Raw genomic sequence first — 72089 nt, 5'->3', positions numbered from 1 at the left:
CCAATTGCCTTAAAGTTTCTTTCCAAATTCCCAAGCAATTGTCAACATATGTAGCAAATACACTAATCTGTCACTTCCTTTCATCCTTACTTTCTTTTCCCAGTCGTTCATAGTAATTTCTGCTAGCACTGGACTCAACCTGGAACCTATGTTTACTCCTTCATTGATTTTCAATAAATTATCACCTATAACACAATAACTGTTATTCCATATAGTCTTCAGGGCCTCCTTCAGTCCTTCTCCACTCCAACCATTGATCTTCCTTATCTTTCATCAATTTAGTGATGACTTTAACAATGTTCTTTCTTCTTAGGCTTGAAAACATAGCCTTCACATCGACACTGAAAATGATTGTTTTAGCTTTGCTCTGTCCTACTTCCTCCAACCTTCTTCTTAACTCAACCGAGTTTTTCACACTGCTACTGTCTTGTTGCCTCCTTAACATTTCCACAACCTTCTTTAACTCCTCCTCCAATGGTTCAAATATATTTCCTCGGCAATCTAGTACTGGTCTCAGTTTTACCTCCTACTTATGAACTTTTGGAAAACCTTTCATTAATGGTATCCTACCTTCTTTAGTAAGACCTCTTTCAAAACCTGCTTTTGTTAGTGATACTAAAACTTTTTCTTTAATTTCCTCACACACAGATCTTTCACCTATCACCTCGTAAGTATCATCACAGATATCATTAAATGTTTCTTTGTATCATTGTTTTTCCATCACCACAATGGCACCACCTTTGTCCGCTTGTTGCACACATATGTCTTTTCGCTTCTTTATATCCTTCAACACACTGTACTCGTGTTTTGAAAGGCGCCTCTTTGGCTTCTTTATGTTCCTTTCCACAATCACCTTAGCGTTTCTCCTTATCTTATCCCTTATCTCCTTGTCCTGAACTTGAACTATGGCTTGCTCTACCGAGTATATAACCTCTTCTGCGTCCAATCTTTGTTCTTTCACTTTAAACTTATAGCCTAAACTTAACACTTTCTTCTCATCATCCGACAACGTCACATCACCTATTACTACCACCTTTTTGTCAATGTCCTCCTCCTGATTTGACTTCCACCCTAACCCCCTTCCCTTTTACATTAAACGTTTCTTCACTTTCATATTAAATTTCTCTTCCCACACTTCCAGTCTCTTCATAACTATATCCCTAGTAAATATCAACAAACTATCACCAATGTCACTTTTTAACTGGTATACACATGGTATAGTATTGACTCTCCATCTAATATTCCAGAACATCTAATCATAACTATTTATTACAAATCTTTATGTGTCACAATGATATTCATGTATGTTCTACCAGGTCGTCCTATTCCCCTCCCATTCCAATATATTTCTAATAATTTCCGACATTACCTGATCTCTTCCAATATTAACATCCATAGCCGCTCAGACAGAAATTGCTTTTAACAATTGTATCACTGCCTCCACTACAGGCTTCATTCAGCCATTACCAAAAAAAATCCGTTCCTGATCTAACACTACTCCTGACATAGTGATCACATGATTTATCGCCCACAGTATTTTCATCTACATCCTAGATCCTCTGGAATGTAGATCGCTACTAAACTTACTAAACTCATACAATGTCAGCGACCTATCCTCCTTTTACTGAAAATGAATTTAACCCTTCGAATACCAAGACTGGATCAATTTGGCCCAGATGATGTTTTATAAAGAAATGCTACAATATCAAAGAGAGGTAGTGGGCTAATGTTTTAGGTATTCCTCCATTAACCATTCCGCAAGCCACGTGATTCTTTACTCCTCAAAGGTATGTAATCTGTCACATGCTTGCTTTCAAAGCGCACTGCCCAAGCAAACCGCTCTGCAAGGACCAGTGTTGGGCAAAATCAATTGAAATCAATTGCAATTGATCAACCAATTGAAAGTAATAGCTCTGAAAATCAATTGAAATTGATTTCAATTACAATTGATTTCAATTTGTAATTGCAATTAATTTCAACTGCAATTGAATTCAATGATAAAATTTGCAATTAATTTTTCGTCAATTGTTAATTGTTAATTGGTCACCAGGCAATTGAAACTTTTAATTGTTAATTGTCAATCGGAAAAAGTGCAAATGAAACATTTAATTGTTAATTGCAATTGACAATTGAAACTTGTAATTGTTAATTGTAATTGTTAATTTCAATTGAAATCAGCAATTAAAACTGAAAATAAGAAGATATGTGTATATTGTGTTGTTCACTTGTTACTGTTTTACATATATTTAAAAAAAATACTTATAAGAAATGCAGGATAACTACCATCCCTTCGTCCCTCCTGGGAAGAAAGCCGTAAAACTAAGCATTTTTTAAATATATTATGTTTATGATTCTATCACCCTCGAAAGAACTCTGTATGCCCGTCATGTATACAATAGGGATGAGCACAAGCGAGTTCGAGCGAGTTTTCTTTAAAACTCGACTCGACTCGAAGCAGACATCTTTGAGCTCGACTCGAGAACTCGGCTCGAAAAATTTCCCCCAACTCGACCCAATTCGGATCGAGTTTCCAGTCGAGTCGAGCCAATTCGAGCTAAATCCTTTGTGTAGTTCCAAGTACTACTCTCTTCTAGTATCCTACATAGACAATATAATTATCCATGATACTACTACTACTACTATAACTAATTATTATTATAACACCGTGTATGAACATGGAATATAGGCGGTTTGTAACTGAATATAATAATTAGTTGACTGTCGATCTCGGTCGTCAAGAAATCTTCAGGAGGCAAGGACATCGGTCACGAGGTTCTAGGTTTGAGTTCAGGAGGAGCAAGTACTCGGGCTCGAGCCAAAAATTGTTAAAAGTTATAGGACTCCAGGCAAACATGTTCAAAACTGCTCGACCCGGGTTTAGGGTTGTTAACGACTCAAGCGGCTCTCTCACAGCTCATTAACTTATCGAGCCGAACAGAGAAGTGAGCCGAACCAACAGCTCATCCAACCGAGCCAGCTCGAGCCGGTTGCTCACACGAGCTGAACCGAACCGACCTGATTGCTTACCCCAACCGAGCCGGTTCGGGCCATCGGCTCAGTTGAGCTGATTCGAACCCAGTCTATGGACTCGTTTCAACGGAGCTGGTTCGAGCCATTGGCTCCAATCGAGCAGAGTCGATGACTCGTCCCAACCGAGCCGGCTCAAGCCATTGGCTCAATAGAGTCCAGTCGATGGGTCATCTCAACCAAGCCAGCTCAAGCTGTTCGCTCAGTTGAACCGAGTCGAGCCGGACATCACTATCCCGGTTGGGCTTCTACTTTGGCTAAAAAAAATAGACCGTGCAGTTCTCAGCCTTGATGGTGTACTTATATTGGTGCTCACGGCGTAATTAACTTGTTCCGCCACCAACGAATTTCGAGGTATTTTGTTTTGCATCTTGTGTGCGTGTTTGTGTCGCTTTGTGAGCCTATTCCTACATTTTGTGCGTCACCGGAAGTGGGTCAAAATGGGCCTATCAATATGGCGGAACAAGTTATTGCTGTTCCGCCACCAATGAATTTCGATGTCGTTGCCTTCACATCGTTTTGTGCCGTTTTGTGTGTCTACTTCAACGTTTTATGCGTCATGGGAAGTGGGTTATAATGGGTCCCCAAGGTGGGACGAAAATGAATCATTGTTTCGTCACTAACGAATTTCAAGGTTGCTTTTTTCGCATCGTTTAGTGCCAGTTTCCTGCCGTTTTGAGCGCGTATTTTCCCGTTTTGTGCGTTACCGGAAGTGGGTCAAAATTGGCTTCCAAGATGGGACGAAAATGACCGAGAGTTCCGTTACTACCGAATTTCGAGGTCGTTAATTTCACATCGCGTACCCTTTTGTGCGCCTATTTCGACGTTTTGTGTGTCACTTGAAGAGGGTCAAAATGGGCCTCGAAGGTGGGATGAAAATGACCACTGCATCCCCACTACCGAATTTCGAAGTCCTTCCTTTCTCATCGACTAGTGAATTTTCATGCCGTTTCGTGCCCCTATTTCCACGTTTTGTGCGTCACCGGAAGTGGGTCAAAATGGGCTTCCAAGATGGGATGAAAATGACTAAGAGTTCCGCCACTATCGAATTTCGAGGTCGTTAATTTCCACATCGCTTACTCTTTTGTGCGCCTATTTCGACGTTTTGTGCTTCACTGGAAGAGGGTCAAAATGGGCCTCGAAGGTGGGACGAAAATAACTCACTGCTCCGCCACTACCTAATTTCGAGGTCCTTCTTTTCGCATCGACTAGTGAATGTTTCGTGCCGTTTCGTGCCTCTGTTTCCACGTTTTGTGCGTCACCAGAAGGGTGTCAAAATGGGCCTCCAAAGTGTGAAGAAAATGACCCACTGTTCCGCCACTACCGAATTTCTAGGTCGTTTCTTTCGCATTGTTTAGTGACTGTTTTTAAAAAAAGTTTTCTGTGCCTACTTCCTCGTCTTGTGAGTCACCGGAAGTGAGTTAAACGGGCTTTCAAAGTGGGAGTTAAATGACTCACTGCTCCACCACTACCGAATTTCGAGGTCCTTCTTTCGCATTGACTAATGCCTGTTTTGTGCCATTTTGTGCCCCATTTCCACGTTTTGTGCGTCACCAGATGTGTCAAGATTAGCCTCGAAGGTGTGACGAAAATGACCTACTGTTCCGACACTATCGAATTTCTAGATCGTTTCTTCCGCATCGCTTAGTATCTTTTTTTTTAAAAAAAAAATCTGCATTTGTTTCTCGTCTTCTGCATCACCTGAGGTGAGTTAAACGGGCCTTTAAAGTGGGAGTTAAATGGCTCACTGTTCCGCCACTATCGAATTTCGGGGTCGTTTCTTTCGCATCGTTTAGTGCCTGTTTTGTACGTTTTGTGTGTCACCGGAAGTGGGTCAAAATGGATCTATGAATATAACGAAAAAGGTTAATGCTGTTCCGCCACCAACGAATTTGGAGGACGATTCCTTCACATCGTTTAGTGTGTATTTTGTACCGTTCTGTTCGCCTACTTCCATGTTTTGAGCATCACCAGAAATGCGTCAAAATGGTCCATCAAAGTGTGAGGAAAAAGAGCCATTGTTCCGTCACTATCGAATTTAAAGGTCGTTTCTTTCGCATCTTACAGTGCCTGTTTTGTGCCGTTTTGTGCTCCTATTTCCACTTTAGTGCGACAAGAAAAATGGGTCAAAATGGCCTACAAGTATAGCGGAATAACTTAATGCTGTTCCGTCACCAACGAATGTCGATGTCGTTTCCTTCACATTTTTTATGCATGATTTGTGTTGCATTGTGCATCAATGGAACTGGGTCAAAATGGTCCTTGAAGGTGGGATGAATAGGTTATATCTTTTTCTGCCATATTTGTAGGTCCTCTTTGACCCACTTTCCGTGGTGTACAAAACGTGAAAATATGCGCAGAAACGGTACAAAACATGCACTAAACAATGCGAAAAAGCGACTGTGGGATACTGGTGGAATAGTGTGTCATTTTTCTTCCCACATTGAATGCCTATTTTTACCCACTACCATTGATTCACAAAACGTGGAAATAGGCTTAGAAAACGGTAGCGAGGAAATAATTATCAATGATAATTATAATAATTACCTATATAATTGAATTCATTGTAATTTGGTCCATGACAAACACTTTACCATTTCGCACTAGCTGTTATGCCCGTTCTTCGCACGGATCAGATAAAATATCAATCCAAACAAACTGATCAACGGGAGAACAATTAAGAAACTTTTCTAAAATTGGATATATTTTGTGTGAATATATATCCACCAACATACGTGTCTTTTCATTGGGAAGGCCGATGGGGGCTGAATTTGAACGTAAACACTATCGGGGCTATCACTATACATCTGAACAACCCCGATAAATATGTATTCGACACAAATATTGGTCATTTTCTACAACTTTTACATGTTCCGGTGAGCGCCCAATCAGATCCCCTAGGTTCAAATTGTGAAAAAAAATCTCCTTTAGCCCCCAGCCGATACCGCGAAAACTATGAATGTGACACTAACATCTGTCATTTTCTACTACTTTTTACATATCCCGGTAAAAGCCCCTATGATCCTCTGGTTCCAATTTTCAAAAAACAACGCCTTTGGCCCACAGCCGATGGGGCTGCATTTAGAAGTCAATGCCTGTAAAAGTATCACCATTCATCTCAGCGACAGTGAAAACTATGGATTTGACACTAATATCGGTCAATTTCCATTATTTTTACATGTCTCGCAATTCTCCACCCCCGGTGACTCCCGGCCATCATACAATGGTGGCTAAATTTGAAAATCATCGCTAATGAAAGTATCACCATTGATCTCAGCGACCGCGAAAACTACGGATTTGACACTAATATCACATCAGTCATTAAGGGTTATTTTTACATGTCTCTTGATCCCCTTTATAATGCCTCCGTTTCTTAGCTAATGGGAGCTAAATGTGAAAGTAAACGCGGTCTTGAGTTTCACCATTGAGCTCAGCGACCCCGAAAACTATGAATTTGACATTAATATCGGTCATTTTCGATTATTTTTACATGTCTCGGAATTCCCTTCTCTGGTGACCTAAGGCCCGCATACAACGGTGGAAGAATTTGAAAGTCATCGCTAATGGTAGTGTCACCATTAATCTCAGCGACCGTGAAAACTATGGATTTGACACTAATATCGGTCATTTTGGATTACTTTTACGTTTCGGTATCCCTCCCCCCTCCCCGTTGACCCCCGGCCCGCAGCCGAATAGGGTGAATTTGGAAATTAATGCGATCGGAGTTTCACCATTGATTCCAGCGACTGCGAAAACTATAAAATCGACACTAATATCGGTCATTTTCTACTACTTTTACATGTCATTCTAAACGCCCCCCTGATACCCCTGGTTCGAATTTTGTCAAAAACGCTTTTCCTTGGTGTGGGACCTGGACCAAGGTAACCGTGACCAAAATTGGGTTACTCTCGGTCAACTTGTCTGGTCCCTAGGCCGTTCCCGGAAACGTCCCCCTGAGACCCCCTTAGTTCGAAATTTAAAAAAAAAACTCTCCGTCTTGATCTGTGCCCTAGACCAAGCTACCCGTGACCAAATTTTGAAAAGATTCGGTTCACTCATCTGGTCCACAGGCCACACAAAGATAGACAGACAGACGCAAACAAACTCATTATTTTATTTATATTAGAAAGGTCAGATCCGCCGTTATTGTAATAGAGCGGTACTTGAGCGATTGATTGTAGAAATTCAAACTCTGATGAGTGATAATTTCATAGGCTTGTTTTATTACAAGTTTAAACTCTTTAGTCAGTAGAGAAGAGGGCGTGAATCATGGGTCAGAGTTGATGACAATTAGGTTTTGGTGGGTCTGTGGGTCACAGTGGGTGAGAGTGGTTCATGGTGGGTGGTGGGTCAGAGTGGGTCACGGTGGGTCATGGGTCACGATGGGTGGTGAGTCAATTGGTCGTGGCCAAAGTTTTCATTGTCCCACGCCCTTTCTGAACTACAGTGTTGAAAATTAATCAGTGAAAATCAATTGCAATTGATCAATCAATTGAAAGTAATTGCTGTGGAAATCAATTGCAATTGAATTAATTGCCAATTGATTTCAATTGCAATTGAATGACTGAATTCAATTGCAATTACTTTCCACTGCAATTACTTTCAATCAATTGATTAATTGCAATTGATTCTCCATTATTAATGGCCAACTGCAATTAACAATTAACCATTAGACCTACTTGCTTCAATTGTCAATTGCAATTAACAATTAATTTACAGATTAATTGTTAATTGTTAATTCAATTGAAATTTGCCCAACACTGGCAAGGACTGTCAGGTGTAATCAAAATACAATGTGTGACAGAATTTATTCCTAACAAAGACAGCGTATTTCTATGTATAAATTTCTAATGTTACCGTACTATAATTCAAGTATTGTTTAAAAGAATCACGAGCCGCCACTGACAGTGTATACTGCGTATAAAATGTACTGTAATATAAAGAACGATCAGGTAAATTGCCCTTTTTATTGTACGTTAGAAATTTGAACTCCCTGAATGAAACTTGATATATATATTTTTTACAAGAAGCAGGAATGGGTCAAAATAACTCACTTTACCTAACATTGTAAGATTGGTATTCTAAGGGTTAATCCACTCTAATCTTTACCACCAATCATTCAACTCGCAATGGAGCAGTTCATCTCTCAAACCGCATATATATCACCTCACCATCCTAAAATTCCTCCACGCTACTTTCGTCTAGTTAAACACTCACATCAAATGTATACAGAATATGTTTGCACTGGCAACCACGAAGCTCTTTAGTATCATAGAGCCCTGCACCGAACAGTGTTTAATTATCTTAAAGTATATAAATTACGACAATGGATTAAAATTTGAAACACAATTTCTGTCATATCACACCCTTCGCAATATTAGATGCGTTTCAACGCATTAGCTGGTAAATTTACCCAAACCTCTTATCCTCTCTTACATCACGATCAGGAACTGCACTGAGACCAAGAAGAAGCTAAAACCTTTGCTTCCTAATTATAGGAGATTTTCACACCTTTATCATTCACTTAGCATTTTAATTATCATCCTGTAGACCATTTCAACTTCAATTCACCACATATTCATCTTCAACCCAACATACCTACTCACAAAGCACTCACTACCTTCATTTCTACCACGCAAATCACTAATGTCATCTATCATAAATGTTAAAATGACCCTGAAATCAATAACATCTATCGATATGTAAGACAAAGTATACCAATACTGCTCAATCTTAGAAATCATCCAAATTTCTCTTGTTTTTTAAAATCAAGAATACCGTCCGATACAGCTCAACAGAATCTTCACCAAAATCCTAGGAAAAAAATATCGTCAAATGACTTCATGTTCATCTTTCTCATTACCATCTTTACCACACCATCAAGCAGGCTCCCGCCCACAAATTAGCATCAACGATCAGCTTCTGCGTCTCCTCAACTGCATCCATAAGAAGTATAATACCATTTTATATGTATAAGAAGTATAAGGCATTTTTTGACGTGTTGCGTTAGGGTTTGCTTTTAAAACCTCTACATTTTCGCCTTCTAATCGCATATAACCGTTTTATTTACAATTTCTTGTTTGGCCACCGTACTTACGAATACATTAATCAACAGTCATATCAAACAATATTTATGCACTCAGGCATATCTAAGGCTCTTTACTTTCACCCTGTTTATATCTACTTTATTTTGTTGACATGCCTCTTCCCCCACAAAATATTGTTATTTCCATACGCTGATGATACAGCTTTTCTTGCAATTTGCCGTATTATTCACTAAGTAAAAACGCCTTACAACGAATAATACACACTTTTGTTCTGTGGTGCAATAAACGGCGACTGAAATCCAATGCTGCTAAAACCGAAACTATAATATTTCTGCCTCCTAAGAAACGCTCCAGATTTCACAGTAATTCACACTTACTTCCACCGCTCTTAACGAAAGTCGTCTTTGAATCTCCAAAACCGTTAATACTTAAGACACACCATAGATAGATACCTCAGGTGGAAGACTATGTCCAGGACATAAACAAAAAGACATATAATCGACTCAATATATTAAAACGACTAACTCGCACAACCTGGAGTATTTCTGCAAAACTACTCTTGATCACTTATATAGTCATCCTTCGACCTGTGCTTAGTTACGGCCATACTGTTAGGTTTTGGCTGCTGTTAACTTTTATCAAAAACTTAAGGTTCTCGAAGATCACACACTCAGAATTCTATATCACATCAAACTCCCGAGGTCTGTTCCAGAGCTCTATGCTCGCGTGACTTTTCCATACATTTGGATCCATGTAGAAAAACTTTGCCTCAAATACGTCCGGAATGCTCAATCCTCATCATTCACTCCTCTCCGATTCCATCAACGCCCATATCAATTTTTATATCGTTCACAGCATTAGTCATTCTACCTCTTCCTTCTCTTTACAATGTATCATTATTCCTTACCACAGAATCATCAAGATCTTCCGCTAATCAGAAAGTTTCTTCTCTATCACCCTCCGCACAATATCATAAAATCATATTCTACACAATAATTCCTTTGTAACTAACAGAGTTTCCCACTTCCTTTGATTAATGCTTTAAGCAACCCCCAAGGGAGAAGAATAACCTATATCCGTCATTTTACAATATCTTATAGTTAGTCTCGTCCAAATGCAAGTCATCTCATAGATATTTCACTCATCAACGCAATATGATGAAATGTAAACCCAAATACTTTCATCATGATGTCTGTCATTCATTCTACAATTTCCTTTCTCCACCGTCACTATGATTACGATTGTAAAGACCGTAATGTTCTATTTACTTGCGTCTTTATAACATAAAGTTATTATAAATTGTTAAAAATCCTTTAGACCATGACTAACTCCTTTCTCGCAGTACCCTTGACTTCTCTTTCCCCCGTGGAAGGCATAATCCTCGAGCGGGTGTTTAGCTAAAACAAACATGCGCCATACCTTTACGTTATAATTTCACTTATGATGTTATTTCGAAATGGTGTTTTATAGGTAATTTTTGTCTTGAAGCAACATAGAGTTCTTTGTTTTATACTTTTATCACAAGACTGATGTCGCTGTGAAACCGAAAATAAAATTTTGCTCAAATATGTAGCTCCTTGGCACTTTCAGTTAATGAATTTTTTATAAAATTCCGTATCAGGGAGCCGACAAAAATATAGGGGAAAAGTGTGAGGTTTGGGAAAGTTGGAGATGTGGGACAGTGATATATCTCTCTCGTGATTTGTGTTAAGTCATAGTGGTTGCTAGGAGATCTGGTGGCAACATTTAATGAGTATTGCTACCAGGTTCTGAACGTGCACAAGGTTTTAGAAGCAAAGACAAATTTTCCTTCACTGCTGATAACTATTATGTAAGATGTATATTATAAAAATATTTGACAATATGAAGAGGTAGTAGAGAATTTAATATAAGAGTAGAGAGTTAGGTATTGAAAGTATATTTAAAACATTTTTGTATGATTCTAATACCAGAGTTCGTGGTTTTATAGTGACAGTAGTAAAAGTGGGTATACAGGGAGGATTATGGCATGATGAATTGAGGAGGATTGGGACAGTGTCTCACTCCTTTCTACTCACAAGTGAGAAAACATTAGGTAGCTTTATTATAACTCCTGTGTTTCCGCTTGCCTAACGCTATATTTATTTAGTATTTTTCACATCTGTTTCAGAAAAATGCCACGAAGTGGAAGAAGATAAACCTAGATTACATACAAACAGCAAACAATGATATTCTGCAAGCCGTAAAGATAGTAATAGAGAAAAAGAAGAGTATACGAGAGGTAGCAAGAGAACACAACATATCGAAATCAGCCTTCGCTAGACATATTAAAAAGTACAAGGAAGACTCAAATAGATATATCAAGAAAATCAATTTGTGGGAAACTCTCGTTAGTGCAATTAAGATGAACTATGTGCTTAGAACGAGGTGTGGACGAACTTTGACTCACGCATACGAAAATGCCTTGAAGAAGAATATGGCAGAATCTTAAACTGTGCACAAAAGTGCGGGATATGGCTGGCTTAATGGTTTTATGGAGCATCCTCCTTAGTTATCACTGCGATCTCTGGAATCAAAAGTTTATCAAGAAGTACCAGCTTCAATAAGCAGACTTTTTGAACAATTTGAAGTTAGCATATGAGAAATGTAACTTCACTCTGAAGTGTACTTTTAACTGTGATGAAACTGGATTTCGTACCGTACACACAACGCCACGTGTGATATCTTCACGAGGACAGAAACAAGTCGGACAGGTAACTTGAGCGGAACGTGCTGAACAAGTGACAGTCCTATGTACCTTTAATACAGTTAGGAATAGCATTCATCCAGTTTTTCTATATTCGAGAGTAGGGTACAAGGATTTCTTCCTGAAGAAAATACTACCTCGTAGCTTGACATTAGCAACGATCACTGGATGGATGATTGTTGAGATATTTGGTGATTGTTTAGAACACATTAACCAAATTTCTAAATATTCGAAAGAAAATCCAATCATATTCCTCCCCTAACACCACGAAACCACGTAAATATCACTGAAGTAGAGAATGCTTACTAAATGGCGTGTTATGAACATTTTCTTCGAATTGAGGTCACAAAATGCAACTGTTGGAAGTTTCGGTTTGTGGACCTCTGAAGACACATTACAATCGGGTGTACATTGACTGGCTGATTAATAATCCAAGAAAAAACTATTTCTCCTCGTTCTATTGATGAGTTTATAGGACGGGTATACCCCTGTGCTACGACACAATAGAATATCGTATCTGAATTTAAAAAGGCTGTAAAATACCCTTTCAACAGTGTTCCTTTTACAGAAGACTAATACCTGATATCTTCAGTAAATGACCGTCCAAATCCCTCGTTGAACAGAAACGCACCGTCTCACCAACGAAAATTATAGACAACCTTACCGCACGGAATATTGCTGGCACATCTGAGGGTATGGACAATGGGTCATCAGAGTTTCTGCCTGAAAGCTCGCTTACATTAGCTATCCAAGAAACTACATTTGTTATATTTTGGAGCAATATCTTCCACTACGTTAGTAACCACTAAGAATATCCGTCCTTATCCGAAGGCTGCCTACCCCTCTTAATAAAACCAACCGTGGGAAAAAGAGTAGTTGTCGAACAAGAATACTAACACCAACTGCAGAAAAGATGAAACCAAAAAAGAAGGCTTTGCAAAGCTAAAGCGAAAGAGGTGTCGGTATTATAATTCATTTACAACAAGTAATAGGAAGCTTGATACAAATTCAGAGTCCTCAATCGAAGACAGTATTTTCTTTCGCGAACACTGTGTTCATATATCCTGTAGTAATTCTGTTAGTGATGTAGATCTATCAATGAACGAAATAGGATGGGAAAACATTAATGTGAATGTTGAAAACAGTAATATTATACTTCTTAAATTTTACATCAAAAAGTGTGCAGTGTATTATGTAGGAATTGTCGAAAATGTTTAGAGCAGTGGATGCGAAGTGAAATTGATGCGTAACGAAGTCGGATGTTCTAAATTTGTTTCTCGTAAACAGCAAGATACTAGTTCGGTTGAGCTTCAAAATATAGTTCTGAAATTAACTTATCCTGTCATGGGTAAGGTAACAGTACGTGTGCAGTCTTCGTATTGGTTTTGCCTTAACCTTTCTGCATATAACACCCATTAAACAGTAACCTTTAGAATAGAGATTATTCTTGTCCTCTTGTAATTCAATTAATTTCATATTCGCTGTATACTGTCCCAGAAAAGTCGAACTCGACTACGATAACGTGTGCATTGCTTTGTTGGCGTATTTTCTTTTTTTAATTCTAATTTTCGGCTTTAACCCTATTTTTAGATTTAATAAAAAAAAGCAAAATTATTGTCACACAGGAAAGTGGTAAGATTCCTGTTTACCTTTATTGGCAGAACTATTATTCTTATTCTCAAACTGAAATATTTAGAAGGATGATAGCGTAGTACACAATGTTTAATCACTTTAAGTATAGCAATATATTATACTGTTTTTCTCGCCACTTTGTTTTATTTCTGAATATCATTTCAGTCTGTCCCATTCCTCTCTAGGGCCGACAGGAACGAGACAATTCGAGTGGTGCCTAAAATAATTCAATATTTTAAGAGTACTTCAACTTAAAACGCATTTAGTTTATATATATATATATATATATATATATATATATATATATATATATATATATATATATATATATAGAGTGAATCAAAAGTCTAGACACGGTGGAATAACTCAAGAACTTAACTTCGAATCGAAAAACAAAAACACGTGTTTAGTAATATCAAAAAAACTATCTGGCGAAATCAAACTTGCCTTTGTAAACCCACCCTCTGGTGCTGGGGTAGGGTGAACTTTGAAATTTCAATTTCAAATGAAAACCCCAATTTTTGATTGTAGATTTTGATTCTGCGGCCCAAGTTATGTAAGGTTTCTTCAACACAATTCCGTCGATGCATAATCTGGCGCTATAATCGGCGAAAGTAAATTATCTGTTTGGGATAAAAAAGAAAAACATTTTGCTGTTAGACCGACAATTGTTACTAACAGTTCCGTCACCGTTAAGGACCTGCCACTTATAAACGAATCGTTCAGGTGAACGTCGCTTTAGCGTGTGAATGAACGAACGAGCAATGCATCCCAATGTTGCAATCCCATGTCATGTGTCACTAAACGTGTTATAATTCACACATCCATACATTGCATGTGAGAAGAGAAAACAATAATGAAACGAATACACACACACACACACACACACACACACACACACACACACACAGGTATCACTTCTTGTACAAATACTCCGCTATAATACGGAAATTAGGGGAGACTAGGGAGGTATGAGACAAAATTCGCATGAGATTTTTTTCCTTTGTAACCATGAACGATACTTACATGGATTTTTGCCTTGTGTTAGTTTGAAGTTTCAGCTATATAAGTAAATTTTATTGAGTTCCGTTTCGCGTTACGAAGAAAATTATTCACATTTTTCTGACACTGTCCGAAATGTCTCAAAACTCCCTAAGTTACGGAGGTCTCAGACATGCGCAAGGGAGGATTGAGACAGTAAGCAAATTTGCATATATTGACAAAATTATGTGGATTTATTGCCAAGCAGACTTATTTTAAAAAACATATTTTAGATTTAGAATATAATTAAGATAATTCTTTTGTATTAGGACTAGAACGTGCTTTCGAGACCAAATATAATCTAGACCTTTATACATGCAAAATTTACTATGTGACCATCTTCAGTTAGAGAATGTAGGTGTGAGAGAGAGAAAGAGCAATATTAAAATGTTTGTATGATAATATACTCTATAATATGTATGATTAAAAATTCTAGAAAAACAATGATAAAAAAGAAATCCTGTAGCCCATATGTGAAACATAAATGATTTCCAGTCAGGTCCTTGCTTTGTTTGCAAAAGCTATAGGATCGATATGAATTCCACAAGTGAGACCCTTTGTGTGCGTTCACGTGATTCACAAAAACAAACGCAAATATTCTCAATTCTACAAAAGAAACCGAACCTTACTTGCTGTACAAGGCCCTACTTATAAACGGGCGTCTTTAATGTTCATTATTATCGCAAATTAACCTTTGCGAAAGAAATTGAGAGAATGGCATATTTCTTCATTCCCTTAGTTCCTCCAGAACACAAGGGAGATGGCAGCTTATACAAAATGTCATACAAGGGAAAATTTGCCAAATCTGGCACATCAGGGTAATTGAATTTGCTCCTCCCCTTATGGTGTAAGAAACTTATTTCACATTCTTGATTACCATGGAAAACCATGTCCAACATAATGAACGCACGTGTTCTTAGTTGTAAAATTTACGACAAGGAAGTCACCAACTGCAATATCATCCATACAGTTCACTTCCATTCCGTAGTTCTGTTCACCACTATCCTCAGATTCTATTTCATCACTTGAGTCACTTCAATTTCCTCACTGACACATCCAATGCCTGAAGTCTATGACTTGTGTGTGGAGGAATCGTTAGCAATATTATATAATTATCCTTGACTTTCTGGATGAAAGCTCTATATATATATGATTCTTGTGGTTATCTAATAGTAGCAGAACTTTTCTTTCCTGAGAACAGCCTTAATGTTTAGCGAAATGATCAAAAAATATGTAAAAATTTCCTTTGTCATTCAACCAGATACGTGAGCGGCGCCTGAACTTCCAGCTGGAGAACCAGACAACATATGCTGTTAAAATGAAAACAAAAAACGGAGGAATGGTGTTTCTTGTTGCGTTCACTGCCCAACACATTGTAACTAGTGAACCTCTTTCAGCAGATGTTGATTTACTAACTTTTTTAGCTCATTTTTTGCAATTATTTTTGGAGGTTTGTGGCATGTTGTAACTACAGTTTCATCAACATTCCATATTTGATGAGGCTCAATCTTTTCTTTCATCAACACTTGCTGTAGATTCGTAAAGAAGGATGAAACATTAGCTTTATTGAACCTAGTAGCTCGAGATAAGCTTGTGGCTTGAGGAGTTCTAAGCGATAGATTGGGATATCTATGCATAAGCCCTAAATACTAATCATAACCTGCTCTTCGTCTCTCTTCCCATTGAGGTGGCATTTTCTTCTGATTAGCTAAAGCACATTCGTAAGCCAGATCACGCACAGCCAATATCAAAAGTCCGTAATGAGTCTTTGCTGCAGCAAGAAGTGCTTCTTCTGTATCAGAAAAAAAATCTAGGAACGCTTCCTGTTCAGAAGATAAGATATAGTTTCATAGGGAGCACTTTCTTTGCTATCTTCACATAACGAGAAAAAGTTTGCTTATCTACTGCAAATCTTCTTACGGTTGATCGTAGACCTCTGCCATTAATTACTTCACGCTAAGCAGCTTCCATGATATGTCCTGGGAATGTGACGCGATCAGTTTGTTTCTTCCATCGAAAAGGCATTGTAGTAGGTTTCTAACACCGTTACCTGTGATGAAAAAATACAAAATTGCGTCAAAATCGTTGACTAAGGCTAGAGGACTAATTTAAACAGCTGTTTAGCCTGCATGGAGAACGACTTTTAAAACTATTGTTTTAACCTATCTGGAGAACGATTTATGAGTAAGAGGAATAAAATATCTTCTCAGTTCCCCTGTAAACTTGTGAAAATAAAACAAATCATTTTAATTTCCTGAGGATCCCTCCTGTAACTTTTAGATTGGAACAAGACTAGAGACTTAAGACTTTAACTTTAATATTGCAATAATATGAATGAGTAAGTGCTGGGCTCAGTATGAGACAAAGATCCTTGATTTTCAATTCCAATCACCCAGTTTGACTGCATCAAATCACAAAGTGTTAACTGCTTTCACATGTATGCTAGTTATGCCCTGTTAGTCTATTTACATTAACGCAAAAGTTTGACTGAAACTCCACCTTCGGTAAATAAAGGAAATATCTCGGGTACTGATTAAAACATCTATAACCAAAAACACTCAAAAGGCAGTCAGCGAAACCCCGACACGGAAAACACTGACAAAGCGAACGTTATATTTCTAAACGAATCAATCTTGAACTAACCTTCCCTTCCCTTCCTTTCTCTACTTAAACCCAACATAACCTAACTGAAATTTTTGACCTGCCGGTGTTTGGTGGTTCGTTGTCTGTCTCTCGGATGACCTATGAAAATGATAAAACGAGGAATAATTGTCAATTCACAGAAAATTAACTATAGCTCCCTATCTAACGGGAACTTTTCAAATAAATTCTTACTAACCAACGCTCACATTCTTATTTTCTCTCCCTGTTTACTAGAATTGCATCAAATTCAATATTATCTTACTAGCAAAATAAAATAAATAACAGACATATCAATCAACAAATGATGGGAGGATTGAGACAGTCATTGGTAGGGAGGCTTGAGACGTCTCAATCCTCCCTCCTAAACGTGTCTCAACTCTCCCTTTCCCGCCATTTCACAGTTTTTCCTTTTTTGTGTAAATTACTTAGTTCTAAATTACATTCCGAGTGTTTCGAAAGATCATTGAAATTCGTGTCTTTTAATGTACATATAGTAATAAAACAGAATCCAGTTCAATACTTGTTAAATACATTTAATAAGTAGTAGTCTACATTTACTCGACCTACGTGAAAACATTTTTTTCACTCTACGCTCTAAACTGTAGCGTCCACCGCTTTTGATTCCAACTCAGCAAATGACTATCGAGGGCCCTTATCTCCTACAGGAAGAACAACTTCAGTGTTGCCAAGTGAACAGAATTATAACCATTGTCTCATTCCTCCCTTGTCTCAAACCTCCCTAGTTTACTATACAGGTTACGCCTATAACCTTCGTCATGTCTATCCCGAACAAAAGGTCGATCAACGTACTTAAGAGGCCTCAATGCCTCGAAATTAAGGTGGTGCCATACATACGTATTGAAATGTGCACTCTGTTCACACAATGCTCTTTCCCTAATAGCATGTTGGTTTGCAGCAAGTCTTTCATTATATTTGATTTTAACTTGCTAGACTTTCCGTGCACTGTACACCTGCTGCAGGCTTTTTGAAAGAATACTCGCAAATGTCGTAATTTGATTTTCATTTGCTAGATTTTACTTACCTCGGAGGCTTGCTGGAGATTTGTAGCAAGTGTATCAGTTCTAGTTTCTACCAACAGGTGGCACAAAAGTCCAATTTTAGAAATTTCGCGCCAGGTCGCCATTTGTACAGGTGCTAAGGTAGAAGCAAGGTTCGTATATAGGTAGAAGTGGATAATTAAGATAATTACGTAAGTATCCAGATTAAGAGATAATTTATATTTTAAACGTGTATTGTTTGACTAAGTTGAGAAAAATATACTTGAGTGTATGTTCGTATGCAGTAAATGTTTACTTGCATTATACCCTTGTGTACGGGAAGGTTCTAGATTACTGGTTTGTAAATGGCATTCAAAATTAATCAGTTTCTACAGCACAATATGTCTTTATATACGTAAAATCACACCCACATATCTTAATTATCTGATATGAGCCGTAATTCCTACTGTCTATTTTCAGTTGTTACTATGAAGTGGACAATCAGGACAAAATAAAAAAAATTCAAAATAACTTATCACTGGTCCATCTCTATCATTATTCGATGTTACTATATATTGGTTAATAAAACCAATGTAAAAATATATTTTGTAACATTGGCTACAATGTGACTTGTGTATTTAATATGTACTCGAACTCATGTTTAAATACTGTGCTACTGCAAGTGAAGATTTGCTGTGAAGTTTACTTGCATTATACCCTTGTGTACGGGAAGGTTCTAGATTACTGGTCCCCCATGTAGATTAGTAGTTGGGTAGGTTTTAAAGTTTATACATTTAGCTTATACAGTATTGCCGAGCGAGCGTTAGCGAGTGAAGGCGGGTTAGAGCCCCGCAGGGCACGTTGTTTTCTGTCTTTATTACTGCTCAATGGGAAGGGGGACCAGTAATCTAGAACCTTGCCCTTGTGTACATTGATAGTTAATTGAATACTTATGTAATTGTAGCATTTGATCCTGATTTCCACTTCATTAAAATCGAGAACGGGGGAAAGATACCGATGGTAATTGCAAATAATGGCTTAACTTTAATTATTCCCCTCCACTATCAAAAAATCGAAATACTTAATTCACAGAGTACTATTACCTTTTAGATGTATCCCTGCTCTATCAAACCTACGAAAAAGTGCAATAGCCTACTCAATTCACACAGTATTGCCGAGAGAACGAAGGTGGGTTAGTACCCCGCAACGCTCCTTGTGTTCTTGAAATTCATTACCGTGGTGGTGGTAGTAGTAATAGTAGTAAGAACTCGAAATTACCATTCCTTACCTCATTTCTCCTACAAATTTTGCAGATGTCTTGTCAAAATGGAGGGGAGTAACTAAAGTTAATACAAAATAATGGAGAAGTCTAGGAACGTCCCTCCAGTTTCACTGGGCAAAAAGCTGCGGCATTACTCGAGCAGACGGCTCTACCAAATTTTCACACATTTATTGCGTTTTCCGATTTCTTCTTGCAGAGCATGCACTAAATGAGGAGCTACTGCATAAACCACGAACTAATTTGTGCTAGGTGGCCACTAAAAGCACGAATGCTATCTAACCGAGTCAGGGCAGGAACGCAGCAGGGGGCCCGAGCGGAGCGAGGGGTGCATCCGTAGGGAGTAGGCGCGTCAGCGACGGGGGCATACGCATAAACAAGGATAGTGGAAAATTACATAAGACATCCGAAATAATTTTCACCTTCAAACACACTTAAATAATTGTAATAACTCTTACTTTCAAAGTGGCTTCACTGGTTTCCCGCACTACAAATGGCCGCTGCGAGGAGGAATTCGTTTGTTTTGAATTTTTACTTCTTTTCCACACGTCACATAGTTGATTTTACGTTTTAACACACCATGACGCTGCAAAAACTATAATATGACAATTCTTATCACCCAAACGACATAAGTGTATTACCCGCCTGCCCGGAACACCGACATATATTGCCACAAAAGTGCCGAAGCCACCCTTCCCCATCCTGCTTGCTCTGGGGTGAGGAGCAAGGTTCTAGAACACTCTCCCTCTCCATTGAGTTGTAATAAACGTAGAAGCAACGTGCCCTGGGGGCTTCAAACGCGCTTTCATTCGCTCGGCAATAGTGCGTGTGGATTAAGTATTGATTTGTTGTACAGAAAGCAGCGAATCTCACTCACGTGAGAGGACCAGTGTTCTAAAACCTTCCCCGAACTAAGCTAACTGAAGCTCGTAATTTGTTTGTGAACCATGGATCCGCTTCCAAATTACCCGATCGAGTCACCATAGAAAACCGGGAAAGGGGGCATTGGTTAATTTTAGTCAAAGTTTTGAGAAAATTACCGTGCGAAATGGAGAATTTGTCGTTTGTATGCTTGATAATACGTGAAGATGTATTTGTTTCATAAGTGATGATGGAATTACTTAGCGGAATGTTACAGCATCGTTGGATTGTGGAAGTTTCCGAGCGGTACGTGCTAATATTTAAGAACGACACCGCGTTTGTTAAATCGAACAGATATTGAAGGAGGTCCAGCAAAAGGTGAACTATTTGTATTTTCAAAATACAGGGTAAATAATCATAGTGAGTTTTTTTAGCTACAATAACTCTTAACAAATCTGTTTACACAGCACATTTAAAGAAATAAATAATATGGTATGTATTAGCAGGGTTTGAAGAAACCCGGCCCGGGCTTTTTTGAAAAAGCCCAACCCACCTGGGCCCATATAGGTTTTTCAGGTTTTTTCGAAATGTTTCAATGTCTTTGGGCTAAAAGTGTTAAAATGTGATTTATATTTGAAGATTGTCATTGTCACAACTTGCAACAATTTTCTACTCACTGCTCTTTTGAAAAAATTGCCGTCATTTTGAAATTTTACATTAGATTCCCGAGATAATCTGTACAGCAAATTTAGCGTAACTCGTGCTTTTACTGTCGAAATTTCAACTTAAAAGACTGAAAATTGCGCTTTGTACCGTGGATACTCGCTGTTTTGAAAAAAATGGCCGCCATTTTGATATTTTACGTTGGTATACCGCCAAAATCTATGCAGGAAATTTAGTGTGTCTCGTGCTTGTACTCTGAAAATTTTAACTTAAAAGGCCGGAAGTTGTACCCTGTAGTGTGTGTGGTAGAGGCAGTCAAACGAGTTGAGTTGCTTTTGTGTTTAACGTCCCTTTCAGCAGCGAGGCTATATGAGACGGGACCTACTGATTAACATGGAATCCGAACCACATGAGCTCCCTCCGGGAACCAAACCTGGGTCTCCCACGCCGAAGACGCGTACACTAACCGCTTAGTCATGAAGGAGCTCGGCAGACAAACGAACAAATATACATCAAGTCATCCAGAAGCCTGACTGACGTTTGGCAAATATGAATACCAAAAGGGGTCTATTAATTTAAAACAAAGATACAATTCATGTTATATGAAATAAATAAATGTTTCAAAATGTTTTATATGAAATTAACATTTTCCAGCGTAAATGAACTTCCCATATTTTCTCCATGAGAATACGGACACCTCAGATCCCCCCTCAACTTTCCAACACAGTGCAATGAACTGTAGTCTGGTTATGAACAAAAGTATAATAGGCCGCCGTGGCTCAGTGGTAGAGCGTTCACCTCTGGTGCATGGGGTCCCTAGTTCGATCCCAGCTCGCGCCAAGTGAGCTTTGTGGTGGACAAACACCTTGTGCGTGGGTTTTTTGGGAATCTCACGTTTCCTCCCACTTTCTTCATTCCGTCATTTCATTCATTTCTCATCATCACCGTCACCTTGAGCATAGCAGGCATAACCGTGAGACTAAAATTAAAGATTCAATTTTTTTTTCAAGAATATAATAAGCGAAAGTTCACTAAGCACCAGCTGCTTTTCTCTCTTCGTACCCTGCAATTAATTGTGCGGACTGAAGATGCCTAAAAACTTAAGATGTGCTATAAAAATGCTTTATAGGAAAACAATATGCAAATTATTTAAATCAGTGGTACAATCTGCCTTCAATATTCTTCGCGCGTTTAGCAATATTTATTTACATGGCTGTATTTGCCAAAATTACGTTCGTCAGTTTAATCTGATGAAAAGCTGATTTTTCTCCTTGTGTCGTGTGTAATTGTCAGGACCAGATTTACATTTTTCTAAGACCTGGACCAAAGCAGAATTCTGTACCCTAGCCTCTGAAAAAGATTATAATTCTTGTTAACTTATCTAATGTGTTGCCGGAGAAAAGGTTAGTCATCTTCCCTGTGTTTGTAAATGTAGAAACACTCAAAGCCATCTTTTTTCTTTTAATGTTCCGGAAATTATCCGAGTTTCCATAAAATGCAATGGAAAAAGTAACATTGCAAAATTCGCTCGCTATCAAGTCGGATTTCGCCCGCTATCAGGGTGGTTTAATAACTTCCTCTTAACTGTTACCTGCAACAGTCCACTGTTCATTCACTAATTACAGGATTTCCAGCCAGTCAGAATTTTTTTTTTTTAACTTTTCGAATAAGCTGATATTGATAGCAGAAATGGAACGGAGTTAAAATACGAAACATTTCCCTGTCGCGACTAAATTTACGGGGACGCGGGACACTCGGGCCCAAAAACGGGACTGCCCCGTTTTTTACGGGACGTATGGCAGGCTTAAGCGTAAAATAAACAGTTTTATTGTTGAAGTATTCATTTCCGATCCTTCTGCGTTTAATTTCCCGAGCACTTCTTTCACGGCGTTGAACTCAGCACTTGAAATAGTAAGCGGTACATAGTCTTCGAAACCCCGAGCATTAAGCTTCTTAAATTTGACAAGAATTTTTACGCTATTGCTGGTGTTGATTCTACAGAATGCTTATTTGAAGAGTAGCAACAAATGACTGAACTAAACTGTTATTATTGGAGAACCAAATTTTAGTTGAAGAAACTTGTGTTTTACATCAAAAGTAAGAAATAATACTAGTAGTTTTACTAATGTATTTACATGTGTACTAATAGTACCGGCACCTATGACCTTAAACCCGTCAAACGTATCAGTGATAATGTCCCGCGGGGTCGACGAGCATACTATTCACGGAAAATATTTTCAGAAGTACAAAATCGCTTATTTTACTTCAAATAGGCTATAAGCATAACCCATATATTAATTTGTTGTATAACTATCTCAAGCTAAGGTAAGTTTAAAAAAAAAACCTTTAGTGCATTCAGAACTTTATAAAGGTCTCATGTTGAATGTTATTGTATAACTTAACATGAAAGCCTCTAATTCGCCCAAGGAAAGTCTAAAATCTGATGAAAATCACTTACAATGTGATCACCTTAGTTGTACCAACAATATACTAACAAATAGGTCAAAAACTCAGGTGGGTTTTAAAGTGGGTTTTTTCAGGTGGGCCCAACCCGAAAAAACCCACCGGGTTTTTTCGGGCTTCGCCCACTTGGGCAAACCCTGTGTATTAGTTACAAGTTTTCATCTATTTTGTCGCATAGGGTGACCCTGTCTTTTCGCCATCAATTCGATGGCATTCTTGATATGAACATACTGTTTGACAGTGACATAATCTGACGCGTTCAAGTAGTTCGGCAAGCATCGTATCGTTTGACACAGAATGGCATTCTAATATGCGCTTGTGGTTTTACAATTTATTAATATTTTATATTTTTTTTAAAAAAAAAAGCTTTACTTTCATTTGAAAAGAATTAAAGGAAGTCTGAGACAAATACCTTATAACCCTCTATACTAGCACCTATCCAGGACGCGGAGCCGCCTCCGCATAAACCCATCTTTTTTAATGTTAATTTTGTGGACTTTCTCATCAGACCCTTACAGGATTATGGGATATAATATTGCCATATTCTTCTCTGAGTACGTGGCCGCGGTGGCTCAGCGATAATATTCACCTCTTGTGCGTGGGGCCTGGTTCTATTCCAGCTTGCGTTAAGTGGGCTTTGTGGTGAACAAACACCATGTGTAAGGGTTTTCTCTTGGTTCTCCCATTTCCTCCCACTTTCTTCATTTCACCATTTCATTCTTATCATCACCGTCTCCCTTAGCCTCGGAGAAAAGTTTTGGGACGTTAAACTCAATATTTAATTTCATTCTCTGAGTACAGGAGTCTTTGCTTAAATACTTCGGGTACTGAAGTACCATTTTTTTGTTGATATCTGAAAGTTAATAATCGAAACAACTTCCGCAACGTTATGCGAGAATTGGTACTATTGAAATGTAGCATTTTCTTCAATACTAGTGTGGACAGCTTTTTTTTTTTTTTTTTTTTTTTTATAAAGGAAAACGGAACAGTAGAATACATTATCTGCCATTAATCGATTTGTTACTTTCATTGTTATTAAAAGTTCGTTTCATTCGTATTTAAAGTTATATAGCCTGATCTCTTTCATTATTACTACTACTCAGCTGATGATGTAGGGATAGTGTGTCTGGTTCCCAAGCATCGTTCGGTAGGTTGAGCGTGGGCACCAAGCTTGCTCCGGGCAGCCGTCTTGACTGAAGTTTTCCTAGTTTCTCAGTGCCACCAGGCGAATGCCAAAATAGTACCTTTTATAAGGCCATGGCTGCTGCATTTCAAGATCCTTGACCTTCCCCTTTCTCTAAGGATTGTATGCGTAAAGGACTAGAGAAATTGTATTCAATTCATTATTACTATCTCAATTATTTATATATTGGAACCAGAGGGGACGTGGGAGAAAAATTGTCGGAGCTGATCTTTGATTTGTAATCTTTAGTTGGGCCGAATGACTTCTTGATATGTCTTCAAGTTCCCAGGTGTGGCAAAACCAAGATGTGAACTAAATCTAATATGGCCGTCACTCAGGTTTAGTGTTTCTCTCTGTAACTTGGAGATTTAAAGCACATACATTGGATAAATCTCAACAGAACACATTACATATTATGCTGGGTCAACCAAAGAACGTTTGTTTGTTTTTCGTATAGTGTAAAAATTGAACTATTACATTGTGTTGGGGAATTCTGCTGGACTTCAGTTGGTCGAATTCGACCCTTAATTGGTAATCTCTAACGGGCAGGTTTGGCAGACATATTTCTGAAGGGCCCTATTGTGTTTGCCTGGCTACAGTATCTTTATTAGCTGTTGTCACTCGGATGGTTAAGCCATTTTCCTGTCAGCTCCATTAAAATATGCGTGGTAAAAATGTGGGTGAATAAGAGCCATAATGTTTTTTCTCGTAATAACGGTTAACCTTCCGATTTTGATATGCCAAATCCCTGTAGGTGCAAATTATTTTTTTTAAGGAGTGTAAGTTACGTGATGAACCCGGGATCAAACCTTGGACCTTCGAGCATACGTCCGATGTGCTACCAACTGCGCAGCCAATCGATTCACTTCTCAACCACATAACTTCCACTCTATAAAAAGTTGTATACATTCTCTTTATTGTTAGTTCCCTTTTTTCTCTACGTAATTACATTCACCAAGCTTTTTGTTGCTGGTGTAACTTTTATTGTAAACTAAGATTATTCTATATATACAGTATATATATATACCTTAGAAATCTAAAAAGGGACAGGGTAGTGGTAGCTCATATAATTTCACGGAATGTATACGCTTTGTGAACGTTACAATTTATTCAACTTTACACTGACGTAAATGAAATTACCTGTTGCAGGACATGAATCGTTTTCGAATCGACAGTGGAGTATTCTACAACAGTGGATGATAGATTTATCAAACAGTGTAAACAATCTGGATAAAAAGGTGAATAATATTCTAGGCAGTAAGGCTGTATCAGAAGAAGACGAGAATGACGACCATTTTGCTTCTTTGGGCGTGCTACCGTTGAAAACATTGGAAGACTTCCATAAGTTTGAACAACAGTTGAAGGACAACTCTAAACTCAGATTGAAATTGGTAAGCAACATTTTTCCTTGAATGTAGCTGTGTATATTATATTGTAGTTGGAGTTTATTCTGATATCCTAATTCTACAGGTTCATCGATATGTCAGGCGTTGCTTTTTATCTTATATTTATAGGTTATACCTTTCTAGCTTGTAGTAAATGCTACTTTCTTTGATCTATGTTTTTTTATTCACTGATAGAAGTCATGGGGAACCTCCCCGATATTTCGTTCTCTCATACAGTCTGAAACTACTTGGCACATACATTATGTGCTTCTCATCTAATGCTGTGTGGTAAACCGTATTCCTCAAAGTACTGTTTACGTGGGCCTGTTCGAACCAGTTGCCCATGGTGGCTCAGTAGTAGAGTGCTCAGTTCTAGTTTCAAGGATCCGTGTTCGATCGCAGCCCCTGCCAACATCGTGCTCGTGGGATTTATCGGGGCTTTCCCATTTCCTTCTACTTTCTCATTCCACCATTTCTTTCATCCATCCTTTGTCGTCTCCTTCACCCTAAGCTCGCACAACCATGGGGAGCTAAACTAAATATTTCGTTTCATTTCGCTTAATTTCTTTTTGAAGCAATGATAGCCTTAAACAGTCGACGGAATCGATTGAAAGTTAATTTTAAAAGGTGTGGAGCGTTGGGTAATTATTCGCTAGGTTGTGAGTTCTAATTACTTTTATAGTCATCCTGATTTTTTAAAGTTTTTTATAGTTCCACGTAGACATTTCCGAAGTGCATCACTGAGAAGAGACGGGGGCTTAGTAAACCCAAGATTTTTTTTTGAGTTCGACAGTTTCCACTATAGCTTGAAAAACAGAAGGGCAAAGATTGGCACGTGGGAATTGTCCAATCAAATTTATTAGTGCCTAATACATTATGGAATACTTCTATCTTTCTTTTGTAGATGCTAGTGATAACATGGGCAACAAGCACCATATTGTTGACATAAGTATTGTATATTATTATGATGATGATGATTGTTTGAAAGTTTGCTATGTCATGTAAGCTGCGTACTAGATTTTTACGAATAGAATTGGATCATGCTTATTTTTAGGCAAATACGATATTTTATTTCTGTAAATACTTTTAGTTTACTACAAAAGTGAAAAGATAACTAATAGTTGAAACCTCTGTATAGTCTTTCTTAAACAGGTTAATGATCTAGCTTCTTCTGTTGCATGCTTACAAAACCTGCAGAAGCTTATTCGGAAATAATTTCTCTATTGAAAATTTTTATTACATTACCGAGCTCCAGTTCCTTTACTGTTGCTTGAAAAGGGCAAGGAACTATCTCCGATTTTCAGTTTCTGCTGATGGCCTTCACTCGTAGTGATTTTATTTGTGCACCGAAAAAGAGAGAGCTTATATACCAGATGGCTCTACGAATAGATGGCAGAAACCTCTCTGTATTTTTTTTTAACTTGGTTCAAAATTTCAGAGAAGGAAGCTCATAACCATGTAAAGGGTTCTATTTATTTTCCATATTCTCCATTGTTAAAATCAGTTGACTGATTCGTGATTAGCAAATAATTCAACAGTGAAATTGTTGCAGGAATGAACAAAATAGAAAATCACAATACGCCACGCATTAAATCATTTATGTGGATAGGAACAGCCTTCTCTGCAAGCTTATACTCTCTAGGTTTAAATTTGTAATATCCACTTTTGTTTAATGTGAGTGGGAAAAACACGTTTTAGAGGAAAAAGATAGTTCTTAATAAGACAACTTTAGTCTCTTACATGTAATATGTAAGCTTGTAGTTGCTTATTGTGAAAAATAGAAGCATTAAATATCTGCATTTTTTTCAGGTTCAAATGTTAACCAGTACTGGTGGTCGTGATGAGAAGACGCTCATCCATAATATGCTCCGACGCCTCTTACATGATGAATTGGCCCAGATGTTCACGTTAAGTGGGAGATCGACGAAGAAATTGGATAAGAAAGCGTTCATTGGGACACAAATTGGGAATATTGTATTACGTAAGTACTATATATAAAATTTTCTTTATACTGATACCTATAAATCTCACTGCTCCGATCGGACTACCTGATGAGGTTTCCCTTTGTCTTTAGTTCCAGCAGACGAATGATGGGATGGTAGATTCTGGGACTCTGCCTGTCCACATCCTTCCCTTCCCTTATCCCGGCCTGAGCCTTAGATACCCAAGAGGTATAAATACATTCTTTCAAGTTTACTTTGTGAATATGTCTAAGATTTTAAAAGGTGAGGGCAGTAAGCTATAAATAATATGCATTTTAAAATTTTTGAAAGATTTTGCAACTTTGTTATGCTATCACCCACATCGTATATTGCACCAAGACACCAACATGGCAATTCTTCATTAAGATGTCAGGTAGGTGTTGCTGAAAGAAACTGAAATAATTGCTGGGAGTAAATTAACTTTGGAACATCGGTGATTCTTGACGCTACATTCGAATTATTGAATTAGGCAGCTGTTTAGCGTGATTTTATTTTAAATAAATATTGAAATAGTTGTCATGACTTATGACTTAACCCTCGTATTAAAAGAGGTTCCATAAAAATATTAAATGTAGTTTTAAAATATTTATATAGGATTGCGCTTTACTCACCACAAGGAAGACATTTTTCAGTTTTACCTATATATTGTCTGTTTACCAGAAATGTGGAAATATCTGCAAATTTGTGTAGCTATCAATATCGGGCCTGATATTTTAGTCGTAATTTTTAACAAGTGACAAACCTGTAAGACGAGTCCGAGTTTCTTTCAACAAAATGTGTCGTTGGAAGTTTAAATTTTTCCTATTCTTTTTTGTTACTTTATACGTAGGACGACCTTTGGCTCTTAGAAGTTGTCTGTTGCCGTTTAAATAAGTTTTCGGGGCCAATTTACTGCTGAAATATTCGCTTGTCGCCTGCGGTGACGTTAGGGTTGGGAAGTGCTTTCTCCCATGTACAACAATGATCCGGTAACTTACCTTGATTCGAGGCTTTGTTTGCCTTTAGAGGCACGTCAATATTGTCACTAACGAAGACGTAAACACATCTGCTTCTAACTCGAAAATACGAATTTGAGAGAAAAATCTATATATAAAAAAAAAGTCCGATTATCGAAATTCAAGAAAAAACTTGCGAGTTTTTCTCGCTTTTAGAATTTCAAATTTGATCTTTCTTTGAAAGATAGAATCGTGGGAAGCGCTCTTATATAAATCAAATAATAAATCTTTATATACTAATGATAGTGCTCTCCATGCTTTTCCCTTCGAAAGTTTTTTTTAATTTTTATTTTATTTTTAAACTTGTTTTGCATAGTTGTTTGTAAGAATTTAGATTTTAATTCTCACAGCCAATAGAACTACATATTGTATGAATAAATTTTATATTTCTTTTTTCGCGCTATAGTTTACAGTTTGTAAACTGCAGCAATGTCCGTGGTGTTTACCTTGTATTTTTCATTTAAGATGAGAAAAACAAAGGGATGGAATTAACTCCATGTCCAAGCTGCTTTGTACAATATGAATAAATAATTCCAGATCTTTCTGTCCTTACGAAAAAATGTGAATATATTGATGTAGTCTTGTTCATAAAACTTCGTCCTTACCAGTGTCTTGCATTGCTGTGTATACTCAAATACAATTTTTTAAAATTAATTATTTCTGTTTTGAGATGCGTGTAAGAAAGTGTACATTAGTACTACTGATGAGAAAGTGAAAGAAAACATAGGCGATTGGCTGCACCAAGCTAAAACTAGGTTGATTAGGCTGTAAGTAGTATGCAATTTTATAATTGATGGGTTTGTAAATGAAAACTAGAGTTTGGGTTTCGTAAAAGGAAACTAGACTGGATATTTAATAGATTTCTTAATCGCGTCAGCGACTGATAAATCCCTGTATTATAACGCAAATGCCACCTATAATGCAGCTCTTTATTACACACTTAAAGAAATCTTTAATAATTGTCAAATATCATATAAGGGTAATACGTACTTCTGCTTTGTAGTAAAAGTTATGCGTTTCGCTTCTTTAAGCTGATTCGTTGAATGGCTCGAGGGCTGATTAGAAACGCAGTACATCTGTTTAAAATATTGTCGAGGACCCAAGTTTTGTCCTCGAGTGTACCAGCTAGATTCAGAAGGATGATGAAGTCGGAGTGTAGTACTGAAGTACAAGATGGTCATACAGGTGTCTTATTTAGAATTGAATTTAGAAACAAAAGTAACAAGCAGGACCTCTTTTATCAATTTGTAAGAATGAAACGGAAACACACTTGAGAATAGGTGATTGTTTGAAGACAAAGAATATAGTAAGCTGACTGGACATTCATGGAGTCACGTTTAGGTTTCTTAAACTGAACATTTCAAGAATACAAGACTCGGAGAAGAAACAATAGGTGACGAAGATAACACGCGACAGTGTTGTCCACCACAAAGAAATTATTAAAATCCCTGAAAAGGACACACAGGGGCTCATTCTGGTTCATTTTGCTCACTCTGACTCATTCTGTTCATTCGCGCTTATTCCCCTCAGTCGGATTCGGATTCTTAAGATCTCAGTCTCTCTACACCAAACTACAGTCTCTCCATATCCATTTATAACCTGTAGCAGTACAGTAAACAACTCTATTGAACCGAGTATCTCAAATAGCGGATTCAACGTCTTTACCGCCGATGCAATGGAACAGCAGACGTAGAAGATACAAAAGATGCCAGTGTTTATTAACCCTCAAGAAACCTAAACTGTGTACTGAATGTCTCATTCCTTTAAACAATTACACGTTCTAAGTCTCAGTTATTAGAAATAATAATCACAGTCTTTAATCACTCACTTCTCAAACAAATCACCAGAATTTAGAGAAAAAATATCCAGCCAGAGAAAGAAAAAAGGTTTAGTTTGTATATAATATATTAGATTCGGGATAGCGTTGATAGATACTACTTATATAAGATTTAAGGTAAAACGCTGAGATAGTGATGAAGATATTGCACAAGCTGCGTGGGTGGACAATATATCGTAGTAGGCAGTATTTCTAGTAGAACACTCGAAATATAAAAGTAAACTCCAGTAGACACCTTGATTACAGACATTGTGGAATTAATAAAGCGAAAACTACTTTAAAATTAATTTAATGATATATGTAATGAATTTATAATATAAGAAATTGACGGGTTGCATTTCCTTTTATATTTCAGTAAGGAGAAGCAGCAAAAAGAGGAAGCAGCTGCAGTTGGTGGGGAACAAGTGGAAGAATTAACGTAGTATTTTGAAAAGCAAATTTTGTATTACATATTTAGCCCATGGACGGAAAAAAAAAAGTTAACTAACAAGGGCAAAATATAATTAATGAAACTAAATTAAGTGTTGTTCATTTATATTATTTAGAATACTTTCCTTATAATATTGAAGTAATAATTTCTTTTATGTTTTTATTTAATTTCCTTTAGAATATGAACACGAGCCTATAAAAGTCGAAATATTTTTAAATAGCATGAAAAGAGCTAAAATCACCGGGAAGCATTCCAGTTTTCACCCTCCGACGTGTGCTGTTAAGTTAAAAAAGTATTTCTTGCTGTAACGTAAGTCTAGGGTGAGATTTTTCAACATCAAAGGTATAAAAAAAAGGTGGGCATTCTAGAGTCTTATTGATGCATCCATTCTCAGAAGATCAAGGTTTATGCACTAGCGTTTAGTTATAGTTTTGTCGAGGAATTCCATGTGGTTGGATTATAATTGCTATAATCAGGAAGCTTACACACATGTTAAAACTGTTTTAACGAACCACAATGCAGATACAAATAATAACTTGATTTTTCACGGTTACAGCAAAAGAATTTTTACATTATTTTGTCACATTTTGCTGTTGCAGAATTTTAGGCCATATTGTCATTTTCTTTCATATCAATTGCATTCTTGTATGAGTGTAAGTTTGCATGCAGTACCTTCTGCAAGCGTTTCACTTCCATAAGTCATGTGTAAGTCAGCAGGCAGTGGCGAGATGAGCATTAACCTTCGCGGCCTAGACTTTCCATTGTAAAAGAAAAATGCATGTTTTATTATTTCTTTTACAAGTACATCACTTGGTCTCGCCAAGTGGTATATTTGTATTAAAGCAAAATAATGCACTTTTCTTCTGCAATGAAAGTGCAAGCTGTACTCGCTAATGCATCCTTCAATGTGCTATCACTAGCTGAAGACTTGCAGAGGAAGTAAAGTGCTTGCTGCAGGCTTGCTATGCTAAGTTCCGCACACTTGCAGTAGACTTGCAATGTAAGTATATACCTGCAGAAAACTTACTACACTCACTTGATGAAAACCTGCTGTAGCCTTGCAATGTAAGTATATACTTGCAGAAGACTTACTACAAACTTGCTGTAGACTTGTTAGGGACTTGCAGTGCAAGTCGTATACTTGCAGAGACTTGCTTATAACCTACAAAAACTTGCTGCCAACTTGTTGTGCACTTGCAGTGCAAGTGACATACTTGCTGAGACTTGCGTCAAACCTGGACTAGCTCGCTGGCAACTTGCTGCGCACTTGCAGTGCAAGTAGAAACTTGCTTTGCAAACTTACCATACATTTGCACTGCAGGCGTGCTGCAAGTTCGAAGAGCGTCAACTAGGAAGTTTGCATTAAACTTGCATCAAACTTGCAGACTTGCATCACAAGTCTGCTGCAACTTTGCCAGACTTGAATTGCAAATCTGCTGCAAGTTTGTTGCAAGTCATTTTTGCTATCTGGGTTAATAGTAACTCCTTTAGTTTTGAAATTATATTGGAACGGCATAATCAAATCTTGTCTAGGGTCCGATGTGATCAATTTGTTGTTAACACATTATAGACATTTAAAAATTAAAGGATGAAAGGATTAAAAGGAAAAAGCAAAAATACTACAACAGACTTCTACTACTACCACTACTACTGCTATTAGTACTACAACAATACTACTACTACTACAACTATTACTACTAATGGTAGATTTATTACTACTACTACAGCTGCTACTAGTTCAAGTACTATTACTACTACAACTAATGCTATAATTCCTATTACTACTGATACTACTACTACTACTAGCAGATAATATAACATGCCATAATAATAATAATAACAATAAGAAGAAAAGAAAGAATTCGATAATATCAACTATCTAAAACTATGCGAGACCGCGACCAGTATCGTGAGACTACTCGTACAAGTCAGCCGAAACGACGGCGAAAATCTTCATGATGCAGTCGCTTCGGGGGACGATGTCCTGCCATTGCTGGGCCGAAGACAACCGTCTGTCTCATAGCTGCCGTTCCTGAACAGCGGCGGGGCCGAGACGGTGTCCGATCCCAAGCCGACAAATAGACAGCCGCTTTTGAACCAGCACTAGCTCACCCTTTTCGCTGCTGCCACCCAATAACCGACGACGGTCGGACGATCTTCGTCGGCAATTGTTCATGGGGAACATCCCGGTTCCTAAACCTAATAGAGGTTCGGATCCCACTTTCAACTGTAGGTCCACTCTCTCGCGTCCCACTGCGGAAAAGGAACGATAAACACCCTAAAAAGAACCCAATAGTCACACATTTTCTTTTGTTTTTTGGTCGCATATATACTTATTTCACAATGTCCACAGCATTGAAGCTAATTAAAATACATATAGGAAGTTCTCCTGATTTCGCCATTAAGGCGCCACGTCACACAGCGACAACGATGTTTCGACTAAATCTTATACAGGTTTGTGCGCAGAATCCGACTCTGCAATAAGAAATAAAAGCTTCCATTTCAAATGTCTAAGCTAACCCCACTTAGCGGTAGGGTGCGGTATCGTGTTTGGTATCATTGAATAACTTTGTTGATCCGATTCGTATTTCTCAAAATACTGCACCGTGTACAGATGGTCGGAGCTAATATCAAGCTCATCAACGAAGAGGCGAGTATCTAATTTCGCCGATTACAGCGCAATATCGACGAGAAAGTTTTGATTATACCTTACAATATTTGCGATGTAATCTCCGAATCTTCAATAAAATATTGGAGTTTCCATTTGAAAAATCAATGTCCGCCATCCCTTCCAGAAGATGGAGGTAGAGTGTTGCGTTTGGTATAATCGGATAGCTTCTTGAAAAATATTGAATACCGGTATTATTTTTTGCGTTTTTTTTTTTTTTTGATCAGAATTGTATTTCTCCAGTTACTCTACCGTGCCAAACTTTTGGTTCGCCCGTTATTTCAAACATAAATTAGCTTGACAGTTACAAACTATTTTTGGTAATTTCACACCATTCGAACATTTGCACATTATAGGGCCAATTCTACACTATCCTTATATCTTTTAATCGTCAGATAAGGTAACACTGGTCGCAAGGTCATGTGTGTCATGTCGCACTGGTCGCAAATAATTTTGTGTAAGATGAGATCTACTACCGCGACAAGGTTGGATCATTCCGACAAATTACCTTTATCAGAGAATGGTGCAATCGACCCTAATGAATGTCATATTTTAGCGATTAGGAAACAATTATATCAATATATTTTCATTTCAGACACACAAGTCAAAAAACACTAAAGTGCAATAAGCAGATACTTCAACAGCTATACTTTTCTTTAATTTTCCTTTTACTTTTAATTGTTTTACTTTTCTTCCCTCTACTCGCTGCTTTTGAATTTTCTGGTTTGCAACACTGATACTTCCCAAAGACCGAATGAAGAAGATGTGCCTTTCACTGTGTCTTCTGTCTAGTGTGTAGTGTGCTTTTTTCCAGTGACGAGAAGGAACAGAGAATTGAACCAAACCTAATATTGTAATAATATTACAATAAGAGTAATATTAGTAATGTTACATTGTTATTGAAACTTGTAACAGAGGAGAGACGCTTTTGCTATTTTTGATCTAATGTCGTTAAGAAGAATAAAGGTATGATATATCCATGAATCTGTGAGATGTATTTCAGTTTTCTCTTTTGGTGAATTTTGGCAACTTTATGTAATTTATACATTATTTCAAATAATGACATTCCCAGGCTTGTGATCATAAATTTGCATGCAAACAAAAACATTTGTATATGTAAAGAAGCAGTTCTTTTTTTCGTTATCAGTGCATTTTTGTACAAAAGCTCAGTTGTCTAAAAATGACTTTCAGAGCTTCATATTGTATCTTCGTGAGTGACTGTAAAATTTATTAAGAAATCTGGTTGCTGTACACTACTTGTGTATAATTATCAATTTCTTGTAGTGTATTTTTTTTTGTGTGAAGTATTTTTGAAAATAAAATAACTAATTACATAGCACAGCATTAATATTCAGAAAGAAACTTTTTCATAAAATGAAATAACAACATCATTTCTTTGTAATGAAGAAACTTGATGTATTTCGAGTTCAGGAAACTTGATGTATTTGGAGTTCACAAATTTTGTAAATCTCAACGCGTGTTCTTTTATCTTGCTTCGATTCTAGATGTAGAAAGTTTGAATTGAAGTATATATCTATTACGTATGTATCTTCCTAATAAACTTCTAAAGTGTACCAACAGTATATATAAACATTTAAAAAGAAAATAATACAATTCTTGTATCCTTCAACACAAAAATTCCCCACAATTTGCAGACAAATAAAACCGGTTTTGAAGCTTCTAAATAGTTTTGCAATTTATTTCGTACTCTCTTTCTACTTGTTTAAGAGCATGTAGGTTAAGAGATAATATGAGCAGCAAATTTAAACGCGTAAGGAAGGATGAAGGTACTAGCAAATGGCTCCACGACACCACGTATGGAGGATATCTTAGCGAACCATTCTGACTTTTTTTAATCCCTTCTACGTAGCTAAAATCAAAGAACGCTGAAATACGTATTTGTTTATTTTAAATGAGAGGTTCAAATTACATGTGTGTAACCCAAAAGTTTACCTCACATTTAGCGAAACTCACCGTATTTTTTATTTTATTTATTTATTTATTTATTGGGTTTAACTGAATTGTTGACGGAACTTGCATAATACAATATTTGAAGTTTTTGTTTGCAAATAAACCTACATCTGTTTTATTTTCTGGTTATAATCACCATAATTTGCATTGCCAATAACTAAACCTACGTAAAATAAACCCTAAGGACATCGACTTTTATTAGATAAACACTAGTGAATTCTATCAATTCAAAACAAGAAAAGAAACGTAAGAGAATATGCCGAAAGGAAACTTAAAATGGTATTGATTGATATAGCTTAAGAAAAACTATCAAACTTTCACTAAACATAAATTATACGAGTTGAGTTTGATTTTGAAATTGTGTTTGCATATTGCATTTTAAGCGTTTCTTAATTTAAAATTTAATTCATTAGTGCAACTTGTGCCAACCTATTGCGGTTTGCAAGCGAGAGGTTTTAGACTTTTGTTCAAAAATATTAATATATCTGCATTTTCAGGGAGAAGCCTAGATCTACTGGCAGTAACGATATTAGCAACAAGTGAAAATACTCGTTCAGATTCGACTGAAGTTGCTGGAATCACCATGAATTTTTTAGGAAGACATGCTAATTTTTGAAGCCAATGTACGTTAAGTTTCCACCATTCAAAGCTGTTGCCACTTTGCGAAAGACACTTATCTGATTTATAGAGTAAGCTCATCTGTTACATTAGGACTTTTTGAACACGATGGAAATATTCCAAGCAAATAGTCTAATGCTGATGACCCACCAGACGATTGCTGTGATAAATCATCTTCTTATCCTTCAGATTCTACGAGCATATCATGAACCAATCTATGGATCTTTGTTTGCATTTTAAAATTCAGAAATGGTAATGATTTGTACTTTGGGTCCAAGAATGTTGCTAAGAGGTAACATTTCAGAACACTATTTGACAAAAAATCTGATGATTCAGAATCGGATAATGCATCGAGCTAAAGACGCTTTCCTAAGTCAACTGATATTGAAGATTTCAAGTTCTTAATAATTTCAGAATCTGAAGGACATTCCTTCAGGTGGTTACAAATAAGACCATAGCCTAATGGTAAAGCAAAAGAAATGGAACACTTTTGATCACACATAACTGTTGTAGCCATTTGCAATGGCTTCAGTACTCGAACGATATCTTCCATGATTTGCCACTTGTCTTCAGTTAATTGTAAATTCCTTGCATCCATAGGTTTAGTGACATTTCTATCAGAAAACACTGCAATTGTTGCTTCTCTTTGTTCCAGCAACCGTTCGATCATCGAATATACACTGTTCAAGCGAGTCTTTGTATATTGAATAAGGCGATGCTTTGGTAACTTCAGAATTTCTTGTTTCTTTTCAAGCGCAACTGAAGCAGTGGTGCTATGTTTGAAGTGCCCTACCACTTTGGTACAGATTGAAATTATATTTGTTACCTCGCTTTTCTCTAAACTGGTCAGTACGAATCGCTGCAATTTATGTGCCAAACATGATACATTGTAAACGGGCAACAAACGTCCAGCGTTAATCATATATGATGCATTGTCGTGAACTAATGCAACTACTTTGTCTTTGATGCACCATTCCTCCATACACAGTTTAATAGCATGAGCTACATTTTAAGCTGTATGTCGTTCTTCTAGTTCAATTGTCTTGAGAACAAAATCTTCTGTACAGAAGTTCGTATACAGAGCATGACATGTCACTGTAATGTAAGAATCTGCTGCTCGAGACGTCCATATATCTGTCGTTAAAGCAACTACTTCTGCTATTTGTAGCCTCTATTATACTTGCTCTTTCAGTTCAGAATAAAAAAGCTGCAAGCGTCTCCATAGTGTCCGCCTAGACGGTACGCTACAATTTGGTTCAAGAAAGGACATTAACTCCCGAAACCCTTTCCTGGGAGTAGATCTGTTACTATCATGTTTGCAATCCTTTTCACAATCTGTTCTTCATGTTCTGGTGTGCACGGCCGGCTATTTTTAAGATTATTTACTATTGATCTTTGTTCGCTTTTTATTGTGTGTTTGAGGAACTCTAATTACATCATCACACGTTTCGTCATTGGTGACAGTTTCACAGGAAACTTTCACAGTACTATCTTCTGATATATTTGTGGCCTCAACATAGTCTGAAAGTCCAGGAGAATTTTCAGAACTATCCGAATAGGAAGCTTCCACAAAGGTACTGTTAAAAAAGAAAATGACACAATATTATGTTTAAGAAAAATCACAATGTAATTCTATGAACAAATTAAATATAAACTTATTTTAAAGACAAAAGCAAAGAAATTATGAATATAAGCATTGAAACTTGTTTCAGTGTATTACTATTTGACTCATCAAGCCAGTAAGTGGGTATGCATGCAACAGTTGTTCTGACAAATTTGCCTCAGGAGATTTGTTCGTACTTCCGCTGTCTTGAAATTATGGTGGTGGGAAACTGGATGGCGTTCTGGTCACCAGCATCCTTGTAGTAAGTTTCAGAGAAGGAAAAATATCTTCCATAGAAAAAAAGATTCCATTCCATCTCGCCTAACGATTTATCAGTCACTGATATCTCCAAGAGAAAAATGTCAGCTATTTTAGGTGAGATGGGAATTCACATCTTGCATAATCCCTTCTCGCCTAAAATGGCGGTAAGATACAAGGAGGGAATTTCTGCACTAAAGAGAGAATTCCTCTACTAGCATTTTAACCAGATATTTTAATCAATATTTTCAATTTCCGTCAACTACAATATAAATATTTAATAAGTACTATACAAGAAGAAAGCATAGGGGACTGGGACGATGAAGTGGATGTAGTTCACTTTTGGTTGTTTTTGGGAAAACTGGAAGATGCTTAGCAGACAGGAGCTAATCAGAAACAGGATAGAAATATAGAGTGTTTCAAAACAACACTGACAACGTTTGGGAGCAGATTCCTGACTCCAAGATAAGACAAAAAGTATAGACCAACCTGGGTGTACAAATACTTCCTTTCGGTACTATGACCAGCCAAAAATCTGTCGGAAGATGCAAAAAGAAAAAAGCCATAACTCGAGAACAAAATGTCGGATCGAAGTTGGGGGAAAGGGAATGTTTCTTATTTTTAACCGTAGTTTCCATTAATACACAAGTCAATGAGGTACAGGGCGGGGGCAAGGGTCACCCCAAAGAAATTGAAGAAATCCTGGGATATTTTATTAAACGTTGAGTATAATGACATACGATTAAACTAACTAAAACTAAAGACGATGTTTCAACTAACAAAAGTCTTAGACCGTGGTCCAAGTTACAAGAACCTCGTTAGAATTCGAAAAAGGGAAGATAAGTATATTTGATTGATCTACTTTGTCTCAGTACAGAATTGGCTATCGAGGAAGAACTGAAATTATATGAAATCCAAAACGTTTAAATATTATGCCTTCTAGGCTAATGAAGACAGAGAAATCACTTACGGCTATGTGGGTAGCATACGGGACTTTGGCATAGGAGACCTGGCTGCGATTCCCGGCAGGAACGCAAGCGGTTTGAATCTCACGTTAATTCGTAGCTCCATGGCTCATATAACTTTGATACCGAAGGAATGCTAAACTCAAATCCGATCCAATAATACAGACAGGAAATATATGGAAGCTAATTATTGGAAAATAATTCGTGAAATGAGAATGTAACTGAAAACAGATAATCCCAAGAAGACTCACTGGTACGATGGTATTCACCAAGAACTTTTATAACCTGGGATCGAACGAGGTCCATCTCGCACCAGAAGTAAGCGCTCTATTACTAAGCCATCGTGACCCTACTTTGGAGAAAGCACTATGATTCTGACCGAAGTATCGGTCTAGAAAATATTGTGTGTGATAAAACAATGTAACTTACTACAAGTACAAACAGTCAGAATGTGGAACTTCTTTCGTTCGGGTCGAATGATTTTCGATAAGTACCTCGCAAATGATAAATAATACAAAATAGCAGCAACGTGAGAACACCAGCCAACAGTTCTGTTCACGTAAACCGAAATTGTTCCAATATTGGACGGAAACAGTGATGAGGTTTAATTTCTTTTTTTTTTTTTTCATTCTTTATTTGATCATATTAAACAAACGTATGCAGTAATACCATCGAAACAAACTAAACACATCAATAGCTATTAACAACAGGTATATTATTAACCAACTGTTACCAAAAAAAAAAAAAAAACAAGAACAATTACTAAAGAAAGATCTATATGTATCACAGAACATTGATTATGTGCACAATTAACACAAAATGCGGGAATGTATAATTTCAGTTGATGTACAGCAGTAGTGTAGCCAAAGAAGGGGTGAACATGGTCGAGAATCCCCTTCATCCTCGGAGACCAATTACCGTTAAGACAAAAAATACTTGTTATCATAAGATTCCAACGTTATAACAACTTCATCTCCTCACCCATTCAAAGGTATTGGTTATCCTAGTGGTGTACAGTGTGTATTATACGTATACCACATAGATGATGACATATATACATTTGCCTTTTTTCACTATGAGGTACACTTGCGAACAAAATGAAAACAATATATGTTGTTAGGGACCCTCTCAAGAAAAGGCTGGCGAAAAATTGTGGGTGTCCCAGTTGCTTTAGTTTCTTTTGCGTTACATTTCTGACGAGTAACTATAATATGTATGGTTTTCCGGAAACAAATCTTTGTTTTCTTTCCTGTTGTAAATCTCTTAGAATGGAGCAATGGAGCATGAACTGTCAGTGACCAACAGTCACCGACACACAAAGAAACAGATAAGATCTTAGGGCCACTTGCTTGTTTGAGAAAGGGAGTATAAGCTCAGCGAAATCACGTGTACTGATTGCAAGCCAAGCACCTGGAAGATTTTGTAGTAGATTTTTACAGCTCTAAATCAATACATTCAGTGAGTGAACTGCAAGTGCAATGATAGTCTAGCTTTGATTAACGAAAATATTTCAAATAATACTTTTTCTTCAAAGCTGAGGATGAGGACATAATTTAAAAGTAAAATGTCTGAAGTGTACCGGCGGGAAATATTTATCAATAGGCAGAAGTTCGTCTATATATTTGAAGAAACATCTGAAGCTTTTTTTATTATTATTATTTCTAGAGTATGCCGAAACAGTACCCACACAAGCATTGCGGATAAAGCTATTGTCCAAATGTTTATAATTACTTTACACGTGCTCTTACTAATACTATATTAATACTTTCTTCAATACTTCATTCTTGTTTAGTGCTATTCTGATTATACTTATGGAGATTTGTTTATATGGAGAAATATGGAGAAAAAAGATTTCATTTTCTCAAGAGATTAAAAAAAACGAAATGTATATTGAGTGTAGATGAAGTAGGAAGTGTCGAAGTAGGTGAAGTAATATGTCGATTGGTTATCGTGACAATAATATAGTGATTTTCTACTATATACTCTTTCAACTTGAATAAATAGGTTTTAAGTTAATCATCGAAACGTAAAAACTTTAACGTAAAAAATATTCTAAAATGTTTTATAGGATATGATTATCCTTATAAATCAATAATTAAGAATCGCGGTTAATATATACAGTGGCGTATTTACGATTTTGTTTCGGGGGGCTTTGAAAATTCTGCAAGATATTACATATACTTTACTATAGTAAGTAAGATTTCAGGGGGGCTTAAGCCTGGAAGCTCCCCTAAATACGCCACTGTGTATACATATATATACTTTTCAAAATATTTTTATTTTTAAATAAACATGTTTACAATATGCTATAGCAACTGCTAATAATACAACACAGACACTGTAAAAAAAATCTCACAATTTTTTGATCTAAATATCCAATATATTTAAATCGATAATTTTCTTGTATGCCTTATATCTGGAGAACTACATGCAGTATAGACATACCCAAACAATCTCTTAACTCAGTATAATGTGCTTATTCCGTAAAAGGGGGGCCGCTGTGGCTTAGTGGTAGAGCGTTCACCTCTTGTGTTTGGGGTCCCGGGTTCGATCCCAGGAGCCCGCCAAGCGAACTTTGTGGTGGACAAACACCGTGTGCGTGGGTTCTCTCGGGGTTCTCCTGTTTCCTCCCACTTTCTTCATTCCACGATTTCATCCATTACTCATCATCACCGTCTCGTTTAGCCTAACCGGCATAACCTTGGGACGTAAAACTCAAAGATTTAATTTTTTCATTCCGGAAAAAAATACGAAAACTCGATTTAGGGCCCGTTCAAAAGTTTTGTAGGCCCTGATCCAGTTAGCCCAAAAGATCCAATATATTTCAATCAATAATTTTCTTGTATGCCTTACATCTGGAGAACTACATATAACTAACTAACTCACTCTATGGCGTCACTGCACCATCAATGTTGCACAAGCATGGATATATTTTGATTACAGGTAAAAATAATAGAGTCCAAGCACGAGTACAAAATGACACAAAGGATATATCATAATAATCGGTCTCATAAAAACGGTGTAAAATAATTGTCCACGTACGTGGACACGATGATCGAAAGGGTTAAAGTTCGAGCTATTGCTTCGGGAAAAATATTTGTGCTATCTCTATGCTTTATCATTTCAATTGTGAACCCAGTAGTAAGGCTACGGCTAGAGTCTGCGTTTGACAGTTGGAGATGCAGTGAAATATCGTTATCATTTATTGGTAGAGAACTCTCAATGAAAATAATTTACAATGTTCAACTCAGATGGCAAGAAAAGAGTGAGAGTGACTTAGACAACGTGATCCCACGCTAGAGAAGTGTGCCAAATCAAATGTTTTATATTTTGCGTTTAATGTGGTGATGTACAGTAGAATGCTGCTCAAAAGTGCAGTGAACAGAAAATCACCTTTAAACTATACTACAAAAATGTACAAAGTGTTACAAACAATTTTACAGACTGTGCCGTAAATATGGTTGTTTAGTGGTGAGCAAAATATGTCTGAAAATATCGATAAGGAACAGTGGAATGTCGTTTCTCAGCCAATTCTCTACATAGAAATAAGACCCTAAAGGCGGATTGTTTGTAGTATTAAAATTAATGGGGCAGCAGAGCACAGAATGATCTCGTACGTGAGTGTGAACCTATTTGAGCAGAGGTAAGTCTGTCCAAAAACAATCTTTGTCGAGTGTTTCTGCAAACCATATAGGAACAATGCTCAAAGTTTACTTGAAAGATGCCACGAACATTTCCAGATGTTGTCAGAAGGTGACAAAGTTCCTCATTTTGGTGACTATAACTTCAGCTTAGATAAGGATCTACACTAAACATGGAATAACCTCAGACACAAATGACATCCCTTTGTCGACTATTCTACTCAAGCATAAATTTGGGATAGTAAAATTTCCATAGCAATCGTAAAAATAACAGCGTAGATTATATCATGTCTATTCGTCCAACAGAATGTGACATCAGATATAAACTCTCCACACCTGTGAGATTTTTCTTTTTTGTGGATTATCATTTACTTTGCCATATGAACCTTGAGTAAACGCCTTGCTAAGATCTTTGCATCTCTTTGGTGACTGACATGTGTTTAACTTCATTTCAACGTTTGAGCGTAGACTATATCGTCTTCCACACCTCTCACGTGTGAGGTTTTGACCCTGTGTGGCTCAGCACGTATGAACGTTGAATAAATTCTATACCAGTATTTTTGCAAGGTGAGATTTTGCTACGGTTTGGATTCACATATGTGTAGCCAATTTCGAACTTAGATTAAATTTCTTACCACACTCTTGACATGTGTGATGTTTTACTGCTGTGTGGGTTAACACTTCTCTAGCCAAACTTCAACGTTTATCAAATGACATACCACACTCAGGGCATATTAATGCATATTAGCATGTGTAGCCAGAGTTGAACTTCGATTAAACTTCTAACCACATTCTTAGCATACGTGACCTCTTTTTCCTGTATGGATTAACATGTGTGTAACCAAACATAACGATATTTAAATTCGCCGTCACACTCGTAGCATGTATGATATTTTGTTTCTCTAAAGACTGCCATGCGTGAAGCCTAACTGGACCTCTACATCCAAATATGAACGACGAGTAAATGCCTTACCACACTCTTGGAACGTGTGAGGTTTACCTCCTGTACGGACTAATATGTGTGTAGCCAAAGACGAACGTCTACTAAATGCCGTACCACACTCTTAGCACGTGTGAGTTTTTTCTGCTGTGTGGATTACCATGTGTGTAGCCAATTTTGAACGAAGATAAAATGCCTTATCACACTCATGGCATAAATAAGGTTTTTCTCCTGTGTGGATTAACATGTGTGTAGCCAAAGCCGAACGTTGATAAAATGCCTTACCACACTCTTGGCATAAGTGAGGTTTTTCTCCTGTGTGGATTAACATGTGTTTAGCCAAACTCGAACGATGAGTAAATGCCTTACCACACTCTTGGCACAACTGATGTTTTTCTCCTGTGTGGATTAACATGTGTGTAGCCAAAGCCGAACGTTGATAAAATGCCTTACCACACTCTTGGCACGTGTGAGGTTTTTCTCCTGTGTGGATAAACATGTGTCTAGCCAAATCTGAACGTAGAGTAAATGCCTTACCACACTCTTTGGACGTGTGAGGCTTTTCTCCTTTGTGGATTAACATGTGTCTAGCCAAATCTGAACGTAGAGTAAATGCCTTACCACACTCTTTGCACGTGTGAGGTTATTCTCCTTCGTGGATTAACATGTGTCTAGCCAAATGTGAATTTTGAGTAAATGCCTTACCACACTCTAGCCACGTGTGAGGTTTTTCTGCTCTGTGGATTAACATGTGTGTAGCCAAATTTGAACGAAGATAAAATGCCTTACCACACTCATGGCATAAGTAAGGTTTTTCTCCTGTATGGTTTAACATGTGTGTAGCCAAAGTCGAACGATGAGTAAATGCCTTACCACACTCTTGGCACGTGTGCGGTTTTCCTCCTGTATGAATCACCATGTGCGTAGCCAAACTTGAACATACTCTAAATTCCTTTCCACATACTCCACATATGTGAGATTTTTCACCTGAATGCACTAACTCACAACTTGACATAGTTGAATTTTGACTAGAGCGTTTATCATTAGTTTGGGACGTATGACGCTTTTCACTTTCACGTGTCACCATATTTTTTGTCAAACGTGATCGATGAAATCCTTTGCCAAACTGCGTCGAAGTATCAGATTCTTCACAAGAATGAGAAATGGATTTATTTAATGTAGTAAACGTATTCCCTTCTCCGTGGAAAGCAAAGATGTTATCGCGCCTGTAACAAAGTCAACAAAGAATGAAATGTAAATGGAGATAATGATTAAGTAGCAAGAAAACATGTAATCATTCGCTATATTACATGTTTTATTACATTAAATATTGTAGAAATATGAAATGGAGTACCATATCACTATTGTCTCAAAATAAGTGGCTGTAGTTTGTTTCACTATATCAAATTAAACTATCATTTATATCGTGGCGGACATAAGCCTATGACCAGGTATTGTCGGCTGTCTTGACACAAAGGCACAGTATGAGAATTAAATCTGTCTTATCTGTAGATTCGTGTGGAGAAAAAGCAACTTGCGATCCAAAGGTTTAAGAACAACTCAACGTATTAATAGAAACTGTACCGAAGGTAATTCACTTATATCATCATAAGAGGAACACGAAAGACGTTTTGAAACCATTTAAAAAATTACATTTAACTTTCCAAGCTGAGGCATAAAAACTTAGTGTAACAAGACTAAAGACGAATCATTTACAGCGTTGTGATCGTGGTTCAGTGGTCTAGGGGCTTGACCAGTAATCTCGAGGATCTTCGATCAAATACACGTCAAGCATTTTTTTTTTTACTTTAGGAATTTTGATGGAAATAGATCGGCGATAACACACGCTTCATTACATTCAAATATTTGAATACTCGTTTGTTTCAACACTTGAACTATCAAAATTTCAGGAGTAATACTCATAATAATAACAATTATCTCGATGAATATTTAAAAACTAAAAACTTATTATCGCTCAGGTAGTACCATTACAAGCAGAAACGTGATATTAGGCAAATAAAATATTTCGGTTTTGTGTAATGTTGCCCATGAAAAGACGAATTTCTCATCTCGATTCTAAAACAAACCAAACAAAATTGGGATGAAACATTTTAATTCGAGACAGGACAAGTTTAACTTACACTATAGTCATGCTTTTGAGATGAGAATCGAGACGAGACCAAAACTATCGTAAACATTTCTCATCTTATCTAGATTCTAGAAATAGTGTATGCCACTCTTTAAGCAACAATTGCTCTGTAAACTGAATCTTATACATCATTTTGATAAGATTTCAGAGGTCACTGAATTATGATCTGTGTATATATTTTTGTAGCAAAGTTTTTTTAATTAAATCTGCAAACTTCACAAGTTAGTTTATTACAAGCTTTAGTTTTCAATTATATTCAGTTCTTTTTTTTACAGTTTTTTTCCTGAAAACGTACAGTAGAATATATTCTACACGAAATATTAGCGGAAATCTTTCGTTTAAATTTGAGTAGCTGTAGAGGTGTCTCATGATGGTACGGAACCCCTTTCCCGAAACCCCTTCGACATCTTCTGTAGCTTAGCCAGCATAACCTCACTTACTCACTACCTCACATACATTACTTAAAAACAACTGTAATTACGGCTCTTGTGAGTTCAGAATCCCTACTTTCTACACCAAAATTACCTCGAAACTTTCCGATATAACATTTAATTTTCCTTTATAACATTTGGCTAGTTGTAGGGAAACTTTATGTTATAACATGTAGCTAGTTGTAGGAACGTATCGAGAGGGTATGTGCTGTTGGCCCTGACACTTCTCTCCAATCCCGACTATTTTTTAACTTATGGCTTACGCTACGGGTTATTTTACAGGCTTGAATACAATGTGTCCTCATACGGAATTTGTTACCTATACTATTATTATTATTATTTTTATTATTATTACTGAATATTTGAGACCTCAATATTACGTCACACTGCCTTAGCAAAGCTGGGATAAATGCAATAAACAAGTGACAAATCTTGGGAAAAAGACGAAAATCAATGTGAAGGTTACGATTATATTTACAAGAACCTAACAACTACCAAAAAACACGATTTCAACCACATGGCGACCGTATCCTTCCCACCCTATCCTGTGGTTTGATTCTTTCTGATGCTTGTATATCGCATTGTTGTCCATTTTCAGTTTTACAACATCCTGGTGCTGCTTAATCCTTTTTTTGCATTTTTTTTTTTTTTTTTTGTTTCTCCTATGAATATTTTGTTACTTTGGAACACAAATATACAAGCAAAGAAAGCATTTCAGCATGTTACCTATAAAATACTTAGGAATGTACAAGAACACATTCAAAACGTAAGACATGTAAGTCATCCTAAATACAGAATTTTGCGCTATCCATGTTTACCCACATTCTGCGTAATGCCCTAATCTGCATAGCAATTTTATTTTTACCGGTCATCTAGCACATGCTGATTAGCGTTGTTTTTACAATAATTCATATATTATGTACGTCTATCAAGCCCCTGAAGTGATCCCATATTGAAAAATGCAGGTCCATACCCTAAAAAAGATTCCTGGGAATGTAAAAAGTCGACTTCCTTGAAAAAATGAGCGCAGTTATGAAATGGACTGTTGTATGGACCTCTACAAATAACGAACATCCATTGTTGGTTAAAATATTCTTTATCTTGTATTTTACTTATGTCTTTCGAAGCCAGCCGGAAAAATCAAGCTAGACCCATTTGAGCTAAATCAAAATAAAATCACAAACGTCCATAGTTTATGTTCGAATATAATACATTACAGGTTTACATTTGTAAAATTTTAGGATTATTACCATTCTCATTATTTGGTATTTTACATAAGTCTCTCTATAAATAAAACAATATCGTCGAGCACCCATATTTTAAATATGTGAACAATTAGTGAGAAATGTGTAACCAACAATAAAGAAATGATTATTTTATCAAGATATGAACTACGTAAGAATTGTATGGATCGTATCAATCTTGTTATTATTTTTATTTCGTATACAGCTTGTCTATGTGTGCCATGTCATTTCCAAATTGTAGGCTACTAACTTACGTTCATGATGTCTCCCATACCTAAATATTTCTCGAGAAGTATTGCTTTTAACCAACAAAATTTCCGAAACCATGTAACCGTATTATCAATCTGAGCCAATTAGTTAATGAAAAGTTGAACATTACCTTGCTGGCCGAACTGAATTTAAACTTTTCGTTGTTAATTGTTGGGAGTCATTAGAATACGACGCGCAAGTCTCCTGAACCACAATTTTTCTTAGCGTTTCTATATTACTTTCAAATGCAGGATCTTCTTCTAGTGCTAATTCTGGTTTTACCCTATCAACGTTTAGTTTCACATCCAAAGAGCACATAGCTTTATCCTTGTCCACTGATACATCTCCTTCCGTTGTAGATAATATTAACTCTTTGTTGTCATTCATTAGTTCGTATGTCCACCCTCTCCCTTCGAGCGGATCATCACTAGGTAAGTCATAAGCAATTTCTTCTTTGCACATCAATTCCGACTTAACAGACGCCTTACCAGCCATTGTGCAATGAAATATTATAAGAATTTCACACTGTTCTTATACTCCCCCTATATTTTACGCTGCCAGTATTAAAGAAATGATTTACAAGTACATTCACAAAAGCAACTTTATATTTCCAATCTTCTTCTTCTTCCTCTTATACTTCTTCATCAACCAATACTCCTCTCTCGGCAATTGATTGTTAGTTTGTAGTAAGCATTACAAAATTTTTTGCATAGTATCATTATCACTGTATTGAACAAGAATATCGGCAATTTAGAAAGGTAATTAAACGTGTAAAATGTAAAGATTAGAATAGTTGAAAAATGATAAAAAAAAAAGTAATAAGATGTGTACAAAGTCATAAAACAGATAGAAAGTAGTAAGTATGATAAAGCGAAAATACGTATAAAAAGAAGGGTCGCAATCGGGAAAAAGTCAAATTTCAGGTTCAGGTTCAGTTTCAAGGTATTTTCTTTCCTTCTCTTCGGAAGTTTGATTGCTGAAAAAAAGAAAAAAGGAGAAAGTAAGTACTGCCTTTTTTTCATTTAAAGTTTTCCATTTTCTTTTTCCACCAAAATTCAAGAATTTCTTTGTTTTTTTCTATTTCTTTCTCACTTAGTTCCCTTCCATTTACATTAAAGCCTAGCCTCCAAGCTAATTTAACCAAATTTCCTTCCTTTTTCATTTCATCGATCCATTTCCATTTTCCCTGATTTTTAGGGTTTCTTCACATTTTAACAATAAGTGTTCTAATGTTTCATCTTCTTTAAAACATTATTGAAATTTTTCGTTCACTTCTTTAATTTTTTTCAATCTTACCCCTGTTTCAAGGCTCCCTGACCTCGCTTTGAATAGTAAAATGCTTCGCAAATCATTGTTCATATAATTTATTTTCTCATAACGCCTTTTATATGTGTATATTCCTTTCAAACTGCTCTTCTTGACATCTTCTTCATACCACTTTTCCTGCGCTTTCTCTTTAATTGTTTCTTCTGTGATATTTTGGAGAGAAGTATGGTACAATAGGAAAATATCAGAATAAGGAGAGAATTTCGAACAGATAAAGAGGGCTGAAGGCCAAGTTCAACAGAACAAGAGGTAGAGAAAATTGAGGAGTGTAAAATGACTGGGAAAAAGTGTAGAAAAAGGAGGGAATGTATGAACGTGTAAAGGAAAGAAAAAGTGTGTAAGTTCAGTAAATATGTATAGAAAACCCCACACAACTCTCGTCATCACAGGACACGCAAAGCACGATGCATTCGCCAGAACGGCCACTCTACTCGATATTTCATGGATACTCTCCCGGCAATTATAGACGGTACTTGCAATCAAATATACGATCAGGTTTTAATATGATACAGAAAAATTGCTTATTGAAAAAGTTAGTTCTTCTTCTTCTTCTTCACAAATATAAAGCCCGACCTGCCAAAGACCATTGGAAATTTATAATGTGTTTAAAGACACTGTTGTATACATGTTGAAGGCATGAGCTACCACTGACTTTATATATTATTACTATTATTAATAATAATAATAATAATAATAATAATAATAATAATAATAATAATAATAATAATAATAATAATAATAATAATAATAATAATGATATGCATAACAATGAACGAAAAGTGTTGGTGTGTTTTCTTTGTACTTTTGTTTTGATATCATTATTGTTTTCCACCGTAAATTGAATTGCACTCGTTATTTTTTTTCGTTTATTCTATTTGTAAAATGTTAACTTTTACCAATGTCAACTCATTTAAGAATAGTGATAGGCAGTGGGAATATTTACGGTGGAAAGGAAAATAAAAAACGGGAATATTCCCGGGTTGTTCTCTTGCATATCAATTTCCGGGAAGGAATTCATTTCCAGTTCTTTATTTTATTTTCCAAATTATAAGAAAAGTATGACAAATTACATTATTTTCATTTATTATGATATACTTGTAGGTTTTAAACAATTTGGAGGTTACAAAAATTAAAATTCGTTGACTGTATTTTATATAACTAGTCATATGATTTTTTCTAACAAGGGACATATTTCGGTTAAAACGCGATGATCGGTATAAAACTTGGTATACATATACAGGACTAAGTACTGAACACTGTATGATAAGTCATTCCCGTGTAAAACTCGTTTTCCGCCGACAACGCCAAATATCCTTCGAAATACTAGCAGTTAAATTCCTCGTTATAAATGCTGAGTGACGATCAGTCTGGCGGGCCAGTGTGTCGTAGTAAGCTCGAATTAGTGTTAGGTCAGTGTGGAAAAAATGGGGCGGGCTGCTGGCATTAACCTCCTTCATGTAAGTGAATTGTTAAAAGACAAACTAAGGCGCAGATTTAAGAATCAAATATCAGTTGGAGCAGAAGATGAGTGATTTGCAACACTTTGATGCAATTTAATTATCAATGAGTACGAAAATGAATTAGAAATGATCATACTCGTCAGAGATGATAAAGAAAACTGGGCCATATGCAGAGTCCTTCTGGTTTGTGATTAGTACCATACTAAAGCGTTCGACTTATATATGCTTCCTTCAGATGTCGGGCGTTTAGCATGACGCTAATCATTTGTCAAAACGACTTTGCATAAGGCGGATTACATTTCTAAATGTTATAAACAAATTAGGTTGGGTAACTGCCAGAACACAGATACCCCACCATTTTGTCAACATTTGCCCTTAAATATGTATGTTCACAATATTTGCATGTCTTTTATTTTTTTTTTAATTTTGCATGTAACATTGCCACACACGACTTTTCTTCCTGCCTATTTCTCGAAATTCCATGCGTGAATTCACATGTAAGTTCGAGTACCTCTTCAGAAATTCAAGTCGGAGAGAAAAGGCAGACTGACGTCTATTAAAAACGGCAAAATTTGATGAAAATATCTTAGAACTGTTATATATATATATATATATATATATATATATATATATATATATATATATATATATATATATATATATATATATATATAGCATAGATGTTCATTTTACTTCGACCTCAGTCACCCTCACCCTCGCAGTAGCAGTTGGCCCTCGCCGTCGTTCACCCTCGCCCTCGCGAATGGAATTGTCCATCGCCCTCGCGCACCCTCACCCTCGCTGTCGAAGCTTGTCCTCGCCCTCGCGCACCGTCGACCTCGCGGCCAAAACTCGTCCTCGCCCTCGCGCACCCTCGCCCTCGCTGCCGAAACTTGTCCTCGCCCTCGCCGTCGAAGCTTTTCCTCGCCCTCTCGCACACTCACCCTCGCCATCGAAGTTTTTCCTCGCCCTCGCGCACCCTCACCCTCGCTATCGAAGCTTTTCCTCCCCCTCGCGCACCCTCACCCTCGCCATCGAAGCTTGTCCTAGCCCTCACGCACCCTCGTCCTCGCGATAGGAGTTGTCCATTATCCTCGCTCGCCCTCGCCTTCGTGCTCAAAACTTTTCCTCGCCCTCGCGCACCCTCGCCCTCATATCATTGAGGGCAAGGGTAATTGAGGGTGAGGAGGCCTCGAGAGGGCCTCCTTCGTGAGGATCAGAGCATCAATTATTCAACCTATTTATTGAATCATTTCTTTATCGTCAGTGGCAGATCCAGAGGGTGCGATCGGGGCGATCGCTCCCCCCCAGAAAAGGAAACTTCTTTATTTTATATATACAAATAAAACGCATCCCAGTGTTTGGAGCTCTTAAAAGTAGCTCTAAGCAGAGTTGGCGTGGGTCAATGAAAACTTGACCCACGACCCACTGACCCACCACCCACAGTGACCCACGACCCACTGACCCACCACCATAACCCCCTCTGACCCACGACCCACCATAACCCACCACCCACCATGGGGGAAAATTAGTGTGTGCCTGAAATATACTTGTACTAAGAGAGTATTCTTGCAAGTGTTAATTTCTGAACTCATTCCACAAGAAACTTCTATTCGCAGGAAAATACCCCTGTACAATATGGAAAAGGTTATGGTTTCTCAGTTCACAGTATTTTTCTCACAAAAGACTTGGCTCATAATTGTAATTTGTCTAATCACTAAAACACTTCGTTAAATTTAAATTAGAAATATGCATAATTTCAATTATTATGAATATTTATTCAAAAGTAGTTTACCTAAAGCAAAGAAGAGAGTTACTAAAAAGTAGGTACAAAGTTGAACAACACAAATAAGCCATTAGTAATACATGTATACATTTTCCGTAGCTCGTAACTTTCCACCTTAAAACAAATCTGAAATCGGATTTACTTCCTGTTGGTAACTTTTTTGGCGGTAAATCATCCGCAGTGGAATGATGTCCATTCTTCAGCCAAGAAATAACTAGCTTGTCTACTTTGAGCTTGTCTAGCGGTGAGCCATTAACATTGATGAGCAACAAGTTAGACAATGTTTGAGCACTTAATCCATTTCTAATATCAGTCATCAGTAAATTCATAAGGAGAAATCCCTGTTCGCACTCTGTCGTGGAAATTGATAATACTTCTACCCGATTTATGCAACTTCTCTTCGACCATCTACTTGTTACACTTAAGTCTGATAACGATTTTTCTCGGTCAGTTTTGAAATACTCAGCAAGAAGTGTCATCGCTCTATCACCATACAACATCTTTTCCATATCGACCATGTCAGTTGGCAATGTCGACCCATGTAGAACAGAAACTTCATCTACCATACCTTTGATAGGGAATCTTTTGAATAAATTATCAATTAAAGCCTGATAAACTGATGATTTTTTATTTGTTTATAAATTTAATTTTTGTAATTACACATGAAGGTGTGATACCATTACCAAGTTCCCTCCCCCGTCTAGAAAGCGAAAGGGAACGAGGTTTCTGGAAAGTATTCAGTGGTGAATGGGAATTTCAATTACCACACCTTCTTCAACTTCAATTACCACACTGGTGTTAGCCATGTGCCAAATTACGATGAATTTCAATTAAATTATCATAGTATAATTATTTCCTTGTTGAATTATCAATACTTTTCAGTGGAAAAAAGGATGAAATTTCAAAGTTCTAAATCAAAGTAAGTAGACCAACGTAAAAGGAAAAAAAGTGTAAAATTTTCCATACAATTATGCATACAATCCAAAGTTCAAATTTCCGTGTAATTAAGCTTACAGCACAAATTTTATGCCTATTTTTCTCACAACTTTATGGGTTGATTGCCCTGTGCTGTGAGCCCTCCATATAATAAACATAAGCTTCAGCAATCATTATAGCAGAAAACAATGGATATATGAAGCCAAGCACTGTATTTTTTGTTTCTGATTTTTTTTTTTGAAATAACATCGATCGTTTTCGATCATTTTTACAAACCAACTCACTACCAATTTTCCATATATAGAAAGTGCCCCCCCCCACATAACGGAGAATTTAAAAGAAATGCTAGAACACATTCTGTTTATTTTCAATAAAGAGTTAATACACTGAATTTCAGCTCCGTAAGTTTAACGGCTTGCGAGATACTAATTTTTTTTCGCAAAAATTCGGATCCTCATACCTCCTTAGGATATTATGTATTATAATGAAAGCAATATAACATCCCAATTTGGATTAAGGCCTAACTATATACCAAAAGTAATTTCATTTGACTTTGCAATTTGACCGTGATGATCAGGCACACATAGTTACATTCAATTTTTTATATAATAATTTATGTATTACAGTGATTCAAAAATGTATTTTTCCCAGTAGTTAGCTCTAAAAGCCCACAGGTCTCGAAAGCCAAGTTGTAGTGTAAGTCCTATTGCTATTATTACTATTTAAAATATCAATATCCAAAAGTGCCCGAAGTTCTTTTTTCACTTGGTTAGATATACTCACCTCAGGTAAGTAGACAGAAACAAGTGGAAAAGAAAGGGAAATGAAGGTCTTGAAAGGAAAACGGAGAAAAATTTACCAGTCTTCAGAAGATACTCTCTACAATGCAGTGAGCAGAGAAGGTCGGTAGATCATACTGAGTCGGTGGGTCGCAGTGGGTCATGGTGGGTGGTGGGTCGCAGCGGGTCACGGTGGGTGGTGGGTCACAGTGGGTCATGGTGGGTGGTGGGTCACAGTGGGTCACGGTGGGTGGTGGGTCACAGTGGGTCATGGGTCGCAGTGGGTCACGGTGGGTGGTGGGTCACATGCTGTTGACCCACGACCCACTGACCCACTCAGAAAACTTGACCCACTTAACCCACCGACCCACTGACCCACTCCATCTCTGGCTCTAAGTAGCAGTATTACAACCCACCACCCCCACGAGAAGTCCGTCCTGGATCCGTCCTTGCTTAACATACGTCCTAAAGAAAGGAAACTAAACATATCATCGTATAACTTACTGTGGAACACCTAAAATGGAACAACTGTTACAATGGAGATCTCGGTCGATAGTGACGTTTACATCATTTATCAACAGTATCCAATGCCTTTACTTCAAAATGTTCCTTGAAATACGATGCAAGCATAAGTATTCAGCCACACAAGGGCGGCTCTCATTAGGGTGAGGGTGAAATCAAGGTTTGATGAGTGGCGGTAGAGTGACTGCCGCGGACTATCTGTCAGAATTTGACAGTCAACACGTTGGCCATCCCTGATGTATGTAGCGTAACTGAGGAATTTGAACAAATTCAAAGGGAAAGATCTAAAGAGCTTAATTTTGAAACTCCGTCAGCAAACAAATAAAATACTTCAGAACAGTATTGTTGAATTATCACTCGGAAATATATACCCACTCTAACCTATAACATGAATGACTTCATTGATTTGAATGTGAATCTAAGTTAATTGGTATTTTAAAATATAAACTGAAATGTGTCAATGCTTGTAAGGTTAATTTCGATGCTCAAATATTGTTAATATTCACCACTAATAGAGATACATTTGTCCTACCTTAACAATGTTAAAATTTTTAATTTTTTTCAATAATTGCCATAAATATGATACTTTGTCTTAAGAACCTACCCTAGGGGCCAATTTATGCACTTTATCACTTTGGTCTTGGTTCAATTTTGGCAGCTTTCATTGTTGGAAAGTTTATTTTCAGTAATTCCCACAATTATGAAATGATATCTTTCAAACGTTGTCTCAAGGATTCCTTACACTACAAATACGTAAAGGCAAATGAAAAAAATGAAATCTTTAAGATCCCACGATTATGCAAGCTAAATGCTGAAGGAGACAGAAGTGAATGATGAAAGAAATAGTTGAATGAGAATGTGGTTGGAAACTGGAGAATCCCCAGAAAACCCACGAACACGATGTCCTCCACCACGAACTTACTTGGACGGGAATCGAACATGCGAGCCTTCGAACAAAGGTAATTTCTCTATCGCTGAGCCACCGTTCCTCCCTAAATGGCACGCTCAGAGCTCAGCGCCTCCAGGGGCCTTGGAAAGATTATCGAGCCTAAAATGATTTAGCACTGACTTTTATAAATCCGCCAATTCAACAATTAATAATGTCGTGCAAACTTGAATACGTGCAAACTTTAAGATTGTAGTAATGAAAGAAAAGATGAAATCTTTAGTTTAGCGCCCCAGAGTTATGTAAATGCTAAAGGAGATGGATGAAATTGCAAGTGAATGATGATGAAAGAAATGGTGGAACGGGAAAGTAAGAGAACAAACCTTTATTTTCTTTAGCACAAATAACTAAATGTGTAGATTAATTGATTTCCAGAAATTTTATTATAATTAGCAATTAAAAACTGAAAGGGCGATCACAAACTTTTCTTGCCCAGGACCTCGCGACAATTTGTTACACGCTGCCATACATCATTAAAACAGGAGTAGAGTGACTGAATTATTTTGCTCTGTGGTTGAAAAGTAATAATGCAAAACAGACCATTATTGACTTGAAGAGATAGGATAGTTTAAAAATTCTGACTGGGGAATAAAATCTTCATTTTTACGTCCTACGGTTATCGCAGTCTTGTAGCCAACCTAGAACGAAAGAGATTCAGCCCAATGAAGATTCTTTGCGAATATCATTTAATGTGAATTTCGAACAAAGATCTAAGCTTACCTTCATGCTTACGTTACGTCAAACAACTAACATATAAGGTGGAAATTATTCAACTTTTTTTTTCATAAGATGTAATCCAGCTGACTAATTAAAATTTTATAAGCTTTATATGTTATATGTTGATTGATTAAATGTTGCAGCTGATAATATGTAGTCGTTACTGCTTGTTACATAGTATTAGCGTGTGTAATGGTTGTATGGGGGAGAGGAGTATTTAAACGCTAATATTCTAAAGTGAAATATTTACATAAAAATTAGGATAATTAAACATTTTCAATAACTCCCTCTTAGACTTCGACTCTGGTTATAGGTCGGTTACCGGTGATTACTGAAAGTTAATGATATTGAAATATACAAAGGAAGTTAGTATAGTGTCTAGCAAGCATGTCTGCTTTGCAGCAAGTCTCAGGTTCGATTCCCTTGAGTGAAGTTTGAACGCGTTATGGTGGTTCGGATCCTACCATAAACTATAGATTCACGTACCATTTAGCATCGGCATGGGTGATGAATTATAAAGGGACATTAACTCTAATACGTCAGAATACAGACAGATCGACTGATTCCCAGATATTCATAAGCTAAACTTATATTTTCCAAAACAGCAAATTACGTTAGTAGAGTGCTATTTTTTTCTAAATATAGATCATGAACGGTTGAAATTATGTTTATTCTGTTGTGTGAGAACGTTTCTCTATAGTTAGAATTGAGGACATCTTTGAAAGTTCCCCTTCGGGAGGATGAACACTAATTGTAGGTGTAAACCTGAATGCAGTTTTACCCACTTATCTCAATAGTAATCTATGTAAATGTAAGGTCATTTGACAGGTCCAAATGTAAGGTCACTTGACCAAAGGCTTAGATAATGTCCCCACAACCTCCACGATGCGGGGCCACCAACTCCAGGGATGTAAAACATATAGAAAATGTTTAGAAAGTAGAGGCGAATAACTAGGGGCTGTGTTGCAATAATAGACTATCAAAAACTTCCTGCTCAAGTCCTAAAATTTCACACGGCGTACACCATAGTCTTAAAATTTTCACAGAGTATACGCTAGTCTTAAACATTTCACAGGTTATATATGCTAGTTTTGAATAGAGTACAACACGCCTAGAAGCAGAAAGTATGCGCAAGTGACTAAGATTGAGCAATACACCTTCGTATACTCTCGACTACACCCCTGAATATATGCTTTTATTTTCTTAGTTTGCTTACGTACGTGTGACGAAAATCTGCGAGGAAGGCGACCACCCAAGCCTCTCGTTACGACGCCCAGGAAAAAAAATCATAGTCAGAATTGAACGCGAGACCTCTTCGAAGGTTTACTCTGTTATGTATGACAGCTTCATATAGTTAAATATAACCCTTCTTTTCCTTCATTGCTTTGTGGTTTATGATCAACGTATCTGTTTCCATCCAACAAAAAGAGAACGAGCTTTCTAATCAAATTAATATCTAATTGTTGAAATTTCTGTTTTCAAACAAGCATCACATGATTTTACGCTTGGACGCACTTTTAAACGAAGCACTTGTATTCACAGAATTCTTTGGTCTTGGCAAATTCTAGGAATTGAATTATGCTCAAAGTGACACATTTGGTAGTCTCAGTCCCACTATTGAAGAATGAATTGCAGAGATGTGAATCAGATCGCTAAAAATATTTCCGACAAAGGCATAAACCTCTGCAAATCCCTGCTAGCTACTATTAAGATATTTCTACCTGAGATGGGAAGCGACAGAAACAAGTACCTCTGAACTCAAACGAGTCATTGGAAAATTCCACGAGCAAAGAATAGTGTGACACCCAACAGTTTTATTTTTTTACACTTTGAAAAAAAAATATTCTGTTCACCTGTTAATTACATTTTTTTCCTTCTAAACACAGAACGTTTTTAAATATGGATATATTAAATTCACAAAATACAGCCTAACTCCCTCCCTCGTGGCTAAGTGGTGCGGGAGACCGGAGTTTGATCCCCCGCTTGGTCATGTAGCTTAGATAGATGCCACGTTAACTTGTAAGTCTCGTTTCATGTGAATTGGCTGATGAAGGGTGTGAGAAGCCAAACAATAACAATACAACACAGAGGACATTTACCAATGGTTAATACTATACGTAGATTACGTTGCACTGCAAATTTGCTGACGTAAAAATGGTCATTTCTAGTTTTGCAATATATTTTCCTCTCTCTTGTTTCATTCCACTATTCCTTAAAACTAAATCCTTAGAATAGAAACCCTTCTCAGCAGACAATGCGATCATTCCTTATTTTTCCATGACCTTAACTACTTCATTTACTTGAACATTTCTTAGAATATAATACATATTCTAATATTAGAATATAATGAATAAATAACATTAGCTTAGAAGAATCTCAACTGCGTCGCGATAAATAACCAGAACATTTCTAAATAATAGGTAGGGATGGTACCGAGACCGAGACTCTCGATAATTCGAGATTAGAACGAGACGGAAGAGGAAGATCAGGAGATTTAAAAAAAGTGCATTAAATTTAATATAAAAATGACATCCGTCAGATAAGAGTAGAATAGTTGATACTATTTATATTACACGTATATGCGGACGCAAAAATACATGTCCACTCTGTACCTCTTCTGCAGCCTATAATAGGTTAGAAAAAGTTTCTTCAGTTAGGTTATAGATTTCAGTCGCTTACATAAGCAAATCAACTGTACTCAAATCAAACAGTTCGTTCGTACGTTAAAAAAAAGAAAAAAATATGGTACGTGCAGGTAAATTTCCATCACAGCACATAGGCCTATAGGTCATAAAAATTCTTGTTTCCCAGATAGCCTAGTGGCTAGCGCGCGCGGTTTTGGATCACGTGCTTACTAGTTCAATTTTTTGTTGGAGGGCACTGAAGACATTAGGGTGGTTCGGATTCCCTCTGTAGGTCAACATTTCATACAAGAAGCTATCGACCCCACCGCTGCTTTCTAGACGTATGGATCCACTAAGGTACGCGAGAGTAAATGAGTTAAAATCTATCGTGGGATCGCTCGGATGAAAGGAGCAATGTTGGCCACTTATATCAATAAAATGTATTTATTTATTTATTTATTCGATAAACGAAATGTGAGGGAACACTATACACTACATACTCCATTTCCCATGCTCTCCCCGACAAAAAGATAAGTTTAATATTTAAACTAACATAGCCGCACTCTCAACCTGTTATCATCTTTATTACTTCCATAATGCATGTAAGGTAATTACGAAAGAATTACAAACATAAATTCATTTGCGATCAAATTATGTTTCTCCATGCCAACCAGCTTGCTTTTCTATTTGAAATTCGCACAAAAGTGCTATTTCAACAATTTTCTAAACAAACATCCTTCAGGATTTTATCTCCGTGATAGCCTTCTTTCTTCTTTCCTAACCCTCACATTCACTCTCAGAGAACTTCCTCACACTCCGCTCACTCGTCATCACACTCAAATATTAATGATGCCCTCATCCTTACTCTTAATTGATTCCTTCAAGTTTATTTTATTCCGTTCTGATACGCCACAATGTAGTAAAGGAACTAGAATTGAAAAGAAAAATATGAGTTCTATAATCTTGAGTCAGCTACCGAAAATCGAATGAGCGAAAATTTGTGGTCATCCCCCCCCCTCCCAAAAAATAATACCTACTAGCATTTACTGAAATCATTAAGTACTCCAAGCTTAACATTACCATGAAAATGTTCAGGCAATATTTGAATAGATTCCTTTACATCTTTCCGTGCAAACTAATGTTGAGCATGAGACGAGACGAGACGAGACGAGAAATAAGGTTTATCATCTCCTCTCATAAATCTTATAGAAGTCTCATCTCGTCTCAATTATCGGAAACTTCTTTATTGTCTCGATTCTCGACGACTCATTTCTCGTCTCTTTCTGTAAATTTACGTACAAAATATATGCCCTTATCTAGAAATTCTCGAATCTTTCCGCATCGCGAGAGGTGTAAGACGGGTGTATCTAAGAACATTTAAACCATATTTATTATTGGAATATATTGTGATTTGAGTATCTTTAAACCTTCATAAATGCCCTTCTTTGTGATCGTACAATTACTTTTATCAATTTATAGGTTTTAAATACGGATCATTTAGCACTAAAATAGTGCTTGAGACCTAAAACTTGGGTAAACTTATGTTGCTCACAAGACTCGAAAAAATTCTCGTCTTGTAGTGCAATTTATATTAATTATAACGGTGATGAGGTATAAAAAGTGTTGCTTTCAACATATTGTTTCTTATAATTATTAACATATAAGGAGATACTTAAGACGTACGTAAAGATTTGAGTTAGTTATTTGTACGAAATTAGTTTCGTGAATTTCGTTTACAATTCCAGCAATAACACCCTTTGTAATATGTGGTATATATGCGTTTCGTATGTGCAAAAATCTCTGATCCATTTTTTAGTTTGAATACAAATGCCACTTTTGTGTGTAGAAGTTAGTTTCTATTTTTACTATGGTGATGAGAAAGACACCTGTACTAAATTCAAAGAAATCTTTGCATAAACACAGGACGAAGTGCCGTTTGCCCCTCCCCATAGCGACACTATTGTGCGGCAGCTTCAGATCATCGAAGGATTCTTTCACTCCCCCCCCCCCCCCAGGAGCCCGTCGTAAATCCAACCGTGAATTCCAACCTAGATTACCTGTACGCGTTATAGCTGCAGATAAAATCTTTTTTTCGGGTATCGTAAATTGAAGGTTTGTTCTGACTTTTCCAAGGAATGCGTACTCCGTACTGGTTGGTGAGTAGGTAATATAGTCTATCGTCTAAAGCAAAGATCATCCAGTTCTTCGTTGATGCAGTATAAGAACACGTATCCGACCGACCTTCATTACTAATTAAGAAATTATACTATTTAATTTATTTTAGCAGGACACATAATTAAAGATAGAGGCTGTTCCTGAGGGAAGTCACATAGTTAAAAAATTAAAGCTTTCTTGCTTCAATGTGAGGAAAAAAAGGTAATCTAATGGACTTAGAAGGTGCAGGATCCGACTGAGAACATTATTGCGATACCCCCAGGTTCCCAACTAACCTGCATACATATTGCACATACTATATTGCCCCAAGCCATACATATATACACACATGTATATATATATATATATATATATATATATATATATATATATATATATATATAGAGAGAGAGAGAGAGAGAGAGAGAGAGAGAGAGAGAGAGCATATAAGTCTTGGTTTTGGGTGGGAGAAGAGAAAGAAACATACAAAGAAATCGCACTGAGGTTATACCAACCGGATGTTAATGGAGGTATCATATCACATATCACTTATAATATATACTTTTACAACAGAAGCTGGAAACGTAAAGAAATAAACTTTCCAGCTCAAATCAACTTTAGAACATTTTGCTTGTTTCCAGAAACAATACAAACTATTCATTCATTCATTTGAATTCTAGGTAGAGACCATACGCTCCCTTATTTACGTCCATGGATATGCTTGTATTGCAACATGATATGTGTACTTCACAAGCCAAAAGTAACAGAGCCACTTGATGGTCACTTGGCCGAGGGCCCCGCAAGCAGATTATATTACTTATAGAATATATTATAATGTATTATTTGCAAAATTTAGTCGTAGGGACCACACTGGTTTCTACAGGGTCCATTAGGCTGCTAAGACGACACTGTCGAATGGATTGGATAACACTCTAGCGCGGGGCTAGATTGGGAGAAATCGGTCCAATTCCGGGCCTGATCATTGTTTACAATTATCGTACGGGGTCATATTACGACCTTTGGAAAGTTTTCTAATAGTTTGAAGCAACAAAAAATCTTTTAATTGTTATGTGCTATTTCTCTCACAAGCCGATTCCAATTAAAAATACAATGTAAAAAAAATCTACGTTTCCTTCTCTCTTAATCACATTCTTCTGCAGTAACAGACCACTGTAGTATTTCTTCATATAAAAAGGTAAGTGCTCGGGAGGTACTGTCAAAATTTCTCAAAAAGCGTTCACTCTTACGAGTGCCTTGGTTAGCACCCTCCCTTTAGATGGGCTGGATGGAGACCAAAGTTGATTAAATAAACTGAAATACGTATATTTTGAAAGAGACCATTGATATTGCAGTACCCTCTGAAGTACCATTATTTCTTTGTGTTACATTCAAACCGATACGAAGGGGTTAGAGAAAGTTCCTTTTTACCTCTTGGTTTGCTTTTAGTTTCCGCAGAAATAGCTGTTTTCTTATAAAATGGTTTTAACCAACACGTGTAATCACTGATATCAGATTCTGTTACTTCCTTTACCAAATGTTTAACACCTTGGAGAAACGTTTAGCAGTTGTGATTATAAGTTCTGTAATTTCATGAATGTTGAATACCTGTAAAGTCTCCTTAAATTTCTAATTATAACTCCAAAGGTTCGATCTCATGATATAAAGCTGCCTTCTAAATTAAAAAAAAAAAAAATAGATATTTATGCGTAATGTTTGATGTCTGTTATGTCCAGGATAATTGTCTGCTGATAGACAAGCATCCCAGAAGAGGTAAATATGTTCAGTATTTGGGCTATGATGCAGTGCCGGCGGTTGGACGTTAAAAGTAGGGGGGCAAGACATGATCTCAATATTTGTAAATCAATGTTAGTTTTTCTGGTTGCTTCTAACATTTTTCTTGACGAAATGTTGTATAACTATTAGGATACTGTCTTTTCCAGTTAAAATACCATATATCGTGTTTCATATTTTATTAAGTAAATTTACAAGAGCAACGCAAAGTAGATACTAGCGCTTTGTACTCTTAAACAACGAAGGTGTAAGAAGAGGTTGGATTCCTTGCTCATGAATATCTTATAATTCTGTCTGGAAATTTGTATGATCAGATTAGGGGCCTATTTAATAACAAATTTGCAAAACAAATAAACAGAAAGAATAATATTAATCGAATACTAATGAAAAATGAGGCTTGTTTTGCAACAGTTATATTGAAACTGGGAATTAATGAACAATTTATATTTTTTAGTTCCACGCATGCTATTATATGTTATTTCTCTTAGAAAGACAGTAAATACTACAAGCATATGCTGCGACATTTAAAGAAATACTTTTGCAGCTTCCCGAAACATGTTTATTGCCATTAGGTGCAGTTTTCACTTTCTTGGAATATATTAAAACTCAACAATATTTAAGGGGGCGCGGTGGCTCAGTAATTCACCTCCGGTGCTTGGGGTCCCTGGTTCGATCCCAGCTCGCGCCGTGTGGACTTTGTGGTGGACAAACGCCGTGCTCGTGGGTTTTCTCGGGATTCTTCCGTTTCCTCCCACTTTATTCATTCCACCATTTCACTCATTTCTTATTATCACCGTCTCCTTTAGCCTAACCGGCATAACCATGGGACGTTAAACTTAAAGAATTCATTTCATTTCATTTCAACAATACTTAAAATCACTCCACACTCCAGTTATCCCAAATAATCCTAAAACCTAGAATTATGTTGAATTCACTAAATTTAATTGTATATACAAAATTGTATATGTACACCCCTGAACTCGTACATTACACTGCAAAACAATGCCGCAACTTTGACGTGGGAGACCCGGGTTCGATTCCTGGCGGGAGCTCATGTGGTTCGTATTCTACGTTAATCGGTAGGTTCACGTCTCATATAGTCTCACTGCTGAAGGGATATAAAAAAAAATCAAATCAAATATTCCTTACTATTAGAAAGAAGAAAAAACATTTCAGGAACTGTCGATTTTTGTGTAATTACAGAATAAGTTGTGAAGAGTGTTTCTTCCAGACATGTTTTTTTTGGGGGGATACTGCCCCCCGAAGCTCTGAGAGCCTCCCCCCGAAAGAGACCAAAATAATACGTCTATAATATAATAATGAATAGAATAGTACCTGCAGTGCCGCCCCGGGATACTAAGTGTGCCCCCCCCCCCAGAACATTGTTTCTGAAAAAAAAAACACTGCTTATGAAGGACTTCTTTTTCTGCGAAATGTTATCTCAATTAGTTCCAAAGCGGCTGACTAACACATCGAGCCCTTGTAAGAAGAAATGAATATGAAAGTACACTCGGATAGGTTAATTTTTGAGCCATTTTTGGTGGCAATTAAAACGCAACTCCTGTAGCTTTCTTAACTGCACAGGAAGACAACTAATATGTACTCACGGAACGGCAAATATTTTATGGCACCATTTTCATTCTATGAACCTTAATACATACAAAAACTTTATATTTCCAAATGAAACTATATAGCGACATTAATGGGTAATTTTAAAAGAGTGGGGGGTAACTGTTCCCCCTTTCCCCCCTAATCGCCGCCCATGCTATGATTAGTGATGGGTAAATTCCCGGGAAGATATTTTTCGGGAATATTCCCTGGGAATATTCCCGGGAAGATTCCCAAAATGGGAATTTATCCGGGAATTTATGTAGAATCAGAAAGAAAATTGCATTCTATTACTATATTATGATTTCAAAGTTGAATTAATTTTTATGTCACAGCATATTATTACTGTTGTCCACAGAGGATTCTTTAAAATATATATATTCTGAACGGTACTATGTTACTTTCTTAACACTTTATTATATTTAGAGAGTACGCATAAATGTATATTTATTTACAATATGTTCTATCAATTAAATGGGTGAAAAAATTATATAGTAAATTATATAGTAACAGTTTAAATTTATATGTAAGTGGATTTGCTCAACTTGACTCTATTACTGATATTATAAACACATTAAATTTATAAATGTTATAAACCAATTAGAATGGATAAATGCTAGAAGATAAATGTCTCAATAATTTATCAACATTTGCGCATATATATTTATATTCACAAAATTTGCAAGATACTTACTTATCTTTATATTTTAGCACGTAACATTGCCATACACGGCCTTTCATTCTACCTACTTCTCGAAATTCCATACGTTAATTCACATGTAAAAGAAGTCCGAGTACCTCTTCAGAAATTCGAGTGAGAGAAAGGAGACAGACCGACGTCTATTACTAATGGTGGTTCAGGGTTTGTAAATAGTACTTCAGTAGTAGTTCTGCATAATTCTAAATTACTTTACAAAATGGTTCCTTTTCATCATTTGTAAATTAATACTTCGCTAATTTTGACTGTTAGCATTAGAGGCCAGCTTTTGCACCTAATTTTTTGCGATATTATATTCCGATGCGGTTGTTTTATGGTTTCATACGTTGAATTACGTTACCAACGTTAAATTCAGACAGCATTGCAGAGCGAGCGTTAACGAATGGAGGCGGGTTAGAGCCCCGCATGGCACGTTGTTTTCTATCTTCGTTACCAACAATTCACTTTCTTTTCACACATAAATTACTTCCACTTGCCATTCCGTTTTGTATAAATCCCCTACTGCCTTAAAAAAATATGTTCGATACTTTCTTGACTACTTGAACATTACTATCAACTCATTTCTTCTGTAAATCATCCTAGTTTTTGCTAGTTTTGGCCTCCAACACTAAACAATTACTCTATTTTTTATTGCAAATGGAAATGGAACTTAAAAAATTATATTATTAGTTATATAAAATACCGTCAAATAATTTTAATTTTTTTAATTTCCAAATCCTTTAAAACCTAGAAGTAAATCATAATATATTAAAATAAAGTAATAAGTGATATGGTTCTTATAATTTGGAAGATAAAGTAAAGAAATGGAAATAAATTCCTTCCCGGGAATTTATAGGCCAGGGAAAAAACCCGGGAATATTCCCATTTTTAAATTCCTTCCCACCGGGAATATTCCCACTGCCCATCACTAGCTATGATGTGTGGCACATTTGTGCGAAATTAATAATAATATGATTAAACTGTTTACCCACAACAAAATCCTGCTCGTTTTGCTGAAGTGGCTTTTCCTAAGTTTTATATGTTTCATATATGCTACAGTTTTTTTCAGGCCTTTTTTTTTAATTTGTCCAAATTTATATTTCTCCTTTTACCACACAATCGTTCAATACTTGCACTATAATATTTGCAATCAGTATATCATCCTGTAACGTATTTTATTCCTAATAAAAATCATTGAACAACACAACATACAAACCCTATCTCACTGGCTTGCACGCGAACCTTTGGTGCATGGGGTCCTGGGGACAATTTCGAGTGGGAGAACATTGAACGACAGTGGATCGAATTCCGCGTTAAACCTATAGGTCCACTTCTCATATAGCCTCGCCGACGAAAGAGGACGCTAAACGGCAATCAGTCAACAGTTGCAAATTTCGGCTGCATAAACAACTTATGTCTTGTGGAACTTATTAAATTTATTTTGTTAAAGCAGCTCTTTTAACAAAATTTCAGTATTAACGTGTCAGATATTTCTATTTAAGGACAAGAAAAAACATATTATTTATTTTGTAACTAAATGATAGCTCTACCCACGTAGATTATAAAAGCAGAAACAATGAAAATCGATACAATAGTGACTGACATTATTTTAACAAATATCGATTCAAATAATAGTTCGGGCTGTCACAAAACTATGAAAAGTTAAAAATTCCGATTAATTGTAACAACTTCATCAGTGGTGGACATTGGAGGAGGATGTATGCTATTAATCAGCCCATTTCATGGGCATCCAAACTCACGAGCCCAACGCTCGCTAGCTCGGTATTCGCGCTCAACCGTTCTCGGGTTCAATAATTAAGCGATACCCCGAGCGCCAATGAAATAAGTCAGCGCGAGTCCAACTGAGGGAAGTGAGCCCGAGCACGATTCCCAAAGGAATAAATTAGCGAGAGCCCAGTTGAAAAAAATGAGCCCGAGTCCGAGAGAGTCCAGAGCAAAATGGCCATCTATGAACCAAAGTCATTCCATCAAGTCTTTTTCCATCTGATTTACTGCATTCTGATGGTTCTCTCATTGATTGTGTTTGTTCAGATATCAGCGCTCTTGTCATTTACTGCTGAATGACGTGAGTGACTGTCTGTCTGTCTACCAACACTCTTTAAACATGACAGTGTAGTAGACACTTCTTATCTAAAACGTCTCCAGCACAGGGAAGGCAACAATGAGGCACACATACTTCTTAATGTAGCGCTTTTTCTACCCGGAAACTTTCATGGAAAAAATCAAATATTATTCTTATTTGTATTATTATTTTTAATAATTATGTACGTACACACGAGAAATTGTCTATTGCAATTAATTGAAAGGAAAAATACGATTAATGTATAACCTTGCTATGACACTAACTTTTCATCTAGGGGACATGGCAGATGATATTTTAAATTTTGCCTCTCTCCAAAAGAGGTCAAACAGCAAACTCCAAAACAGTTGCTTTTAAGGAAGCTTGTCCTCCTCCCTCGCGTGCCCTCGTTCTCCAGAAGGAAGTTGTCTCTAGCCATCGTGCACCCTCGCTCAAGCAGTAACACTTGGCCCTCACCCTCGTTCACCCTCGCCCTCTTAGTCGAAGCTTTTCCTCGCCTTCACGCACCCTCACCCCCGCCATCGAAGCTTGTCCTCGCCCTCGCGCGCCCTCACCCTCGCTGTCGAAGCTTGTCCTCGCCCTCGCGCACCCTCGCCCTCGCGGGCAAAACTTGTCCTCGCCCTCGCGCACCCTCACCCTCGCCATCGAAGCTTGTCCTCGCCCTCGCGCACCCTCGCCCTCTTCGTCGAAGCTTTTCCTCGCCCTCGCGCACCCTCACCCTCGCCATCGCAACTTGTCCTCGACCTCGCCCTCGCTGCCGAAACTTGTCCTCGCCCTCGCGCACCCTCACCCTCGCCATCGAAGCTTGTCCTCGCCCTCGCGGCCAAAACTTGTCCTCGCCCTCGCGCTCCCTCGCCCTCGCGTCACTGTGGGCGAGGGAACTTGAGGGTGAGGATACCCTCGAGAGGGCCACCATCGCGAGGGTGAACATCTCTGATATATAGGGTGTCCGAGAAGTCCTTCCCTGATTACAGAAATTGATAACTCAGGCTAGAAATAAGATAGAAATATGAAACTGGTGTAGAATTGTTTACAAACTAAAAAAAAATTTTGGTCACATCAGTACACTTCCACATGAGCACCCTTGGTAGCACGTAGCACGTCTAGGCGATATTCAATTTCCATCCACACATTAGCCAGCATCACTGGAGGGATCGATGCAACGACTGTGGTTATTCGTTGCTGCAGGGTTTCAAGATCTGGTACACTTGTTCGGTAGACCTCATCCTTAACATAACCCCATAAAAAGAAGTCTAATGGGGTTATGTCAGGAGAGCGTGGAGGCCAAGCTGTTGGTCCATCACGACCAATCCATCGCCCAGGAAATGTCCTATCGAGATATTCACGGACGTCCAAACCCCAATGAGGTGGTGCACCGTCTTGCTGAAAAACGACATCGGGGCGATACTGAAGCATGTGAGGAACAGCATACAGCTGCAACATATCCAGGTACACTGCAGATGTGATGGTATCCTCAGCGAAGAAGAATGGCCTGATAATTCGATCGTGCAATAACGCGCACCAAACATTCACCTTTGGACTGCCTCTGGTGAACTCCCTGACCTCCCTGGGAGGTTCTGAACCCCAAATGCGTACATTATGGCGATTCACTACTCCACTGACAAAGAATGCCGCTTCGTCGGAAAAGGCAATTCGTTTGAGATAACCATTATCGTCCTCAATACGTGATAGCATTTCGACCGCAAAGTCATATCGACGTGTACCGTCGTCGGGCAACAAGGCCTGAACGAGTTGCACTTTGTATGCACGAAACAATAAACGTTTGTGTAAAATGTCATGGATAGAGCTTTTTGGCATCTGTAATTAACGTGAGGCCTGCACACCGATTTCTTAATACTTCTCAGAAAAGACTGCCGCACAGTCTCCACCTGTCTGCTGAGATTCTTGGTCGACCAGACCTCAGAAGGTCAGCAACCGACCCTGTGTTCTTGAACTTCTCATACCAGGCTTTAATGCTATTGACATCAGGTGGAGTCCTCCCAAATGTTGTCTGGAACTGTATCCGCACCGCGGTTGGTGATCGTGTCTCATGGTACCACAGGACACACTGTGCCTTCTCCTGGTTGGTTGGCATGGCTTCTTGGGCTTCTTACTTACGTACTACAAACCTAAAACAAAAAAAAAATTGAGACTTGGTGAAACAGAACAAACCTAACACAGACAAAAACTTTTACAATTTGTAAACAATTCAACACCAGTTTCATATTTCTATCTTATTTCTAGCCTGAGTTATCAATTTCTGTAATCAGGGAAGGATTTCTCGGACACCCTGTATATATATATATATATATATATATATATATATATATATATATATATATATATATATATATATATATATATTACTAGGGTGCTATTCACCAACTCGTGTGTGTCCATAGAGAAGAGGCAAGTTAGCTGTGGTGGGTATACGCGTGCAAGATGTCGAAAAATACCAATTTGTTAAAGGTGGCCACTACAAGCTAGTTTTGATTACAATTAGAAGCAGTGAACCGTTTCTATGGTTACAAGTGACCTGTATAATTTCTCTTAATATTGCTGTTCCTTTCTATCTTGACACGTTTCAGGTTGTAAGCCTGTAACAGCACCTCCGAAAAGAATGAAAAGCACTTCATCCTTGACAGTCCACAATTGCTCCTTCTGTGAAGATTACTTTGTACATAGTGTTTGTATTTTCTGTGTTAGTTCTTCACTATTACTTTTCAGCTATGTCTCCTGAGTGAAGTAACTATTCTCCATACTCTTTCGTTGTGACGTGACTGATTTCACCTGGAAATGTCCAAATACTGGACCCCTTCTTCATTTTAAGCATGTGTCATCTGATATCGTAAAAACGGTTTTATGCAGTGCGATCCATTCCTACGCGATTGTGACTCAAAGCTACTTGTTGAGACCGCCTACCCCAGGGTATGGTGAGTTTCTCAAACTCTTTTTATTTTCCACATAAACCTATCATTTTCATCTCGCCTACTCCTAGTATTACACCCGAGCTCAGTTCCTCAAATTCCCTTTGCTTTAAATTGAACTAGATATGATAATAATAATAAAAAAACACTTCTGTGCATCTTGCAGTCATGTGCGTGATTTTCGCTCTTGACGTCTTCATGATATATAGCTAAGTGTATAAGCATGTATATTATACATTTGCACACAATAGATGCACAATACTCAAAAAAAAGGGAGAGCAGAATATATCACAAGATAATCAGTGAACTTTCTGGTACCATCATTTAACCTTTGTTATGGACATGCGCTAACCAAAACAAATCATTATGGCAATAATTCGTGAACAAATAAATTTATTGGTTTTTGGTGATCTCTTACGAATATCATGAGGCTTTTAGAGCATAAAGGAATCAAGTCTTCAGAAAGCTGAGAAAGTGAGAAACTTGTTTGTTGGTACTTTTATGTGTTATCTGTCAGCAAAGTAAATGTACACCTATTTTTCGGGTCTGGCAATCCTGCGCTCCATCCGTGGAGAGTATGAGAATTAAATCAATCAAATGTTTACTGAGGGTCAAAAAAAAAGTTCAATCTGAATAAGACACTGCATAGGGGCACAAGCTGTGAATAAGAATAGTGCATAATGTAAATAAAGGAGGACACCAAAAGAGAAAGCCAGAAACAGAAGTTAAACTTAGAAAAAAGAGTAAAAATTGTCGAAGTGGGAACATAAAACATAAATACAGCAAATACGCCGACAACTAAACGTTCACCACGCCGTGATCTTGGTGTAGTGGTTAAGGTGCTGGCTTACAAATGCAAAGGTCGGAGTTCGAATCTTCGTTGGGGACGTTTTTAAAAATTTTTGTTAATAATACATGCAGCTCGTGAGAGATGGTAAAAGAGGTCGTATTTAGTTTTCGTAGCAATTATTATTGGTAATGTTTAGTACTGATAATACTTTCTGTCTTTGCGTATTGCTTTTATTCTTGTCTTAATTTTGAAAGAGAAGAAAATCCGAACAAATGCCACCAAAATTCCTCATATTTTGAATGTAAACGCCATTTGCAATTAGTAAAGAATAAAATTTGAACGTTCCGATGTAGCTGCAAAAAGTAAAAAGAAAAACATGGAAGTGGAGCGTTCGAATCCATACTCATGGTTATTAAAAATACAATTTTTACATGCCTTACACCTCCCGACCACGTTTCTACGTTAGCAAGTAAGAGGTTTCTGTTTAGGTTAGGCTGCTCAATAAGTTAAGCAAAGGGGCCCGGTTTAGCTCTGACGCACCACAGGTGCGAGAAGGGAGCAAAACACTTTTTCTCTCTTCCTCTGTGTGTCTATTTATCTATCTAGCTGTATATATATATAATGCTATTTCTGAATGCATTAACCACCCTAATTTTCAGCGGATTGAGACGAAACTTGGCACAAACATTAATTGCTGATATATCTTCTATGTAATATTCTATGTAATACATGAGGTATTTAGGCCTACATGCTCTTCATATAATGTAATAAAAGGGTCATGCTGGGAATAAGAAAAAGAACATTCCTTGGACAAAACGGAAACTATTGGCATCGTAAATATTTATCTACGAGGCATGCGCGGTAATATATTATAGAATAGTTACTATTTAGTTCAGTAAATGAAGAAAGGGGTATAAAAAAGCAAATATGTCGCGTCAACGAGATTGACCAAAGTTGACGGAGGTGGAAGGAAATGTGTAGTAATACAACAACTTGG

At 37.2% G+C, this 72089-nt stretch overlaps 2 protein-coding genes across 4 annotated transcripts; one reads left to right on the top strand and one right to left on the bottom strand.

Annotated features, from left to right (window-relative positions):
• Positions 1–18013: 18013 nt before the first annotated feature.
• LOC145676201 (uncharacterized) lies at positions 18014–31294 on the top strand. 3 transcript variants are annotated; one of them, XM_081747119.1, is made up of 4 exons: positions 18014–18286; positions 25712–25953; positions 27757–27928; positions 29595–31093. In XM_081747119.1, the coding sequence occupies exons 2-4, from the start codon at positions 25759–25761 to the stop codon at positions 29693–29695; spliced, it is 468 nt and encodes a 155-aa protein (XP_081603245.1). In that variant the 5' UTR covers positions 18014–18286; positions 25712–25758; the 3' UTR covers positions 29696–31093. The 3 variants fall into 3 exon arrangements, with proteins under 3 accessions (XP_081603245.1, XP_081603244.1, XP_081603247.1); XM_081747118.1 differs by having other exon boundaries at positions 18052–18325; XM_081747121.1 differs by lacking the exon at positions 29595–31093 and adding an exon at positions 31117–31294 and having other exon boundaries at positions 18095–18325.
• A 10896-nt stretch (positions 31295–42190) lies between these two features.
• Positions 42191–48816, bottom strand: LOC145676031 (uncharacterized). Its single transcript, XM_081746881.1, has 2 exons — positions 48059–48816; positions 42191–45081 (listed from the first exon to the last, which is right to left on the bottom strand). The coding sequence occupies exons 1-2, from the start codon at positions 48421–48423 to the stop codon at positions 44499–44501; spliced, it is 948 nt and encodes a 315-aa protein (XP_081603007.1). The 5' UTR covers positions 48424–48816; the 3' UTR covers positions 42191–44498.
• Between the last annotated feature and the right edge of the window lie 23273 nt (positions 48817–72089).

Source organism: Thermobia domestica, chromosome 18 (genome assembly GCF_964235325.1).
Source record: "Thermobia domestica chromosome 18, izTheDome1.hap1.1, whole genome shotgun sequence".
NCBI lineage: Eukaryota > Metazoa > Arthropoda > Insecta > Zygentoma > Lepismatidae > Thermobia > Thermobia domestica.
The sequence above is the reverse complement of the archived record's forward strand: the minus strand, read 5'-3'. Positions and strand labels throughout refer to the sequence as shown.

What these genes read in the sequence shown, in the direction of transcription:
- LOC145676031 (XM_081746881.1), bottom strand. Translation starts at nt 48,423, where the DNA reads ATGGCTGGTAAGGCGTCTGTTAAGTCGGAATTGATGTGCAAAGAAGAA. An exon ending in AATTCAGTTCGGCCAGCAAG is followed by an intron (nt 45,082 to 48,058) that starts GTAATGTTCAAC and finishes ACTTTGTTACAG; the next exon opens with GCGCGATAACATCTTTGCTT.
- LOC145676201 (XM_081747119.1), top strand. Translation starts at nt 25,759, where the DNA reads ATGATAGATTTATCAAACAGTGTAAACAATCTGGATAAAAAGGTGAAT. An exon ending in CTAAACTCAGATTGAAATTG is followed by an intron (nt 25,954 to 27,756) that starts GTAAGCAACATT and finishes CATTTTTTTCAG; the next exon opens with GTTCAAATGTTAACCAGTAC. An exon ending in AATTGGGAATATTGTATTAC is followed by an intron (nt 27,929 to 29,594) that starts GTAAGTACTATA and finishes TTCTGTTTTGAG; the next exon opens with ATGCGTGTAAGAAAGTGTAC.